Source organism: Silene latifolia, chromosome 7 (assembly GCF_048544455.1).
Source record: "Silene latifolia isolate original U9 population chromosome 7, ASM4854445v1, whole genome shotgun sequence".
Lineage (NCBI taxonomy): Eukaryota > Viridiplantae > Streptophyta > Magnoliopsida > Caryophyllales > Caryophyllaceae > Silene > Silene latifolia.
This window is the reverse complement of record NC_133532.1, coordinates 53175890-53247978: the sequence shown is the minus strand read 5'-3', so window position 1 is coordinate 53247978 and position 72089 is coordinate 53175890. Positions and strand designations below refer to the sequence as shown.

At 38.8% G+C, this 72089-nt stretch overlaps 2 non-coding genes across 2 annotated transcripts; one reads left to right on the top strand and one right to left on the bottom strand.

Moving 5' to 3' along the window:
* Positions 1-38722: 38722 nt before the first annotated feature.
* On the top strand, positions 38723-38828 carry LOC141593900 (small nucleolar RNA R71). The gene has a single exon (XR_012521956.1). It is a non-coding gene; the product is annotated as a small nucleolar RNA R71 (small nucleolar RNA).
* A 2548-nt stretch (positions 38829-41376) lies between these two features.
* LOC141593210 (small nucleolar RNA R71) lies at positions 41377-41484 on the bottom strand. Its single transcript, XR_012521313.1, has one exon. It is a non-coding gene; the product is annotated as a small nucleolar RNA R71 (small nucleolar RNA).
* Positions 41485-72089: the final 30605 nt, after the last annotated feature.

Here is a 72089-nt window from a genome sequence, read left to right as displayed (position 1 = left end):
TGGCCATAGAATGATATAATAGTATGCAAAATAGGCTCAATTAGGGGACTAAATGTGCGCTAATTATGGTCACATCAAATATCCCCAAACCGAACCTTTACTCGTCCCGAGTAAAGAGGTGACTAAAACTAGACCTTTATTTAAACTATCTTACTAATATAGCCGATATGAGACAATTAGCGGGTCTCACTCCGCCCCTTCAACTCACAACAAGACAACCATGAGGTAGGATGCCTTCTTGCAAGGCAAGGTGGGTCTTGCCAAAATGGCGACACATCCAATCATTAAGCACACAAAAACACGTAATGGATGCATCTACAAAAAGAATAGCCACTCCCTCATCAAGTGGCGGAAATTATCTACAAGGGAAGCAATTCAAGGGTACACAATCCTTCATAGATGCAATTTGTTCAAACTACTATGCCTAGAAGGATACCAATAAATCACCTCCAAAATGTGTCAAGCTAGGGTACCTTTGTCCTCAATCGTTAAATGCTTTTGTCAAGAGTAGACTCCTATGGTGTTAGAAACACTGGAGGATCGCGGAATTCCCCCTCTTGCCTAGACAAGAAGAAGGGTCGTCCCCTCTCTACCATGCACAAAAATGGATACGATGGATAAAGGGATCGATAGATGTTTGAGTTTCATTTTGGGAGTTTGCTTTTGTTTTTGTTTTCCCCCCAAATTTCTTTGGCATTTGACTTTTTGAGAACACTTTCTTGCCATTTCTTTTTGATTTTTGGCATTTCAATACTTGACAACTTTTTTGCATTTCTTTTTGAACATTTTCAAAGTCACCCCAATTAGTAACGAGGGTGCCTTGTATTTGAAGCTTTAGGAGTCTATTTTTGCTCCTCTTTTCTTTTGATGCATTTTTGCAAACTTTCTTTCATTTTTCATTTCTTTGAACTCAAATTGATTTCTTTTTGTGCCCATTCCCTTTGATGACAAAAATGTATGGTAGAACATGGATGAACGATAGAAGTATGCATGGTTTCAAGGGTCACCTTGGAATAAACGGTAGCCAAGGAGTTATCACACCACAAGGTACTCTTGACTAGGCCTTAAACCATGGGTCAAAGGGTACTAGCATGACACATCCTAGGGTGTTTTACAAGTATTCTAACAAGCAAAGTCTTAAGAATAAAAAGCATCTACTAGGGCCTATATACACTTGTCAAGCTTCCCAAATAGACGGTTTCGCAAAATTTTCTAACATGCAACTACATGCCATGATGCAACTAGCATATATACATCCTAATGCAAATGATTCTACCAACTAATATGCCAAATAAACTAAATGCAATCCTAAATTCACATTGTTTTTACCGCATCAATCAAAATAAAGCCACATAGTCATTAACATAAAGAGGAAAAAGGAGATTGGAAAGATCATACCATGCGGTCTTCAATATCCTCATGTCTCGGATGTGGCGTAGTCAATCAATGTGAAAAAGGATAAACAAACACAATATATGCAAAACAATATATACAAGTCTACACTACAAAGGAAATGAACTTGTTTTTGGATTTTTCAATTTTTCAAATTTTTATGGTTTTTGCTTTTATGAAATTAAAAGACATATTTTTGTGATTTTTCGAAATTTTTCAATTTTTATGCATTTTGGAATATAAATTCCCATCCCCCACTTTATTTTGGACATTGTCCTCAATGTACATGTAGGAGTAGGAATGAAAAGGAAATACATTTTTTTGGATTTTTGATTTTTTTGAAATAAAGTACAAATGCAATGATATGGTATGAATGAATGCATGCTCTAACTAAATGCAATTCTATATGACATATATAACAAATGAATGCAATCTAAACTATATGATGCATGATTTCTATTAACCTATGGTCACCTATGATCAAACCTCCCCAAACCGATTTAAACACTATATCTAGTGTAGAAAGAAATAGGTTTGGTCATTAGTAACTATGCATGAATTCTAGTCTACATGCAATTATCTATATGAATCATGCGAGATATATTACAATGCAAACTAATTTAAATGAACTAACTAATGCAAATGAAATATGAAATATAATACAAATGCAAGCTAAAACTAAATGCAAGTGGAAATGTAATGCAAAGTGAAAGGATATCTTACAAATGGTGGTTTGAGATAGGACTCCACCAAACTAGTTCAAATTATAGAGGTTCTTGTCCATAGAGCTCAAGGCTCTTAGTAGGAGATCAAAAGCTTGTGAACAAGCTCCAAATAAGCATAAGTATGGGTTGCTTAACTTCAAGACGAAGCTTGGCCAAGGGACTTTGTCATTCATTCTTGTTTTCTTCCTCTTCTTGGCACTTGGATATTCACGATGCTTCAAACCAATAAGCCCATGATTCTTGTCATCATAAGGTAAGAAGTATGGTTCATGGTTGCCCGGAGACTTCCACTCACTACCCTCTCTTTCACTTTCGGTGATGATGATAGCACTTTGATTTGTCAATCCTTCCGAGGTGGAAGGAGAATTGTCATGGCTTTGATGATGGAGTTCCTTAGAAGTTGGCATTGTGGATGCCAAATTTCCACAAGTAGCCTCACGTGCAATTTTCTCTTTGAGCTTTTCCACCAAGTAGCTTTTGTATGATGCTTTGACCTTTTGAAGAAGGTCCACCATATCCTCTTCAACAATCATTGGCTCCATGGTAGGTGTCAAGTAGTCTTCATGAGAAATGGGGAAAAGGAATTCATCTTCTTCATGGAAGCATACCTCAAACTTCTCAAGGATGGGCTCCTCAAGTAAGGCAATCTCACAACTCCATTCCTCTTCTTCATTGCAAGACACATATCCCGCATAAGCTTCATCCATAGGTACGTCATCATCGCTATCTCCATAAGAATCATAAATGGGGGCTTCATTCTTCTTCATTAGTTCTTCCTCCAACACCTCAATGTTCACATCAAAAGTCACACCCTCATACTCACAAAGGCTAAGAGTATTTGGCTTACTCAACCTCATGTCTTCATCATCAAATACCACACTTTCATACTCACAAGAGCTCAAGGAGGTTGGCTCTTCCCACTTCACATCTTCTTCATCAAAGGTCATTACCTCAAATTCACATTCATGGTCAATGCTCAAGGATTGGTGGGGAGTGGTTGGTTGGGTGGTTTCTTGGGTTGCCTTTGTTTGGGCAATTTGAATCTCCAACTCCTCAACTTGGGTAACAATGCCTTGAAGAACATTGTCCCTATTTTGGCTTTCCTCTAGCATTTGTTTGAAGAGGTTTTGTTGATCTCCCATCATTTGGAGAATCACATTTTGAATGGGTTCATCATTTTGTTGTGGGTAAGTGTGAAAGTGGTTGTATTGTGGCAATTGAAAGTCATTGTGAAATGGGTATTGGGTGGGTGGTTGTTGTTGATATTGGGTGTGGTGATTTTGGTGGGAAAAGTTGGGGTAGTGGTTAGGATTTTCGTTGTACAAATAATAAGGTAGGTTTGTGTTGACTTGCTCCTCAAACTCCCCATACCCATAATTATACTCAAAAGATCTACCACATACTCCATATGTCAAGTCTTGGGTCATCATCATTGGTCAAGATAGAGATACAACTACAAACATGGAAACTACAAGAAAACGGTAAAAACGATCCTTGAGGAACAAGTTCCTCAAGGTGAAAGCACAATTAAAATAGACAAACAAGTAAGAAATTAATCACATAGCACCATCCCCGGCAACGGCGCCATTTTGATGTGGAGTGTCGTCGGGGCTCTCAATCAAACACAATTTATAATACTCAACAAACAACTAGTTAGCGGTAAGTCGAGGTCGATCCATGGGACGGTGTGTTTTGGGTTCTAAGTCTATCTATCTCAATTTATGCTAGTGTCACAATTGATGGGGTTTGTAGTTGTGTCTAGGCTAATGCAAACAATAAGGTAAATCAAGCAATAAAAGGAAAGATGTAAACAAATGATTAAAAGTGCTAGGATATAATGGGGTCATGGGGGATTTATGGTGTTGATCATACAAACATGTTTACAATTATATGCAAGCAATTAGTGTTGTGGAGGAACCGAGTTGGGTTATGTCTTACGGTTCATAGGAAGAGTTGGGTCCCGGAGCCGAATCGATTAGATTGTACAACACCTACAAGTCGACTTACTTTCCTCCTATTCAACTTCTATGCATGGTCTAACAAGACTCGAGTTGGGTTATATCTTACAAGTCAAGTTGAGTAGATAAGAGATGGTTGTAAATGCAAGGATTCATAGGCTTAGCATTTCATCAAACATAACATGTGCATAAAGTTGACATCACAACAAGCAAGCAATTTAATCATGTGAACATATTAGATTAAGCATGAATCAATCCCATGTTGGTTTCCCTTAATTACCCACTAATCCTAGCTAAGAGACTACTCACTCATTATCATAGAAAACATGTCATTAATGGTGTCAATCATCACAACAAGTATAAACATGATAATAGAATGAAGAAATGAACAATAAAGATTAAAGAGTAAAGGAATTATACCAACTTAAGATGATCCAAATAATAAAGCAAAGAATAATAGAAGAAACTTGATGATTGATGGAAGGTTGTCAATCTCCCAATAATAACCCAATAATCTTCAATTACCCAATAATAAACTTGAATAATAAACTTGAACAATAATTAAGGAGAGATTAATGTGTAATTTGTGGAAAGATTAAAGAGTAATCTATTCTAATCTACTCCTAATCTAATCTAAAGAAGGATTTTCTAGCTAAAAAGATGTGATAAAACTTGATGGTTTGATTATTACAAATGGGGTATTTATAGTGAAAATTAGGGAGGATGCATTAGGGTTAACTAAGGGCTAAACTAGTGATTACACTTTTTAAGTTGAGCAAGGAGACTCCGGGATTGTCCGAGAGAAGGGCTTCTCTTATCGTTGCTTGAAGAATGAAAATGTCTTTGTGCTGAAATCCGTGCGGATGGGAGTCGGGACGGCCGGATCAGGCTAAGGAATCCGAGCGGATCCTTGGGCAAGACGCTCGGATTGGCGAGGGGGAATCCGAGCGGATTGTAGGGAATCCGGACGGATTCTCTTCCAGCGAAATTTCTTGTTTTTCCCAGCCAGAAGACGGGCGGATTTCTGAGAAGACGGGCGTCTTGGGGGAAGACGGGCGGATTCACGAGAAGACGGGCGTCTTGGGGAAGACGGGCGGATTCCTGCGAAGACGGGCGGATTCTGAACGACTTCTTTGTTTGACCTCGGATTGTAAAACGGACGTCATTTTCTCATCCGGACTCCTATTGGAGTGATTCAAAAGCCTAGATCGCTTGATTTTTCGACGCCGTTCCATCTAACATATTTTCAGAGCCAAAGGAGCAACTCTTGGTTTGCGTTCCGAGCCATTTTCTTCATGAAGTGCCTTCCCTCTCGTCATTCTTACTTTTAACCCTTTGATCCTTCTACATACACTTTATTCCTACATCTTTGGTCATCATTCTTGCCTCCTCTTCATACTAGTCCATCTAATATCATCAATAAGCTTCCAAATATGCACGAAAGGCGGGAATTTCCGCCTTATTTATCTCCTTTTCTACAAAACATATGAAATGCGATAGAAAAGCAAATAGGAAGGTTTTGACGGATAAAATGGCCATAGAATGATATAATAGTATGCAAAATAGGCTCAATTAGGGGACTAAATGTGCGCTAATTATGGTCACATCAAGTGTAAAGAGAAAAGAAGGATAAAAGTAAGCTGAGGAAAATGTTCACCGGAGCTATGTGATATAAAGATAAGAAATCATCGAAATATGTGATGGTATCACGAGGATGTTAGCTAAAGGTTATATAGGAGTTTCAGGGCAACATGATTGGTAATGAGTTTCGAGGAATTAAGGGAGTAAGAAGTTGGTGGAGTATTGGCACGATACGAGATATTTGGTGGAGAGTTGGATGACAATACAAATAAGATAGCATTGGGAATAATGTTGAGGTAATTTTGTGGATGGGTTTGATGTTCGTTATTTGCAATGTTAACCAAAAATGGTAGAAAAACCATGTTATTTTGATATGAGTGTAAGAGATTTGATATACGAGCAGCGGTGGCATTGTGGTGTTATCACTAATGGCTAAGAGGGATGGAATATTAGAAAGGTAGCAATTCTAAAGAGGTTGATTTGGTAGGGACCTGATTGTTGTGTATGATTGTGAGAGGGTATAAGATGTGGTTAGATGAGGCGGACGCTATTAGTTGAATAGTGAAGGTGTGATTATATTTGGCAGGAAGTGATGGTTGTGTGAATGGGGGAATATGTTATGAGGGGCATATGAGTTAAACTCGGGCGGCAGGTAATTTTTTTTTCGAGTGGTGACTTACGTGGTCAGGATTGACTAGTTGGTTGTGATTACGGGTCTGTGATTTGTTTAAATGTTTGTGTGAGGTTCTGACCTCACAAGAAGTGGTATGGTATGATAATCATAAAATTGTTTTATGAATGTTCGATAATATATATGTTGGACACGGTAATTTAATTTAATGATATCCAAAAAGGTAATAATTTGATTGATTTGACATGGCTAGTTATAATTTTATGTGTATTGATAACACATGTGTATTCCGGGAAATGGCAGAGAGGATGTTCATGAGATGCTTATCTGTTATCCATATAATATGTTGCGTGGTGATTTAATAAAGTGGATTTGAGTAAGTTTTTCTTGTCTGAGAAGTTATGCTAAGTCAGTATTTATGGGAATTGTATGCAGTTGTGATGTCTATCGGTGTGGTTGTGGTGCCTCGGGTGGTGATCCGGGCACGGTACATAGTCTTTGTGATGCGGGTATTTTCGCACTACGGTGTGGTGTTGGTGGCGGTGTTGTGATGCCGTCACCGGTTGTGGTGGAGTAGGCGGGATGATTATGATTCGGGTTTCGAAAGTACATACCAGTTATACATAGATTGTTGTTTTGTTTGATGTTGCTCTCTGCGAGTGTCAGTTTGTGCTGATAGACAGTTGTCTTGCTTATTCATGTTTTCTTTACCAGGATAAGTTGGGAATGAGGTAGAGTATGGTGTGAAATAGAGTTGTATATGTCTCGTTGTTGTCATGGGATAGTGATAATCTGTTTATGGGACACGGTTGTGAGAGGTTGTTACGGTAATTTTGATCTTGTTTTCAGATGAGACATCGGTAGACATGGTAATGGAAAATGATTCGTGGAACATGTGTTGTAATGAATGAAAGCGGCGGGTAGTTCATAATCTTTTGTTGAGACAGTGAGTGTAGGGTGTTGGGGAAATTAGTGTCATGTTAAGTTGTGTATGAATTTTGCGGTAATGAAAGAAAGAACTTGAGGATCTAGTGTGCGTGTACGTAACGAAAGTGCGGACCGTGAGTTATGCTTCCGGGAGATAAGTGCCTTACGTAGAGAGGTATGTTGTTTGGCGATAATAATGAAGAGTGGGTATGGTGATTTGCTACGAGTTTATGGTATAGGTTGGGTGTTGCCGAATGAGTTGAGGAATGGGAAATGTTTATGTATGGGAGCCTTGGATATAAGAATGGTGAGTGTTTGGTTTATAGACGGTTATCTTTGACATGTGGTGGTACTGAGGGTAATGAGATATAGATATGGTTTGGTATTAGTGAGTTACGAGGACGTAACATTTGTCTTAAGAGGAGTAGGATGCGATAAAACAGATTTTGATGGTTGTACATATGGTAATATATTCGGAAGTTGAGTCTTGATGTAGAATAAAAGATCGATTCGTGTTGTGGGTGATTTTATTAAAGGTCATGACCGTGCTTGTAGTAGCGTGATGTTTAGGAGTGTGAGAATATTTCGCTAGTATTGACAGTTGGATGATGAGGTTACGAGTGTGAGTAAACTTCGAGGACGAAGTTCCTTTTAAGGGTGGTAGAGTGTAACATCCCGTTTGATGTCTATGAGTGTCTTGGTATTGGATTTGATAGTTGATGATATATGGAGCTAGCAGCATTAGAGGATGGTAGTTGGTTATGTATGGAGTTGGTGTCGTGAGAGATATATATGTGGTAGATACGATATAGCTAAGTTGTTGTGTCTTGGTCGAGTCTGTATGGTTCTTTTTATGTATGGGTTGAACTTCGGGGACGAAGTTCCTTTTAAGGAGGGAAGACTGTAATACTCCGTATTTATAAGTCTTGGGGTACTCTATCGAGTAGCCCTTACTCTGTCGAGTAAGGGTAGGTTGCGAGATAAAATAGTTTTCGACTGTTGGGTACTCGATCGAGTAGCTGGGGTACTCGATCGAGTAAGGGGGTACTCGATCGAGTACCTTGGGTACTCGATCGAGTGTCTGGTTTTACGGGGAGTTTTCTCGGGTTTTGTTAATTATGCGATTAAGGTATTTAAACATAGTCGTCATTTTTTTAAATCACTTTTACAAAACCTAAAACCCTGTTTAAGAGAGAAAGCAACCAGTTCATCTTCCTAATCGCATCCTTAGCAATTCCCGGAGTTCAGACGGTCAGTTCTTGTCGTTATTCGTATCGTTGAGTTCCCTGCGTCGAGGGTAAGCTTTTAATATAATTTTTATAATGTTTTGTTAAGTTTGGTTAAACCCTAATTTAGAGATTGGGGGTTTTGTGTGTAGTTTGTGATGTGTAGCCTCTATGTGTTATATGATAGGAGGAGGGTTCGTAGAAGAGACTTTTTGATACAGCTGTTGATACCGTCTGACTGTTGTGCTTTCTAGGTAGGATTTCCTACTCAGTATTAGTCCCATAATGGAATATTGGTGATGTGCTGTAATTAGTTGTTTGATATGATGATTGTGATTGTGATTGTGATGGTGATTGGTTGTCTATGGTTCTCGAGATGCGTTCTCGGCTGAGTGGGGTCACTTGCGGGAGTGACTTCACGCCCTAGTTTCGCCCTTCGTGGAACCCGCCACGGAAGGGGATGTGCACATTAATGGACAAGGTTATCGCTCGGTATGATGAGCGGGGCTTAGGTGGGAACGGCTGCGGTCCCCCATCTTTGGCAGGTATGGTCCGGTGGATAGTCAATGATTGAGATGATTGGAATTGGTTGGTTGTGTGTGTGTGTGATTAAGCTTAAGTCGTCTGTTTATCTTATTGTTGATATATGTATTGAATTGTGTGATTAGTAATCGACCCGTTTAAATGTTTTAAAACGTGGTGATCCATTCGGGGTGGTGAGCGATTATTGAGCAGTGTGATATGACGCGTATGGGAGCCAGGATGAGTCATCACGTGGCGGTTAGCGAGTCTTCCATTGTGTGTCAGACGAAGTCTAGTAGCTTTGATAGTTTTAGCTGTAGACCGTATGAGGACCTTGTAATTCCTTTTATTAGTTTTGGGTTTGAACATGTAATCACTTAATCCATAATTACTTTAAAAGTACGTTTCTTTATTGTCTTATGATATTCAGTACCTCGGGCAACCGAGATGGTGGTATCCTTATACCTGAGTGGTCCTGGTAAGGCACTTGGAGTATGGGGGTGTTACAGTAGTCATCTACGAGGACAAAGACATACCTGGATCCTCCTCGACTTCTTACCTTCATAGGACCGCATAAGTCCATATACACCAATTCCAATGCTTGATTCGTGCTTACCACTCTTTTAGGTTTGAACGATGATCTCACATGTTTGCACCTAGCATACGTGTCACACATCTTTTCTTGGTCGAACTTTATTTTAGGTAATCCTTCAACCAAGTCCCATTTCTTGAGTTTGTTCAAGGTTAGTGAGCTAATGTGACCAAAATGTTTGTGCCACAAACAAGGATCATCAAGTGTAACTTTCATGCATGTAAAAGAGTTAGTAGGCACGGCATTTAAATTTACCATATACACGTTCCTTTTCCTATGTCCTTCAAGGATAACATTACTCGTACCTTCAATAATAATGCGACAACCATCAGTATGAAAAACAACTTTGTTACCTTTGTCGCATAGTTGAGATATGCTAAGCAGATTATGCTTGAGACCATCCACTAAATAAACATCACTGATTGCGTGTGACTTAGAAATTCCAACTTTGCCCATACCGATCACTTTACCCTTCTTGTTGTCCTCAAAAGTCACCTTTCCTCCGTTGAAAGGTTTGAGTGAAAGAAACAAATTCTTATCTCCAGTCATGTGTCTTGAGCATCCACTGTCAAGATACCATTGATTGTTTTCTTTCACTATTACCTGCAGAAAGGATTAGATACAATTTTTAGGTACCCAAGCTAGGTTGGGTCCGTTATGATTAGTTACTCTATATACTAAATCCTTTCGTACACATACTTATCTAATCACCGTCTTTTTAAACCTTAGGTTGCTTTGTCTAGAAGGGTTTCTAGGTTTAGGGATTTCTCTAGGTCTAACATGACTATTCTCCTTGTGATTAGTCTTGCTTTGTTTAGGTCGACAAGGAGTTTGTGAAGTGCTAGGTTTCTTGGTGCGGTCAAAGGCCATATCATAGAACCAACGAAAGTTATTGTTCCTTTCTTCGTTAGGTTCTTTTGTGGGGGATTTTTCGTCCTCGACTGTTGTGTAAACCGTTTTAACAAATTCGGTTTTTTTTTCGTATATCATGAACACGTTTGACACAATTGTCTTGGATGTGACCCGTATGACCATAGTACTTGCAAATCAAATATTCAGGAAGATCAACATATTTTCTTTTTCTGAAATCGTAATCAGAAGGTGTTGATTTGTATTTAGAGTGATCTCTACGGCTGTAGCAATCATATCCTAACCCAATCTTCATATTATTGTCGGATTGTTCGGTCATGAATTTTAAGACTTTTGTGCTACCTTCCCACTTATCACGGACTTTCCTTGCGTGAAGAAGTAAGTCTTTTAGGTTCTTAATTTCTTCGAGACATTTTGTGTGATCTATGTCATTCTCCTTCTTATAATTGTCACGAAAGTCTTGGAACCTTTTGTTAAGAATGAGTACAACATCTGAGTGTTGTTTCTTAACATTGATCATCTCAGTTTTAGGTTCTTTCAATTGCTTTGTGAGAAAATAAATTTCTTTCTTTTGGTCTAAAATCACTGCTTCATCAGATGTGATTTTAGTTTCAAGAAGTTCCTTGGCTTTTCTAAGTTCTAAAATTATAGCTTCATTAGCTATAACTTTGGCTTGAAGGTGCTTAATATTAAGCTTTAGATCTGAAGTTATAGCTTCATTAGATATGACTTTGGATTCTAATTCTTTCTTTTCAGCATTAGCAGTATCTAATGTTATAGCTTTATCAGCTGTAACTTTAGATTTCAACTTCTTAGCTTTAGCCTTTAGAGTATGATTCTCCTCAGCAATATCAAGAATCTGTTCCTTTAGATCTCTTAGTTCCATATCCTGTTCATGACATTTATCGAGGGATTGCTCAAAGATTTCAATTAAAACACTTTTAGATAATTTCTTAACACGTTTCTTAAGGTCAAGATAACTAACCTCATTATCGTCATCTTCATCCGATTCTCCTAGAAAGCAATAGTTTGATTGAGAATTCCTGCAATCATCGTCGCTGTCGGAGATTAGGTCAAGACTGACGCTGCTGAGAGAAAAGTTGGCTACTTCGTCATCTTCGGATCCTTCATCATCTTCTGAGTCAAGATCACCCCAACACGAAGCAATCATTACTTGTTTGAACTCCTTCTTTGTCTTCTCGCGTTTTGTCTTGTCCTTGATTTTCTCCCATGTTGGACAATCTTTGATCATGTGATTGGATTCTCCACACTTGAAGCAACCTCTGTTAGCAAAGGAAGACTTTGATTCTGTTGCTATCTTGTTAGACGACTTGTTATTGTTATAAGATGATTTTGATTGTTTGTTTCGAAAGATTCTATTTTTGAAACGGCGTGCAAACAGGACGGTTTCATCTTTTATGTCAGAGTTAACATCTTTGCTTTTTAAAGCCATACTTTTACCTCTTCTAGGTTCCGCGTCATCGGCATTCAGAGTAATCTCATGGGCCATGAGAGCACCAATGAGTTCTTGGTAGGATAGGTTTTCAAGATCTCGCGATTCCTCCATTGATGTGACCTTGGCACGCCACTTTTTAGTTAGGCTCCTAAGAACCTTTCTTGCAATGTCCTCGGTACTGAACTTTCTTCCCAAGTTTTTCAATTCATTTATGATGCTTGAAAAACGTGCGGACATACTATCCAAGGACTCATTAGGCTCCATACTGAATAGCTCACATTTCTGCATTAGCAGATCTATGCGGTGCTTCCTAACAATGGAAGTACCCTCATAAGCTAATTCAAGGCCATCCCATATCTCCTTGGCCGTTGTGCACGAAGAGAACCGATCGAATTCATTAGTAGTCATGCCATTCTGCAATAAACTTATAGCCTTAGAATTCTTTTCGGCCTTCTTGTAGTCGGCCTCGATATAGTCCTCTTCTTTTTTCTCGTAAGTGGTGCCTTCAGTGGAAGCAACCAAGATTTTAACTGGTCCGTTTTGGATAATCTTCCAACACTCCCAATCATGACCTTTCATATAGTGAGTCATCATGTTTTTCCATAACCCATAATTCTTCCCATCAAAGACGGGACACTTGAGGTATTTGGAATCCATTTATTACGTGATAGGCAGTGGAATATAAAACGATAAAATAAATAAAGATAGACAGATCAGCCTCTTTGCGGTTAGGCAATCAAGAGCACGAGGCTCTAATACCAATTGAAGAGTCTGTCGATCCGAAATACTCAAGAGGGGGGGGGGGGGGATGAATTGAGGATTAAAACTTTTTCGATTGTATAATTATAATTAACTAATGAACGAACAAGAACGAAATAAACAAACGAACGAAGGAGAGAGACGCACGGTTTTTGAAGTGGTTCAGTTTCACAAATCGAAACCTACGTCCACTATTCTCGATTAATAAATTTAGTACCTTTCTACGGATTACAAATTTACTAACCCAACTCGTACAACTAACCCTAGTTGTAACTCAAATGAGTACCGTTAAATACTCGAGTGATTAACTTACGCTAATAAGAAAGCACTAATGATTCTTGCAAAGGTTCACATTAATGAACAAGTAAGAAATCGATTGTGCTCTATTATCTTATAACGATAACTAATGAATGAATATACGAGTTTAAGAAACACACGACCTTTTTCGAAAATTGCAAAAACGTTTTTCTTGCTTTTGAAATACACGGTTTTGCTTCTTAAAAATAAAATCAATTTTTTACTTAAAGGTCTTACTTTCAAATATTGCACAAGCAAAGTATTTATAGGCAAGGAAGGAGTAGGGCACACGGTTTCACGAGAAACCCTAATTGCCGAAACACAAGATATGCAAACGAACATATCTTTGTTATTTCTTTCCTTAAAACTCTAAGAGATAATAGAGAATATTCTAAAAGATAAACTATAAGATATTCTCGTATTATTCTTTCCTTAAACCTAAAGATATGATAAGATTTTCCATAACAAGTATATGCTTATCATAAATAATAATATCAAACTAAATATAAAAGATATGTCAAGATAAGATCTTAACAATGATAATCTTTTATACCTTAGGTTACACGAAACAACAACAGCCCATAAGCCTCGTTTTTCCGTGAAAAACCCTAGCTCGAAATTAGGTTAGATTTTTAGGGTTTAGGAGTAAGCTATATCAAAACCCTAATTACTAATATGGCTTAACTCATAAGTTGATCCAATATGATTACTAATTATAAGTTCAAAATAAAATCATACTCCACATTAATACGAGCCTTCTTTAATAAATACTTTTGCTAGATTATTTCAAAGAACAAAAACATTTTTTCAAAAAGAATTTTGAAATTATTTAAAGTCGTGTAGTATAAACTCAGTATCTCAATGTTATAGTAGAAGAGCTATTACATTGAGCTCTTTTACAAATAATGTTATAGCTATCAAGCTATAACTTTACTAGTATAAGAAATTCATTCTTATGTTATCATTATGAGACAATCACCTATACTATTCTAATCTTCTTAGGAGATCTTCGAGCATAGGCTACTTCATCATCCAAGCTTGATTAATCTCTAGACGAGCTTCGTTTTCTCATGATGCTTGAACAATTCTTCTATAATCTTGATCCATAATTAAGGGCTTGATCATAATATAGTCTTGTATACTTTCATCACAATTCTCTAAGCTTGACAAATAGTAAGTCTAAACTAAAGAGACTAAACAAACAATTACGCGCAACGAGTATATGAAATATAAAGTACTCTTGACATCATCAAAATATAAACATATATACTATATGATTCTACACCATGTAACCGAACCAAATGCTTCCTGTAACCCAAGGCTAGCTGTATCTTGGTCCAAGTGTCTTTATCAGAACGAAGTGAGCTGGCTTTGTTAACCGATTGACAATCACCCAAATCATATTGTTACCTTTCTGTGTCTTTTGTAACCCCACGGTAAAGTCCGTAGAGATCGATTCCCACTTCCACTCGGGTACCTCAAGTGATTGGATCTTACCTTGTGGTCTTCATTGCTCACCCTTTACTCTCTGGCATATCAGACACCTAGCCACGAACTCAGCCACATCCCTCTTCATGTCAGGCCACCAAAACGTTTTCTTGAGGTCCTTATAAAGCTTGTCACCTCCTGGGTGAACGGAATAAGGAGTGCAATGAGACTCTGTCCTGATTACTCTCCTCAAGTCTGCATCATCAGGAACATACCATCTCCCATCAAAGCAAACACTACCATCTGTGTGGATAGAAAACCTGGAAACTGTGCCACTCTCTACTCTTGACTTCCATTCTTGGATCTTAGGATCAAGCTCTTGTTTTCTCTTGATATCCTCATACAAATCTGGCTCGATCGTCAAATCTTCGACGGTATCCCCTTTTCGAATCATGTGGATCCCCATCTTGGTCATCTCATCCCGCAGCTTCAACAAGGACATAGCTGTACACAGCGAATAGACACTCTTCCTACTTAAGGCATCAACAACAACATTAGCCTTACCCTCGTGATAGATGATCTCCATGTCATAGTCCCCAATCATCTCCATCCATCGCCTCTGTCGCATGTTAAGCTCTCTCTGAGTGTAGATATATTTCAGACTCTTATGATCTGAAAACACCTTAAAGGTTGCCCCATAAAGATAGTGCCTCCAAATCTTAAGAGCAAAAACAACCGCGCCCATCCAAATCATGAGTAGGGTATGTGGACACGGGCCACGAGGGCGCTTGAGACAAGCGTTGCATTTGTGGAGTCGCCACCAATTTTATGGGAAATTGGAACCGTTCGAATATCTCATGCCATGTCAAGACACAAAGTAGTGACATGAACACTAAGAACTCGTTACCCTTAGCATTCTATGTCTAGAATGACTCTCGTGGATGCCAATGAACATGGATGTTCACAGAGATCTGGAGTAAGGGGTGAGGGTACGTATTAAGAAGTCCTTTTACTAAACACCTAATCCCACCCGCCTCGATAGCGGCCTCTACTAATGATTAGGGAAATCGTCCATATTTGATATGTTGTCGTTTATATGCATGCAATGCAACATCCACAGATTAATCCTAGCATGCGATTTAAACTATGTTGGTGGACAAATAATATAGCACATATTAATGTCGAATTAGGGTTTAGAATTAATTACATATGAAAATAAATAAATAAATCATACTCCCTCCTATTTTAAATAACTCTCCCTATTTCCTTTTTCATCTATTCACAATACTCTCCCCATTTCCTTATTTGGTAAACTTTTATACTTATTTTAATCACCCCACCCCACAACAATACCCTACAATACTCATACTTTATCTTATTTTAATCACCTTACCCCACAACAATACTTATTTTAATCACATAATACCTCCCCTCTCTCCAATCTCCTACCCCACTACAATACTTTACCATATAATACCCCCTTGCCTTAAATCTCGTGCCCTCCATGAAAAGGGAGGGTTATTAAGAATAGGAGGGAGTACATATTAAATACAATAAATAAATAGGGATGAATAAAATCACAATGAATTACAATGGATGAATTGATTTACGTCAAAAATATACTTAAGACGGACGATTTGAGGAAAATAAAGAAAAATAAAATAAGGTTAGAAAATATGGACAGATTAGGGGTGATATTACGGCTAATAGTCAGTTAATTACGTAATTAAAGGATTAAATCAAAGCAAGAACGGAAATTCAGAGACAGAACTCATCCCGGAACAGGCGCAACATTGCTGCGTCCCTTGGAAGAGGCGCAGCTTTCACTACGTCTGTTCCTGAGGTGAGTTCTGGCTATGAAGTCAGAACTACGAGTTCGTTAATGTTTGTTGGTAGGTTTAAGGATTTATTATCGATATTTGACTCGAGTGAAAGTGATTTCACATATTAATTACATATGAAGTTGTCATAAAAGCGATAAACATGAATTAAAACGAACTAAGAATGAATTAAAACGAGTTAAAACTAATTAGGTTTATATACGAAGACGGAAACGAATTTAGAAAGACATGATAAACTGGAAATAAACAATGAAAACATGTACAAGAGTTGAACTCCAGAAACTGGATATGAATGAATCGAATCTTTAAAAATCCGGGTTTGAATTTGTGACGAAAACCCGCAAATATTAATTATAAGGGATTTAAGTCGGGGATTTAAGCCAGAAATAAAGCGTGATAATTATTAAGAATGTATTAAAATTTATTATGTATGAAGAAAAGAAAGAAAATAAGAAGGTAAAACGAAAGAAACGAATCAACAGAAAAACCGAGGAAGAAGAAGAAGAGCAGAAACAGCGGTAGCCTCTGGAAGAGGCGCAGCAGATGCTGCGGCTCTTCGAAGAGGCGCAGCTGTTGCTGCGTTTCTTCTTGACGTCTGGTTACTGCTAATCCGTAAAAACGGCTTAATAATAGGGTTTTAGAAGTCGATTTTAAGCATACTTTTGACGTAAAATCTTACAATAATTGGTACAAATAAAATACAATAAAAAAATGGGATTTACACCCTCAGACTTACATGTTTGACGAAACGAGATTAACTAAGTTAACGATTAGTGATTGCTCGACTCGAATGTATGAAGAAAGTGCCCTCGTTAGAGGATTTAAGTTAAGTTGATTGATGTGTAGTGGTCAAATTGGTTGGTCATGCAACGTGACTGGAACTCAGAATGATCTGAGCTTATGTGGTTGATTGATCAAGAACGTAGGCGTCGAAAGTTTAGAGCACGGTCTTAGAATGCAAAGGGAGAAGAGAAGGGCGGACACTCGCGTGAAAAATATGTGGAACGAAGGTCCCTATTTATACTAAAAAATGTGAAGAGTTATGGAATGACTCAAACTTTGGAAATAAATCACGGAAAAAATCGAAAAATAGGCAGAAACGAGCTGGGGAAGAGGCGCAAGAGCTGCTGCGATCCTTCGAAGAGGCGTAGCATCTGCCGCGTCATTTCCCCAGTGGTTTCCTCCTGCGGAAGAAAGAGTTCCGCGTTTCTTTTAGGGAATTGCGGTGGATCTCAACTTCCTTATTTCTTAAAATAAGATTTTCGGGATACATTTTATTAAAAGATATAAAATTAATTTTTGGAATAAATATCCGGAATATTCTAGGACATTCCGACTCGGCATTTTAAACGGTTTCTTAAAAAATGAAGCAGTTTTTTTACCCGGACTCCAAATGAACTCTAATTACTATCAAAACGACTGTATCGGTGCGTAGATGATGACCAAGGGGTAGACCCAAGTGTTTGAGCTATCACTTGACGATAAACTTATGAATTGTCATAAATCATTCCGCGTACCAAACATGCGGCCCAATCATCACTGGGTGGTTGGTGGGAGGTGTAGAAATGAGGTATCTACAGAGCCCCCACTTTGACTCAGGCTTGGACAAGGCGAAAGTCAAAGTATAGCCATCAGGTCAATCGAAGATTACAACCTGACGACTATGGCGACGTGAGGCATCTCAAGGGGTCTGAGCCAAGGACCTGTCGTCGGGAACATTTTAGAGTCTGTCGACTATCGGGGAGGGTCGTTTAAAGTCCATTAGACTACGTAAGGAGGCTCGCCAGCCATAAGAAGAGATCATACCTGAGACTTCTCTCGAGGTGTATGGCATGAGAACTTCTGGAGAACGACACCTTTGCCGATTTCCGTGAGGAAACAAAAAGTATTGAGGACAGCAGGACGTCGGTAGAAATTGCTGGAGGAATTGGCTTGCGTCGGTCTCAAGCGAACTCTCGTTGGGGAATATGTTGATGATTCTGTCTGGATTGAACCATTTCTGGGAATCTGCTGGTGTCTGTGATGTGACTCATATTTGAGCACATTTAGTCCCCAAATTAACCTCGTTCCTATGCTTTATAACACTTATTTGGGTCATTTCTTGTCTTTAGTTTCCCATTTTGCATATTATTTGAGGTTATGTGTCCTTGGTAGGAAAGGATGGCTAACCTTGCATTTATGAGGCGGAATGGAGCTAAATTGATTGCACCTAATGACCAAGCATCAAAGACAAGACAATACTAGAGGCCTAAGTAGATAATAAAGTGAAATGGGCAATGATGAAAGGATCCTTGCATCCCCGAAATAATCCTTGCGGATTATTAAGGAGGAGAAGCTGTCTACCCAGGAATCCGAGCGGGTCAGGCACGATCCGGGCGTCCCGCAGCATCAAGATCCGAGCGTCTTGGGCCCAAGACAAGCGTCCTGTAGCTCAAAGATCCGAGCGTCTTCCCCTAGGATCCGCTCGGATCACAAGTCAGAGAGCCCGGGCCCTACCTCAAGACGGGCGGATCGTGGCAAGACTAGCACGGGAATCTGCTCATTTCCTTCGAGAGGAGCATTTCCTCAACTTTTCTTAGGGACTTATTAGTCATTTAAGCCCTTAGTAACACTAATATTTGTACCTAATCTTTAGTATAAATACCCCTTTGTACTACCTAGATTAGCATGAATTCTAGGCTCTCTTAAGCAATTCTAATCCATCCTTAATCACTTTGTAATTCTCTCAAATTAGTCTAAAGATAGTTGTAATACAATTTCTCAATATTAATCATATCTTAATCTTTCCTTAATTTATTTATTGTTCTTCCTTTATTTTGGGTAATTAGAAGACTATTTGGGTTTATTTGGAGGATTGACAACCTTCCATCAATCGTCAAGTACTTCTATTATTCTTTGCTTTATTTTTGGAATCATCTTCATAGGTATAATTCTCTCTTAACCTTGTTTAATTATTGTTAATCACTTTCATTTATTCATTATGTTTTGCTTTGTTAGTATGATTGACAACCTTATTAACATGTTAAACTTGATCATGAGTGAGTAGTTTCCTTAGCTAGGGTTAATGGGGAATTAGGGGAAACCAACATGGGGAATGATTCATGCTTAATTTAATATGTTTTCATAATTAAATTGCTTGCTTGTTATGATTTCACCTTATGCACATGTTATGTTTGATGAAATGCGAGCCTATGAATCTTTGCATTTTTTACCCATCACCTATCTTTTCAATGAGACTTGTAAGCTTATACACCAACTCGAGCCTCATTAGACCATGCATATAGTTGAATATAAAGGATTAAGTTGACTTGTAGGTGTTGTACAATCTAATCGATTCGGCTCCAGGACCCAAACCTTCCTAGGGATTGTAAGCTTATACACCAACTATGACACCCCGCGATAACGCGGAAAATATAACTAATAAATTAAAGCGGAAATTTGTGATATTTTAAAAACTTTTTGGTTATTAGTTAAAGATTAACACGCGGGTGCCAAAATGAAATGAAACAAATACAATAATAGACAAAATTAGCTTATTACAATACAAGTCTAGAAGGCGGGGAAAAGATATCCCACGAATAAACATATAAAGGGTTTCTAAACTAGAAACTAAGGTCCAAGGGTTTAGTTCTCGCTAGCCCACACGTCTTCCCCACGTAAGCATCTTCACAACCTGTCATTCATGTAAACATGAACGTCACAGTCAGTGGGGAGTAATTCAAGGTTCTCCCAGCCACAATATGTCGAAATGAACATAAGAAAGACCGTAAACAAACAATCATATTAGATAAGACATGAGTGAATCGAATCATAACTAAACATGGGATTATACGTGTTTAAACCGACAAGAGTAAAAGAAATGATGGAATAAACAAGTAAGGCATAAGCAACAATAAATAAATGGAAAAAAGGACAAGGAAACCGACACGGCCACTTAGCCACGAGCACGTATTTCAAGGAGATATGACCAAAGTAACCATCCAAATAATGCAAGACATTTACTACTCTTAGACTATAATTTCCCCGGGTAGGACTACGATAATGATACGGTCCTAGTCTAAATCTGCAGATTCTCGGGTGTACATCCCGATTCGACGTGCGCCAAAGACAAAGACGCACCCAAGACTCGACTACTAAGGAGACCGAGTACCCCAATCGCGAAAAGACACGAAAGTGGCGGAAAGACTAAGATAAGACTCACTTGCGTAACAAAGACAAGTGGCCAAAAGCCGTACTTGCGCGAACAACACAAGTAGGCCAAAACCGTACTTGCGAACAAAGACAAGTAGGTCGAACCCGTGCTTGCCAGAACAGCACAAGCAGGGCAAAAATGTATGTCAAGCATATACGGTGGTAATATGGCATTTCTACAAGAATACGACTCTTACAAGTAATTATTTATAATAACCTTTTCATGCTTGTAAAATATAAATAAAAATTTCATTTCATAATTATACATACCGGTTAAATAGAATAAACAAGTACAACAAAGAAGTACATGGGACGGGATTATTAATGTCACACTCATACTTATGGCTTGCATCTCACCATAAGTACGGATGGGAACATCGGTCCCGACGATCATATCGCAACTAGAGGGCCTATGGCTCACCTCTAGTGTCCGATAGGACCACGACTCACACCACCGAACAATACAAGACATTATCAAGGATATGACCCTTCACAAATAATTAACAATAAATATCTCATACTTGTCTTATGCAGATAAATATTTCATTTTATAATTTATCATGCCGGTTAAAAGAAATATAATGAATGATAATGGATAATTTTACGTTATATGGAATATACGGGATAAAATGTGACCAAGTTCAAGTGACCCATTTATGAGCCAAATAAATAAATCATGTGAAATCCAATGAATGGACTAAAATAAGCCCAATTAAATAAATAAGACAAGCCCAATAACTGAATTATAAGGAATCCAGCAAAATGAATATGTGAAGGAGCGATATTAACGAATTACGTTATATAAAATATGAGACGGATATTAAATAATTCGAGTAAACCAACTTGGCACTAATAGTATCCATAATATAGATGTGACCCAACTAACCCAAAATATGTGTGCAAGCCCAACTAAATCACCATGACAAGCCCTATTAAAAGACCATACCACACCTATATGGCCCAATAACATATAATATAAAACAAGCCCAATATGACTCATTACTTTATAATGTGACGAGTACATGAGCATATTTGAGACGGTAATTTAAATAATTAAATAATGGGATTTTATAAGTATAAACCATAAAAGATAAATGTTTAAATAAACGAATTTAACGAATTGCGTTTTATAAAGACACGAGACGGAAATTCAAAAGTTTCAAGGAAATTAACTAGCGCCAACCACCCAACCCACGATTTGAGGATTGGCTGCGCAACCCATAATCGAACTCGAACCCCGGCTAGACACGGCCTCACGAGACTCCACAGAAGGCCCATAAAACTGCCTGCTCAACCCCATACTGCAGCCCAACCGCCCGTTACCATCCACACACACACACGGTCCCCAAAACAGAGGACGAAATCAATAAAAGGGACGATAAATAAGGGCGGAAAGTCTAGCAGATAAGTGATTTCAGACAAACAACCCAAAGACAAATTTGAGACGGAGTGAGTACGACTTAAACAAGGATGACGCCTTTAGATTTCTGCCATAAATAAGCCCAGAAAACCAGCAAGATAAGCATACGGTTACTCGAAATGACAACAAGTGATACTCGGGTTTCGGAGGTGACAAAACCAGGACAATTAAGCCATGGGAACGACTAATCACCAATTAAAATGACCACAAGCTTAACACAATTAATTCCATACATGAGAAAACACATAAAGATTAAAACTTTAAGACGAATGAGTATAAAACCGAGTTGAAGGGGATGGAATATCGACTCATTGTCGAGTAACCTATCACCGTTACCTTAACTCTTCGAATTCCCGAGTAAAAGCGTCCATAACATGAGCCTATCTTCAGTCTTCAACTAAAAAGGAGGAAAGACGAGTAACATGGGTCACAAAACCGAGTTTGTAAGAAGATGCCCATTTCGAAAATTCAACAAAATATGAGCTTTCTTACCTTAAAAGAATGAGGAAGGAAAGGGGAAGCTAATGGTGCAAGAATTAGAGCATTTAGTTAAGAGATGGAGGAGAAATCTGGGTTGGAAAGGGGGGGCGAAAATGGCGTGTACGGAGCACTCTGATTTTGTTGCTATTGCTGCGTTTCCAAAATGAAGGAGGAAGAAAGAGGGGGGTGGGGGTCACGGTATTAATAATAAGGGTAATAATAATAATATATATAATAGTAGTATTTATAATAATATGTAATAATAAATAAAGGGAGAGTGTGGGGTGGATAGGGTGTGTTTGTGTGTCGATTTTTGGTTGTTTCGAGTTTAGATTAGATTCTCAATAGAAATGTGACGGTCCAAGCTAGACGGAAATTAAGACGGGAATTATTATTATTATTGTTGTCACTGTTATTATTGTCCGACTAAAAATATGTATACATTTATTCTTATATAAATTATGCCTCAAAAATATAATTTAATAATACGTATTTTTATAAAAATGAGCTTTCATATAATACGTTTATAAAAATCGTGTTTGACATAAAATTAATTAAATTGAAGAATTCAAAAATATGAAATAAAGTAATCGAACAGTTTAATAAATTTAAAATGTCAAAATGGAAAATTCGCGGGTGTTACAATCACCCTAACATTTAAAAAGTTTCGTCCTCGAAACTTGAAAGTAGAAATGAAAGGTTATGAAAATAAAACTAGAATTGGAATCGGTAATCAAAACATTTAAAAGGTTACTTATCGTAAGAATTAAAATTCTTTCAAAAGCTTCAAATAAAATTTCCCGACAGAACCAAGTCGAAAGGGTAAATCATTTGTATAAATCATAATCAAAACACTTTCAAAAACAATAACGAAGAGTTTTCAAAAGTGTAAGTCTCATTCATGGAACGAAATTATTCTTGTCGTGCACACAAGAACGCTAACCTCCCAAGTCAAAGACGAATTTAAAACAAAATCAATTCGCCGACAAGCGTAGAACAAGTTATTAAACGTCTCTAATAACGAGTTCTAGCATCCGATCAACGTCAAAATTAAAAGAAAAAGTAATTCACTAAAATTTTCTCTTGCAAAAGCCAAAATAGAAATGAAGATTTCACCTTTAAGCTCAAAAGGGAGTCAAAATGCTGAAAATGTAATATTAAATTTTGACAAAAAGTGATAAATAGATCAAAGTTAATAGAAATTGGATAAAATTTAAAGAAATCTCGGGTTTAACAATTAAAATCATGATAAAGAAGTCTATACACAAGGAACAAATATGGAGTTAAATCAAATTTTTATTTTCAAATCTTTAAAGTAGGTAAGGTTTTGCAAAGGTAAAATCAACTCTTAACAACGAATCAAAAATGGTAGCTTGAAAGTTTAGGAATTGGACAAAAGAAAAGTAACTAGACAACATAGATACCGGTATGCGAAAAGGATTCAACTTAATTAATCAAAAGGGCTATGATGAATTTCATAGGGCAAAGATTGAAGTCGACTCAATAATAACGTCAAAGGTAGAGATTTTATAAGTCACTAGCATCAAATTTTAAGGAGGAGCATGATGAAGCAAGGAAAAGAGGTATGACGATAATGCTTATGCTCAAGGAAGAAAAGGGATTTAGACAACAAGGAAACGCCAGATACTCAAACCTCAAATAACGACATCAACCTAAGCGGTCCCGAAAACTTCCTAACAACAAAACTCATAACCATAACATTCCCAAGGATTTCCTCAAAAGACTTACGTTATTTCATCCTAAGTCATTCCATGAAACAAGGTACTCCACTATAAGTGTAATCTCATCACTCTAAATCCTCAATCATCTACAAACAACTTCCACAAGATCAAGCTCAAGGTTTCCGACAGAGTTATACTTATATCCAACTAGTGTGAACCACGGGTTTCTCAAAATGGTAAAATCCTCAATCAAAGTTCCGAATACTAAGCTCTAAATTCCCAAAAAGGGTTCCTAAAACATTCCACAAGGTTCTCATATAAGGCAAGGTAGCAACATGTCAACCTAAAGTCTGAAAAAAAATCAATGAGATCTCGAGTTTCTCTATCCTTTTACTCATTAAGGATTCCCAAAAGCGGACACTCAACAACAACATCATCCCATCATCTCAAATACTCAATGTAACTTCAAGGTCTATAAAATCATAGGGTTAACAAATTCTTCTCAATACTAAGTCTCTCTCAACTCAAGAACTCTCAAGAGCCAACTAATATCAAATTACATCGCCAATCCACTATAGTCATCTACATCCCAAAATGTATTCTTTCACATCTGACATCCTAGAAATTTACTTACCATCGAGTTCTCAAGGTCTTAGTTGTAACGACGCTTTACCACTTGAAAATTCCTAAAACCATAAATTGAAACTATGTTCTTTAACCTAACAATTGGTGTCAACCATACCATTATCCTTTCTAGTTACTAAAACGAGTGCTAAGACTTCCCAACAATGTAGCTTACTCTCACGCTCATACCATACCTCAAATAGTAATCAACATCACTCACTTAAACCAACTAATAATCCCACCATTAGCTTTTCTCATATGGTTATACACGTTTTCAAACTCTCATGTCCAAAGTGATTATGGAAGCCAATCAAAAACTCGACTTACTTAGTCAATCCTATATCCTCAAATCCACCATTCAATTTCATCCACCTTAGGTCAAGTACTAAGCACTAGTATCCCAAACATAAACAACAAAGCCAGGTTCTATATCCTTAGTAACCAATGCAACTCACACTTGGCACACAAAATCAACCAATCAAGTATACTCACTTTATCAAGGATCTAGGTATAACAACCATCAAGTATGTCTCATCACACTACCTAAGTCTTTCCAACATCAAATCCTCTCAAAAATAGGGTTATGGGTTAACCACAAACAAACTCCTCAAAAGTCAAATTTTCCAACCAGGGTCAACATTCCTCAACAGAAAGAATACCATCAAAAGGCGTTAAGGGAGGATAAGTAAGGAACAAAGCACAAGTTAGGGTACAAGAGCAGTTTTCAAAGTAAAATAGAAGAGAGTTTAGAAGGAGGATAAGCACCAAGAGATAAAGGATAAGGCAAGATACACAAAGGATGAGAAACATCTTCGAGGAAGTAGAACCGTTCTTCGAAGTCGAACAAATCTTCAATTTCTGGCAATAAGCACCAAATCTTGATCTTCATGTAGGTAAGCTCACGGTCATTGATCCAAGGGCACAACCATTATTAAATGACACTCAACAAACATGTTAGAACCTAACAAAGAGCAAACACACTACAGACTACCACCTTAGGTCCTTAAGTCTACCCATCTCTCATTTATTATTCAAGGTCAAGTTCAAGTTTAAATTTGGGATACACGTGTGTGCGTCGGGAGCAACATAGGCTCTAATACCAACTGTGACACCCCGCGATAACGCGTAAAATATAACTAATAAATTAAAGCGGAAATTTGTATATTTTAAAAACTTTTTGGTTATTAGTTAAAGATTAACACGCGGGTGCCAAAATGAAATGAAACTAATACAATAATAGACAAAATTAGGTTATTACAACCCAAGTCTAGAAGGCGGGGAAAAGATATCCCACGAATAAACAGATAAAGGGTTTCTAAACTAGAAACTAAAGTCCAAGGGTTTAGTTCTCGCTAGCGCACACGTCTTCCCCACGTAAGCATCTTCACAACCTGTCATTCATGTAAACATGAACGCCACAGTCAGTGGGGAATAACTCAAGGTTCTCCCAGCCACAATATGTCGAAACGAACATAACAAAGAACATAAACAAACAATCATATTAGATAAGACATGAGTGAATAGAATCATAACTAAACATGGGATTATACATGTTTAAACCAACACGAGTAAAAGAAATGATGGAATAAACAAGTAAGGCATAAGCAACAATAAATAAATGGAAAAGAAGGACAAGGAAACCGACACGGCCACTTAGCCACGAGCACGTATTTCAAGGAGACATGACCAAAGTAACCATCCAAATAATGCAAGACATTTACTACTCTTAGACTATAATTTCCCCGGGTAGGACTACGATAATGATACGGCCCTAGTCTAAATCTGCAGATTCTCGGGTGTACATCCCGATTTGACGTGCGCCAGCACAGCACGCACCCAAGACTCGACTACTAAGGAGACCGAGTACCCCAATCGCCAGAACAACACGAAAGTGGCGGAAAGACTAAGATAAGACTCACTTGCCAGAACAGCACAAGTGGCCAAAAGCCGTACTTGCAGAACAAAGACAAGTAGGCCAAAACCGTACTTGCCAGAACAACACAAGTAGGTCGAACCCGTGCTTGCCAGAACAGCACAAGCAGGGCAAAAATGTATGTCAAGCATATACGGTGGTAATATGGCATTTCTACAAGAATACGACTCTTACAAGTAATTATTTACAATAACCTTTTCATGCTTGTAAAATATAAATAAAAATTTCATTTCATAATTATACATACCGGTTAAATAGAATAAACAAGTACAACAAACAAGTACATGGGACGGGATTATTAATGTCACACTCATACTTATGGCTTGCATCTCACCATAAGTACGGATGGGAACATCGGTCCCGACGATCATATCGCAACTAGAGGGCCTATGGCTCACCTCTAGTGTCCGATAGGACCACGACTCACACCACCGAACAATACAAGACATTATCAAGGATATGACCCTTCACAAATAATTATTTAACAATAAATATCTCATACTTGTCTTATGCAGATAAATATTTCATTTTATAATTTATCATGCCGGTTAAAAGAAATATAATGAATGATAATGGATAATTTTACGTTATATGGAATATACGGGATAAAATGTGACCAAGTTCAAGTGACCCATTTATGAGCCAAATAAATAAATCATGTGAAATCCAATGAATGGACTAAATAAGCCCAATTAAATAAATAAGACAAGCCCAATAACTGAATTATAAGGAATCCAACAAAATGAATATGTGAAGGAGCGATATTAACGAATTACGTTATATAAAATATGAGACGGATATTAAATAATTCGAGTAAACCAACTTGGCACTAATAGTATCCATAATATAGATGTGACCCAACTAACCCAAAATATGTGTGCAAACCCAACTAAATCACCATGACAAGCCCTATTAAAAGACCATACCACAGCTATATGGCCCAATAACATATAATATAAAACAAGCCCAATATGACTCATTACTAAATAATGTGACGAGTACATGAGCATATTTGAGACGGTAATTTAAATAATTAAATAATGGGATTTTATAAGTATAAACCATAAAAGATAAATGTTTAAATAAACGAATTTAACGAATTGCGTTTTATAAAGACACAAGACGGAAATTCAAAAGTTTCAAATAAATTAACTAGCGCCAACCACTCAACCCACGATTTGAGGACTGGCTGCGCAGCCCATAATCGACCTCGAACCCCGGCTAGACACGGCGTCACGAGACCCCACAAAAGGCCCATAAAACCGCCTGCTCAACCCCATATTGCAGCCCAACCGCCCGTTACCATCCACACACACACACACACAGTCCCCAAAACAGAGGACGAAATCAATAAAAGGGACGATAACCAGGGGCGGAAAGTCTAGCAGATAAGTGATTTCAGACAAACAACCCAAAGACAAATTTGAGACGGAGTGAGTACGACTTAAACATGGATAACGCCATTAGATTTCTACCATAAATGAGCCCAGAAAACCAGAAGGAAAGCATACGGTTACTCGAAATGACAACAAGCGATACTCGGGTTTCGGAGGTGACAAACCCTGGACAATTAAGCCATGGGAATGACTAATTACCAATTAAAATGACCACAAGCTTAACACAATTAATTTCATACATGAGAAAACACATAAAGATTAAAACTTTAAGACGAATGAGTATAAAACCGAGTTGAAGGGAATGGAATATCGACTCATTATCGAGTAACCTATCACCGTTACCTTAACTCTTCGAATTCCCGAGTAAAAACGTCCATAACACGAGCCTATCTTCAGTCTTCAACTAAAAAGGAGGAAAGACGAGTAACATGGGTCACAAAACCGAGTTTGTAATAAGACGCCTATTTCGAAAATTCAACAAAATAGGAGCTTTCTTACCTTAAAAGAACGAGGAAGGAAAGGGGAAGCTAATGGTGCAAGAATTAGAGCATTTGGTTAAGAGATGGAGGAGAAATCTGGGTTGGAAATGGGGGCGAAAATGGCGAGTACAGAGCACTCTGATTTTTTTGCTGTTACCGCGTTTCCAAAATGAAGGAGGAAGAAAGAGGGGGGGTCACGGTATTAATAATAAGGGTAATAATAATAATATATATAATAGTAGTATTTATAATAATATGTAATAATACATAAAGGGAGAGTGTGGGGTGGATAGGGTGTGTGTGTGTGTGTCGATTTTTGGTTGGTCCGAGTTTAGATTAGATTCTCAATAGAAATGTGACGGTCCAAGCAAGACGAAAATTAAGACGGGAATTATTATTATTATTGTTGTCACTGTTATTATTGTCCGACTAAAAATATGTATACATTTATTCTTATATAAATTATGCCTCAAAAATATAATTTAATAATACGTATTTTTATAAAAATGAGCTTTCATATAATACGTTTATAAAAATCGTGTTTGACATAAAATTAATTAAATTGAATAATTCAAAAATATGAAATAAAGTAATCGAACAGTTTAATAAATTTAAAATGTCAAAATGGAATATTCGCGGGTGTTACACCAACTCGATCCCATCACAACAATAAGTGCTTGCTATATAGTTGAGAACATGTTTGTATGATCAATTCCAATGAATCCCCTATGAACCTATGACACCCTAGTGCCTTTAATCAATTGTCTACACCCCTTTTAATTATCTTGCTTGTTTTTCATTGTTTTCCTTTTATTTTGTTGATTAGTTTAGTCGATCTCCTATCTGAACCCAAATTGTGACACCCTAAGACGCGACCATTTGCAATTGACAATCCTACATCAATACCCGTCACTTGGGATCTGACCTTTACTTGCCTATTTGCTAAGAGTAGTTTGTAAAGTTATAAATATTGTTTTGGTTGGTAACTTTTGACGACGAGTTTAAACCGGACCAAAAATGGTGCCGTTGCCGGGGACAGTGTTAACTTGATTTGATTTTCATTAATTGTTTTTAATTGTGTCTTTCTTTAACTTGGGGAAGTCAAATATCCTCAAGGTTGTTCTAATTGTTTTCGAGTTGTTTGATATTTTGCATGTCTAGGAGATCACAAGGTAACTTGTTACCCATTGATCTTGAAATTGAAAGAACCTTAACCAACAATAGAAGAGTTGCTAGAGGTACTTTAAGAGGTATTAGAGAGATTGTGGACATTCAACCAAATAACATTGATTTTACCAACCCTTTTGCAAGAGAAGGAGAGGACAACCAAATAAGAAATCCACCACAAAATCACCCCACAATGCCTAAATTTTTATCACATTCCGTACCAACCGAGGAGAACCTACCAAATGGTACTCCTACACCACCACATTTAACCGGTAATTTCATTGCCAAATTTGCATTCATACAACTAGTTGAGAGAAGTCAATTTGGGGGGATGCCTAGTGAAGACCCTCACTCATATATGGAAACTTTTTGTGACTATTGTGATGCGATTTCTCAAACCGGAGTTACTCAAGACCAAATCCGATGGGTATTATTTCCTTTTTCTTTGATTGGTACCGTAAAGCAATGGTTGAAGAGTCTAGATAAGACTACTGGTTAGATTTCGGTTTTGTTACTCGTCGTCAAAAGTTACCTAGACCAAAACAATATTTATAACTTCACAAACTACTCTACTTTTAGTAAAGAGGTAAGTAAAGGTCGGATCCCAAGGGACGGGTATTGATGTAGGATTTTTGATTGCAAATGGTTGTGTCTAAGGGTGTCACAATTTGGGTTGAGGTAGGAGATCAACTAAACTAATCAACAATATAAAAGCAAAGCAATGAAAACAATCAAGATGATTAAAACGAGTTGTAAACAATTGATTAAAAGCACTAGGGTGTCATGGGTTCATAGGAGATTCATGAGATTTGATCATACAAACATGTTCTCTACTAAATGCAAGCACTTATTGTTGTGATGGGATCGAGTTATTGTATATTTTACAATCCCTAAGAAGGTTTGGGTCCCGGAGCCGAATCGATTAGATTGTACAACACCTACAAGTCGACTTAATCCACCCTATCCAACTATATGCATGGTCTAATGAGACTCGAGTTGGTTTATGTCTTACAAGTCTCATTGAAGAGGTAAGTGATGGGTAAAAAATGCAAGGATTCATAGGCTCGCATTTCATCAAACATAACATGTGCATAAGTTGGAATCACAACAAGCAAGAAAATTAATTATGAAAACATATTAGATTAAGCATGAATCAATCCCCGTGTTGGTTTCCACTAATTCCCCATTAACCCTAGTTAAGGAAACTACTTACTCATTATCAAGTTTAACATGCTAACAAGGTTGTCAATCATACTAGCAAGGCAAAACATGATGAACAAATGAAGATGATTAACAATAATTAAAAAAGATTAAGAGAGAATTATACCTATAAAGATGATTCCAAATAATAAAGCAAAGAATAATAGAAGTACTTGATGATTGATGGAAGGTTGTCAATCCTCCAAATAAACCCAAATAATCTTCTAATTACCCAAAATAAATGATGAAAAATAGAGAAATTAAGGAAAGATTAAGAAATGAGATTTGTATTAATGCAAAATTAAGAATCGATTACAAGATTAAGAGAGTATTGAGACTTGATTAAGATAAGATTAAGATCCTATTAAGATGACATGCTAATCTAGGTAGTACAATGGGGTATTTATACTAGAGATTAGGTACAAGGATTAGGGTTACTAAGGGCTTAAATGACTATTAAGACCCTTAAGAAAAGTTGAGGAAGTGCACCTCTCCAAGGAGATGCTCATCTCCGTTTTGGTAGTCTCCAGGAAATCTGCGCGTCCCGAGCGTCTAGGCAGTAAGGATGGTGGGTTCTGCAAGGGAATCGGGGTGGATCAGGGGAGAGACGCTCGGATCTGTTGGCCTCAAGACGAGCGTCTTGGCATCAGGACGCTCAGATTGGTGGGCAGGGAGACGCTCGGATCGGGGGTCAGCACTCTTCTTTTCTTCTTTCCTCAACAATCCTCGGGGATCTTGTTGGGGATGCAAGGATCCTTTTATCATTGCCCAATCTATTTTGTTATCTACATAGGCCTTCTAGTATCGTCTTCCCTTTGATGCTTGGTCATTGAATTTGATCAATTTAGCTCCATTTTGCCATGAAAATGCAAGGTTTGCACTCCTTTCCTACCAAGGGAACAAAACATCAAAGAATATGCAAAATGGGAAACTAAAGATAGTAAATGACCCAATTATGCACTAAAAAGCATAGGAACGAGGCTAATTCGGGCCCTAAATATGCTTAAATATGAGTCACATCAAATATCCCCAAACCAAACCTTTGCTCGGCCCGAGTAAAGAGGTGACAAAAACTAGGACCCTTATTCAAACTATCCTACTAATATAGCCGATGTGAGACAATTAGCGGGTCTCACTCCACCCCTTCAACTCATAACAAGACAACCATGAGATAGGATGCCTTCTTGCAAGACAAGGTGGGGCTTGCCAAAATGGCGACACATCCAAGCATTAAAGCACACAAAACAAGTAATGGATGCATCTACAAAAATGAATAGCCACTTTCCTCATCTAAGTGGCGGAAATTATCTAAAAGAGAAGCAATCTAAGGGTACACATTCTATTATAGATATGGTTTCTTCAAACTACTAAGCCTAGAAGGATACCAATAAATCACCTCCAAGTTGTGTCAAGCTAGGGTACCTTTGTCCTCAATTGTTAAATGCTTTCATCAAGAGTAGACTCCCTATTGTGTTAGAAACACTGGAGGATCGCGGAATTCCCCTTCTTGCCTAGACAAGAAGAAGGGTCGTCCCCTCTCTACCATGCACAAAAGTGGATACGATGGAAAAGGGATCAATAGAACTTGAGTTTCATAAGGGAGCTTGCTTTTTTGTTGTTTTTGCCCCCAATTTCTTGTGGCATTAACATTTTGAGAACATTTCTTTTGCCATTTCTTTTGATGTTTGGCATTTTCAACACTTGACAATTTTTCAACTTTTTGCATTTTCGTTTGAACATTTTCAAAGTTACCCCATTTGTAGCGAGGGTGCTTATTTTTGAAGCATAGGAGTTTTCTTTTTGTTACTCCTCTTTTCTTTTGATGCAATTGCAAACTTTTTCATTTCTTTTCATTGCTTGAACACAAATTTGAACAATTTTTGTGCCCATTCCCTTTGATGACAAAATGTGGTAGAACATGGATGATGGTTGCATGGTTTCAAGGGTCACCTTGGAATAAACGGTAGCCAAGGAGTTATCACACCACAAGGTACTCTTGACTAGGCCTTAATCCATGGGTCAAAGGATATTAGCATGACACATCCTAGGGTGTTTTACAAGCATTCTAATGAGCAAAGTCTCAAGAAGAAAAAGTATCTACAAGGGATTTATATACACTTGTCAAGCTTCCCAAATAGATGGTTTCACAAAAATTTTCCTAAAATGCAACTATATGCCATGATGCAACTAACATACATACATCCTAATGCATATGCCTCTACCAACTAGTATGCCAAATAATCTAAATGCAATCCTATAATCACATTGTTTATACCGCATCAATCAAAATAAAGCCACATAGTCATTAACATAAAGAGGAAAAAGGAGATTGGAATGATCATACCATGCGGTCTTCAATATCCTCATGTCTCGGATGTGGCGTAGTCAGTCAATGTGAAAAAGGATGAACAAACACAATATATACAAGACAATATATACAAGACAATATATACAAGACTACACTATAAAGGAAAATAATATGTTTTTGGGTTTTTTAATTTTTCAAATTTTTATGTTTTTTATGATTTATGAAATAAAAAGACATGTTTTTGTATTTTTCAAAATTTTTCAATTTTTATCATTTTTGTTTTAAAAGTCATGTTAGAATTTCCCATCTCCACACTAGTATGGGCATTGTTCTCAATGGCCAATACGATAGGAAATTATGCAATTTATATGCAAATGCATGATTTCTAAGTTAAATGCAAACTATATGACATATAAACAAGAGTGAATACAAACTAAGCTATGCTATATGATGCATGCTTCTTTTTTTTTTTTTTGGTTGGAGAGCATAATTTAGATTAGCTCCCAATGCATATGAATAAACTTCCCCAAACCAAAATAGACATTATTTCTAATGTCAAAAATTGGGGGAGTTCATGCATAAAGATGCTATGCATGAAACTACAATTGTCATTTTGGATTTTGAATGTGAGAACAATAAAAGAAACACCTCAATGGGACCGAGGTGTGAGTCCTGTAATTGATGCTAGGACTCGAAAATTATAATCAAGTAAAAATTATATGAAAAACAAGAGAAATAAACAAACCTTAAAGGAGGTGTAGAAAACTCACAAAGTAATGTGGCATCCTCCCAAGAGCTTGCTAATCCTCAATCTTCGCCCATGGCGTCATCACTATCATCTCCATCATCATCAACCTCTTCACTAGAATCAACCTCCATAGATCCGGAGTTATCATCACTTGCACTTGAACTTCCTTCTTCTTCCTCACTACCCTCTTCTTCTTCACCTTGTTCATTTTCTTCTTCATTTTCTTCACCTTCTTTTCCACCACTCTCAACAACAACATCCTCCTCTTCACCCAAGCTAGCACCTCTAGAAGCACTAGGAAAGAAGGCTTCCCTATCCGCCCAACTAGGCAAAGGACAAGATGGGTCGAGAAGTCCTTGCCTAGCTAGATGTAGGAGGGGCGGATATTATGCTTTATAAGCATTGACTCTATCCTCATAAGCTTGCTTGTGCATTTGTTGCATCAAAAGAGTCAAGTAGTCATTCCCCGCCTTAACATTTTCGGGTTGAAACTCATGGTAGGTGAATGGGTAGGGTGGAGTGATAATAGAGGAGGAGGGCTCGGCAATGTCCTCCCTTTGATGTTGTATAATGTAATCAGCTTCCTCGGAGCTTGGGAGAAGGTAGTTTGGCCTATGGACATTTAATCGGCAAATTTTGTTCGGTAAAGTGAAGGACTTGACATCTTTTGTTAACCACCCAAATTTGTCGTCAAGAGTATCATTCTTGACCCATTTGAATTTTTGAACCATGGTGGCTAGATCAATGATATGGCCTCCCTTGACCGTTTTATAATTTCCATCTTTGTTGAAGTCCCGATTGAAGTGTTTTTCCAAATAAGTTACCAATCCCCCATTAACAATAAAGGTTGTGCCTTTTTTTTCTTGGTCGATATTAAGCCACCTCTCAATTAAAAGTCGAAGAATATTGTACCTCTTGGTGAACTCTCTACCAACATTCAAGGTTGACTCGAGATAAATAAAATCAAGCTCGGTGAAGTGGTTTGTTCCCTTTCTAGCAATCAAAGTATGCCCAATAACCTTGTGCCACACCCTTATGCCCGGATGATGGACATAAAGGGCACGACAATCATGGTAAGATGTAAACTTTCTCCCGGTAATAGCCTTCCATAAGGGAGCGGGATCATATTTTGTGATGGGTTTCTTCACATAGGTCGAGTCATTGCTAAGGCCAAAAACTTTACCAAACTCGGCATAAGACATTTTCCTATCAACATTCTCAAGGCGGAATTCAATGTTTTTTCGAGTTTCCACCTTGGTAACTTGCAATGAGCTTAAAAACTCCAAGGTGAGGGATAAGTAGGTCAACTATTGCATATTAAACAAAGTAAGCAATCCCATGGACTCGAAGAAATTCTTTGTTTGTTCTAAGACACCCAATTTGGTCAAAGTCTCTTGGCATATGAACTGGTGGGTAAAATATATTTCTTAGCAAGAGATAAAAATTTCTTCCTATGGGCATCGGATGTGAAAATTACCTCCGGATAATCATCTAGTTGCTCAACAATTGGAGTAGAAGTAGTAGTTTCCACCATAGGAGGAGTAGTCTCTTGAATCTCCATACTTGCATTCTGAACCACCAAAGCCTTTGAAGCTTGTAGAGCTTGTAGATCTTGTTGCCTTTTTGAGAGATTCTTCTATGGAGGTGCCTTGTTTCCACCTTTTGTCCTAGCCATGTTCTCCTTGTATGTAGTAACAGCAAAGGTATGCTTGATTTCTTCAAGTTTCAATAAGACCCAAATCGATTTAGGATGGTTGAATTTTACCTTGTATCCTAAAAATCGATTCAAACTTTGAAGATTTTGGTGTTTTAATTGCTTGTTGTTGACAAAGGAGTGATTTGTTTGATTTTTGAGGGAGTTTGGAATTAATTTGGGTGAATTTGGTTGAGAAATTTGATTTTTGTGGATGGAGGGATTGAGGGTTTTGAGGGTTTCGGAGATGTGGTTGTGTTTTGAATGAGTAAAATGAAATGGGAAAGGTGGGGTTTTAATCCCGTTGGATTTGAATTACACAGGGGAGACGAGCGGATTCTGGGTCGGGATGCTCGGATTCTGCTTCAGTTTGCTTCAGAAAATAAGACCGTGCTGAGACGAGCGTCTTTCTGAGGAAACGAGCGGATTTATTTGAAGACGCTCGGATTCCTTGTCAGGGAGAAATCCTAAATTTTATTAGCAGTAAGACGAGCGGATTCTTGTCGGGACGAGCGTCTTGACCGAGACGAGCGGATTCTCTGTGGAGACGCTCGGATCTTCAGTCAGACCAAAATTTTTCTTTCCAGCTCTCTCACGACGAGCGTCTTCTTCCCAGGACGCTCGGATTGTTTGTTAGGACGAGCGGATTCTTGTCGGGCCGCTCGGGTTGTCCCTCTACCTCACGAATTCAGTTCCATCCGTGGGTATTTTATAACCCGTGTCATTTACTCTTCATTCCTTTGGTCTTCATTGTGGGGGCACTACGAAGGATTAGATAGCCTAGGCAATTACTATCCCCACACTATGTCAAAACACTACACATCAATAAACATATAAGTCCCTCCCTCACTTTCTCTCAAATTGATGAAAATCTTGATCAAGGCATAAAAATACAAATCCAAAATTGACAAAAATGCAATACAATAAGTAAAATGCAAGTTAAGGGATTAGAATATTTAAAAATGCTGGTTAAGGGAGGACTCCACCAAACTCTCATCCATAAATGAGATATCAAGGGGGCATAGCCAAGGTGTTGTTGATGTTGCTCAACACCTTGAAAAAGTAGTCGAAAGCTTGTTCATTGTCATGATAAAGATCCTCAATAGACCTTTGCACACGTTGTTCTTCATTGTGGTCTTGGGTCATAGCATTATCGATATAGGGATTGAATATCCCTTCAAACTCATCATCCCAAAGACTACATACTTCATCTACTTGTTCCCCAATAGTATCACGAGTTGATGAAAACAACTCCTCTTTCTTCTTGTCATTATGGCCAATGAGGCCTTCCTCATCTCTTGTCATGAGTGGTGGTGAGCTATTCAAGCTCTCATTCTTGTTGAAACATTCTTGCTCTTTGGATGGAGCATCTTGGAGATTACCCATTTTCTTCTCCCATATAGGTGGTGATTCTTTACCCATATCTTGTTCTTTGCATTGAGATGCCAACTTCTTCCTATCACTTTCTCGGCTACAATGATCAACCATGAAACATGGCTCATGCAATCGGGGAGCTCTTATTGTCTTGTCAAGATTAAAAGTGTTTGTTTCATCTCCCACTTCAAGTGTGAGCTCTCCATGTTTCACGTCAATCACCGCTCCCACGGTGTGTAAGAAAGGTCTTCCTAAAATGATAGGAATGTTGGAGTCTTCTTCCATATCAACAATAACAAAGTCCACCGGGATGAAGAACTTGCCAATTCTTACTGGCACATCTTCCCATACCCCTAAAGGTGTCTTCGTTGATCGATCCGCCATTTGAAGCGTGATATTGGTGCACTTGAGCTCTCCCATTCCTAGCCTCTTGCACACCGAATATGGCATGACACTCACACTTGCCCCAAGGTCACATAGAGCTTTGTTGATTGTGGTGTCGCCAATGGTACATGGAATAGAGAAGCTTCCCGGATCCTTTAGTTTTGGAGGTGAACTTCCTTGTAGGATAACACTACTCACCTTAGTGAAAGCAATAGTCTAAAGTTTTCGGATGGATTTCTTCTTTGTAAGAATATCTTTCATGTATTTCGCATAGGCCGGAACGTGATTGATTAATTCCGTAAATGGAATTGAGACTTTCAAGTTCTTGACAATATCCATAAACTTCCCAAGTTGTTCATCAAACTTAGGCATAGCTTGACGACTTGGAAATGGAAGCCGAATCACAATAGGCTCTTTCTCTTTAGCCTTCTCTTCATTCTCCTTTGAAACTTCTTGAATGGTGGTAGGTTCTTCTTCTTAAGAGTCTTCAACAACTCTTTCCTTATCACTAGCATTCACAACATCTTCATCAACGGGCCTCTTCGGCCCTTCATACCTTGTACCACTCCTCAAGTGGATGGCACTCACCGATTCTTGTCTTGGGGATTACCTTGAGGTGGTAATTGCCCCTTTTGTCTTTGTGAACTTGAAGATGCTAATTGGGACATTTGGATCTCCAACATATTTGTGTGAGCTAGTATGTTGTTAATGGTGATGTCTTTTGCTTGGCTATCTTTTTGCATTTGAGTGAAAAATTCTTATTGGTTCTTTTGCATTTGGAGGACCGTTTTTTGAACTTCAAAAGCTTGGTCATTTGTTTGATTGTATGGAGGTTGATTTTGATAACTTTGGTTTTGATTGTAAAAGGGTCTTTGAGCTTGGTTTCTCATTGGAGGTGGGGTGTATGTTGTTTGAGGGTTTTGAACATTTTGGCTTTTGTATGAGAGGTTGGGATAGAATTTGGTGTTTTCATTGTAATAGTTGGAATAAGGGGTACCACTCTAGTATGCTTGGAAAGCATTCACTTGTTCACTTGTTCCCCTATATTCACTTTGGTCATATCCCAAAGTTCCACAACTCTCACATACTCTACTTGGAATTTATGAAGATGCCACCATGGCATTAATATGTTGCTTAGGTGATTTGGAGGCCTATTAAAGTCTAGCCATAGCCTTCTCAAACGTTAAATTAATGGTGTCAATATGAGCACTAAGTTGAGCACCCAATTGAGTAATAGAGTCCACTTCATGCTTTCCTCCTCTAGTAGCCTTCCTAGGTCTACTATATTGTGAGTTATGGACCGCCATTTCCTCAATATTGTTCCATGTTTGATTATCATCAACTTCGGTAAACATACCATTTGATCCCATATTGAGAATGTTTCGGGAGTCTTCATATAGACCATTCCCAAATTGTTGTACAAGGAACCACTCGCTAAGTTCATGATGTGGATAAGATCGGCAAGTATCCTTGAATCTCTCCCATGCTTATACAAAGATTCCCCATCCCTTTGTTTGAACCTGGTGATTTGGGCTCTCAACATGTTAGTCTTTTCCGGAGGATAGAATATTTTGTAGAAAGCAAGTGCCAATTTCTTCCAAGAGTCAATACCAAGAGTAGCCTTGTCTAGGCTCTTCAACCATTGTTTCGCGGTACCAATCAAATAAAAAGGAAATAAGACCCATCGAATTTGGTCTTGAGTCACTCCGGTTTGAGAAATCGCATCACAATAGTCACAAAAAGTCTCCATATGAGAATGAGGGTCTTCACTAGGCATCCCCCCAAATTGACTTCTCTCAACTAATTGTATACATGCGGATTTTGCAATGAAATTACCGGTTAAGTGTTGTGGGGTAGGAGTACCATTTGGTAGGTTCTCCTCGGTTGGTACGGAATGTGATGAAAATTTAGGCATTGTGGGTTGATTTTGTGGTTGGTTATGTGTTGGGTTATTATCCTCTCCTTCTCTTGAAAAAGGGTTGATGAACTCAATATTATTTGGTTAAATGTCCACAATCTCGCCAATACCTCTCAAAGTATTTCTAGTAAGTCTTCTATTATTGGTCAAAGTTCTTTCAATTTCAAGATCAATGGGTAACAAGTTACCTTGTGATCTCCTAGACATGCAAAATATCAAACAACTTGAAAACAATTAGAAAAAACCTTGAGGAGTTTGAGTTCTCCAAGGTAAAGAAAGACACAACTAAAAACAATCAAAGAAAATCAAATCAAGTTAACACCGTCCCCGGCAACGGCGCCATTTTTGGTCGGATTTCGGTTTTGTTACTCGTCGTCAAAAGTTACCTAGACCAAAACAATATTTATAACTTCACAAACTACTCTACTTTTAGTAAAGAGGTAAGTAAAAGTCGGATCCCAAGAGACGGGTATTGATGTAGGGTTTTCGATTGCAAATGGTTGTGTCTAAGGGTGTCACAATTTGGGTTGAGGTAGGAGATCAACTAAACTAATCAACAATATAAAAGCAAAGCAATGAAAACAAGCAAGATGATTAAAATGAGTTGTAAACAATTGATTAAAAGCACTAGGGTGTCATGGGTTCATAGGGGATTCATGGGACTTGATCATACAAACATGTTCTCTACTAGATGTAAGCACTTATTGTTGTGATGGGATCGAGTTAGTGTATATCTTACAATCCCTAAGAAGGTTTGGGTCCTGGAGCCGAATCGATTTGATTGTACAACACCTACAAGTCGACTTAATCCTCCCTATCCAACTATATGCATGGTCTAATGAGATTCGAGTTGGTTTATGTCTTACAAGTCTCATTGAAGAGGTAAGTGATGGGTAAAAAATGCAAGGATTCATAGGCTCGCATTTCATCAAACATAACATGTGCATAAGTTGGAATCACAACAAGCAAGCAAATTAATTATGAAAACATATTAGATTAAGCATGAATCAATCCTCATGTTGGTTTCCCCTAATTCCCCATTAACCCTAGTTAAGGAAACTACTCACTCATTATCAAGTTTAACATGCTAACAAGGTTGTCAATCATACTAGCAAGGCAAAACATGATGAACAAATGAAGATGATTAACAATAATTAAAAGGATTAAGAGAGATTTATACATAGGAAGATGATTCTAAATAATAAAGCAAAGAATAATAGAAGTACTTGATGATTGATGGAAGGTTGTCAATCCTCCAAATAAGCCCAAATAATCTTCTAATTACCCAAAATAAATGATGAACAATAGAGAAATTAGGGAAAGATTAAGAAATGAGATTTGTATTAATGCTAAATTAAGAATTGATTACAAGATTAAGAGAGTATTGATACTTGATTAAGATAAGATTAAGATCATATGAAGATGACATGCTAATCTAGGTAGTACAATGGGGTATTTATACTAGAGATTAGGTACAAGGATTAGGGCTACTAAGGGCTTAAATGATTATTAAGACCCTTAAGAAAAGTTGAGGAAGTGCTCCACTCCAAGGAGATGCTCATCTCCGTTTTGGTAGTCTCCACGAAATCTGCGCGTTCCGAGCGTCTAGGCAGTAAGCACGGTGGGTTCTGCAAGGGAAACCGAGTGGATCAGGGGAGAGACGCACTGATCTGTTGGCCTCAAGACGAGCGTCTTGGCATCGGGACGCTCGAATTGGTGGGCAGGGAGACGCTCGTCCTGGGCAGGGAGACGCTCGGATCGGGGGTCAGCACTCTTCTTTTCTTCTTTCCTCAACAATCCTCAGGGATCTTGTCGGGGATGCAAGGATCCTTTCATCATTGCCCAATCTACTTTATTATCTACATAGGCCTTCTAGTATCGTTTTCCCTTTGATTCTTGGTCATTGAATTTGATCAATTTAGCTCCATTTTGCTATGAAAATGCAAGGTTTGCACTCCTTTCCTACCAAGGGAACAAAACCTCAAAGAATATGCAAAACGGGAAACTAAAGATAGTAAATGACTCAATTATGCACTAAAAACATAGGAACGAGGTTAATTCGGGGATTAAATATGCTTAAATATGAGTCTCATCAAGTACCCTTGGTATTGACTCATGGAAGAAGTTGACACTTGCCTTCTACAAGAAATTTTATCCTCCGGAAAAGACTAACATGTTGAGAGCCTTAATCACCGGGTTCAAACAAAGGGATGAGGAATCATTGTATGAAGCATGGGAGAGATTTAAGGACACTTGTCATTCTTGTCCACACCATGGACATAGCGAGTGGTTCCTTGTGCAACAATTTTGGAACGGTCTATATGAAGACTCCCGTAACATCCTCAACATGGGATCCAATGGTATGTTTACGGAAGTTGATGACAATCAAACATGGGTCAAAATTGAAGAAACGGCGGTTCATAATTCACAATATAGTAGGCCTCGAAAGGCTACTAGAGGAGAAAATCATGAGGCAGATTCCATCACTCAATTGGGTGCTCAACTAAGTGCTCATATTGACACCATCAATTTGAAGTTTGAGAAGGCCATGTCTAAGCTTGATGAAGCTTCCAAATCACCCAAACAATGTTAATGCTATGGTGGCATCATCCTCAATTCCAAGTGGAGTATGTGAGAGTTGTGGAACTTTGGGACATGACCAAAGTGAATGTAGGGTAACAAGTGAACAAGTGAATGCTTTCCAAGCATACAAGAGTGGCACCCCTTATTCCAACTATTACAATGAGAATACCAAATTCCATCCCAATCTTTCATACAAAAGCCAAAATGTTCAAAACCCTCAACCAACATACACCCCACCTCCAATGAGAAATCAAGCTCAAAGACCCTTTGACAACCAAAGCCAAGGTTATAAAAATCAACCCTCTTATAATCAATCCAATGACCAAGGCTTTTATGTTCAAAAAGCGGTCCTCTAAATGCAAAAGAACCAACAAGAATTTTTCACCCAAATGCAAAAAGATAGCCAAGCCAAAGACATAACCATCAACAACATACTAGCCCACACCAAAATGCTAGAAACCCAAATGACTCAATTAGCATCTTCTAGCTCTCAAAGACAAAAGGGGCAATTACCACCTTAAAGTAATCCCCCAAGACATGAGTCGATTAGTGCCATCCATTTGAGGAGTGGTACAAGGTATGAAGGGTTGAAGAAGCCAATTGATGAAGACATTGTGGATGCTAGTGACAAGCAAAGAGTTGTGGAGAACTCTAATGAAGAAGAACCCACCATCCAAGAGGTTTCAAAGAAGAAGAATGAAGAGAAGGCTAAGGCTAAAGAGTCTATTGTGATTAGACTTCCATTCCCAAGTCCTCAAGCTAAGCCTAAGTTTGATGAACAACTTGGAAAGTTCATGGAGATTGTGAAGAACTTAGAAATCTCAATCCCATTCACGGAATTGATCAATCATGTTCCGGCCTATGCAAAGTACATGAAAGACATTCTTACCAAGAAGAAATCCATCCGGAAGTTAGAGACTATTGCATTCACTAAAGTGAGTAGTGCTATTCTTCAAGGAAGTTCACCTCCAAAACTCAAAGATCTGGGAAGCTTCTCTATTCCATGCACCATTGGCGACACTACAATCAATAAAGCATTATGTGACCTTGGAGCAAGTGTGAGTGTCATGACATACTCGGTATGCAAGAGGCTAGGAATGGGAGAACTCAAATGTACCAACATTACGCTTCAAATGGCGGATCGATCAACAAATGTACCAACATTACGCTTCAAATGGCGGATCGATCAACAAAGACTTTGTCATTCTTGACATGGAAGAGGATTCCAACATTCCTATCATTTTAGGAAGACCTTTCTTGCACACCACGGGAGCGGTGATTGATGTGAAACATGGAGAGCTTACACTTGAAGTGGGGGATGAGAAAACCACTTTTAATCTTGACAAAAGAATGAGATCTCCCCGACTACATGAGCCATGTTTCATGATCGATCATTATAGCCGAGAAAGTGATAGGAAGAAGTTGGCATCTCAATGCAAAGATCAAGCTATGGGTAAAGAATCACCACCCTTATGGAAGAAGAAAGTGAATAATCCTCAAGATGCTCTATCCGGAGAGCAAGGAAATTTCAACAACAATGAGAGCTTGAATATCTCACCACCAAACATGACAAGTAAGGAAGAAGGCCTCATTGGCCATGACAACAAGAAAGAGGAGTTGTTTTCATCAACTCATGATACAATTGGGGAGCAAGCTAGTGAAGTTTGTGGTCTATGGGATGACGAATTTGAAGGATTAGTCAATCCTTACATTGAAAATGCTATAACATTGGACCAAGGCTTTGGTGATCATCTTGACTCGAGTCACACCACCATGAAGAACACAATGTGCAAAGTTCTATTGAAGATATTTATAATGAGAATGAACAAGCCTTTGACTACTTCTACAAGGTGTTGAGCAACATCAAGAACACCTTGGCTATACCCCCTTGACATCTCATTCAAGAATGAGAGTTTGGTGGAGTCCTCCCTAAACCACCATTTATAAATATTCTAACCCTTTAACTTGCATTTTACTTTTTGTATTGCATTTTTGTCAATTTTGGATTTGCTTTTTCGTACTTTGATCAAGATTATCATTAAGAGAGAAAGTGAGGAAGGTATTTTAATGTTTCTTGATGTGTAGTGTTTGATCTAGTGTGTGGATAGGTAATGCCTAGGCTATCCGAGCCTTCATAGCGCACCTACAATGATGAATAAAGGAATGAAGAAGAAATGACATGGGAAATGAAGAATCCCCACGGGTGGAACTGTACTCGTGCGTACAGGAGAGGATCCGAGCGTCCCTGCAGGAATCCGCTCATCTTGGGCATGATCTGAGCGTCCTGGCTCTAAGATGCTCATCTTCGGAGAGCTGAAGTTGAAAATTTGGGACTGTTTTAAAATCTGGGCAGATCACACAGAAGACGCCCATCCCAGTCCAGAAGACGCTCGTCTTAGAGGAAATCTGCGCGTACTGGCTTGTGCAAAAACTAAAATTTCACACTGCCTATAAATCCGAGCGTCCCCAAGTGAAGACGCTCGTCTCCAGTAAAAATATGCCCGTCTCCTGAAGAATCCGCGCGTCACAGCACGGGTTGGAAATTACTGAGCTTACTGACTGAGGATCCGAGCGTCCCCAGCCCAAGACGCCCATCTCCTGCTGCTGAATTGCTATAACAAGGGATTAAAATCCCTCCTTCCCCAATTCATTTCCTTCTTTCAAAATACAAACACACACCCAAAACCCTCAATCCCCTCATCAACAAAACATAAATTCCTCAACCAAATTCACCCATATCAAATCCAAACTTCCTCAAAACACAAACAAATTACTCCTTTGTCAACAAAACACCAAAATCCTCAAAAATTGAATTGATTTTTTAGGGTTTCAAGGCAAAATTCGAAAACCCCAAATCGATTAGGGATTAATTGGAGCATGAGGACACTAGAAGCATTCAAGCAAAACTTTGGTTTGTTGATACAATCTTAACAAGGAGAATATGGTAAGAACAAAAGGCGGAAACAAGGCACCCACAACATCAAATCTTTCAAAAAGGCAACAAACTCTTACGGCTTCCAAGGCTATGGTAGTGCATCAAGAAAGGGTGGAAATTCAAGAGGTTTCTACTCCTATGGTGGAAGCTACTCCTACTCCGGTCATTGAACAATTGCAAGATTACTCGGAGGTAACTTTCATAAGCGATTCTCATAGGAAAGCATTTGTATACCTTGCTAGAAAGACTGTTTTGCCTACCAAATTTATATGTCAAGATGCTTTAGCCAAATTAGGTGTTCTTGAGAGGACCAAGAATTTTTTCGAGTCTATGAAGTTGAAAACACTCTTTGATATGCAAGAATTGACTTACCCTTCCCTTATCATGGAGTTTATAAGCTCTTTGAAAGTCACTAAGGTAGAGACTCGGAAAAATGTTGAATTCCGCCTAGAAAACAAGGATAGAAAAATGTCTTTGGATGAGTTTGGCAAAGTGTTTGGTCTTAAAGACCATTTTCCTTATGTGAAGAATCCTTCGAAATATGACCCCACACCACTTTGGAAAGCAATCACCGGGAGAAAATTTGAATCCTTTCATGAGTGTCATGTTCTTTATGTCCACCATCCGGGCATAAGAGTGTGGCATAAGGTTGTGGGAAACACTTTAGTTGCAAGGAAAGACACCAATCATTTTAACGAACTCGACTTTATCTACCTTGAATCCACCATGAATGTCAACAAAAAGTTCACCAATGAATACAACATACTTCAACTCTTACTTGAATGGTGGCTTACAATTGACCATGGTAAAGATGGAGCGGCTTTTATTGTGAATGGAGGATTAGTAACATGGTTAGCCAAACACTTTAACCCGGATTTCAACAAAGACAAGACATACACACCGGTTAAGGGAGGCAACCTTCTTGATATGGCCACTGTGATCACCAAGTTTCATTGGGTCAAGAATGATAATCTTGACAACAAGTTTGAGTGGCTCACTAAAGAAGTTAAGTCCTTCATATTGCCTAACAAGATTTGTCGTCTCAATGTCCGAAGTCCAAACTACCTTCTTCCCATCTCCGATGAAGCCGAGATGATTATGAAACAACATAGGGAATCTAATGCCAAGACCTCCTCCTCCTCTATTGTGACTCCACCTTATCCAATTACCTATCAAGAATTCACACCAAGTGGCACAAATGTTGTGATAGGTAAAGACTACTTGACTCAATTATTGCAACACATGCATAAGCAAGCTTATGAAGATCGGGTCAATGCTTAGCGGGCTCAATATCCGCCCCTCCTACACTTAGCTAGGCAAGGACTCCTTGATCCATCATGTCCTTTGCCTAGTTGGGCGGATAGGGAAGTATTCTTTCTGAGTGCTCCTAGAGATTCTACCATGGAAAGTGAGGTTGCTAAGGGGAAGGAGATTGTTGTTGAGAGCGGGGAAGGTAGCTACTCTTGCCATGAAGAAGAAGAGGAAGAAGTTAAAAGATCAAGTGATGATGGAGATGGTGAAACCTCCAGGACCATGGAGGTAGATGATGATGATGATGATGATTAGGAAGTTGATGAGGAAGATGATGATAGTGATGAAGATGTCGCCATGAGCGACAATTAAGGATTGACAAGCTTTTTGGAGGATGCCACAATCCATTGTGAGTTTCCTACACCTCCTCTAGCTTTATTTATTTCTCTTGTTTTCAACAATTCTTATCTTGATCATTTGTTTTGAGTCCTAGTAACACTTAGAGGACTCCCACCTCGGTCTCATTGAGGTGTCTAATATTGTTCCCACTTGTACAATCCAAAATGACAAACTAGTTTCATGCATTGCATACTTGTGCATGAACTCCCCCATTTTTGCACTAGAAATAGTGTCTTACTTGGTTTGGGGAAGTTCAAGCACAAGCATTGGGAGTTAATCTAAATTAGCTCTCCAACAAATAAATTCATGCATCATATAATGTAGTTTAGAATGCATCACTTATATATATGTCACATAGATTGCATATTAGTGTAGAAATCATGCATTCTCATTTAGCTTGCCTAGTTTCCTATCGCTTTGGCCATTGAGGACAATGCATATACTAGTGTGGGGATGTGAAATTCTAACTTGACTTTTAAATCAAAAAATGATAAATTGAAAATTTTTGAAAAATACAAAAACATGTCTTTTTATTTCATAAACATAAAAACCATAAAAAATTGAAAAAATTGAAAAAACAAAAACATGTTCATTCCTTTATAGTATAGAATTGTATATATTTTGTATATACTTGCTTGTGTTTGTTTGTCCTTCTATCACATTGATCGACTATGCCACATCCGAGACATGAGTATCATGAAGACCGCATGGTATGATCTTTCCAATCTCCTTTTTCCTCTCTATGTTAATGACAATGTGGCTTTATTTTGATTGATGTGGTTTACACCAATGTGATCTTAGGAATTGCATTTAGTTTATATGGCATACTAGTTGATAGAAGCATATGCATTAGGTTGTATAAATGTTAGTTGCATCATGGCATATAGTTGCATTTTAGAAATTTTTTGGTGAAAGCATCTATTTGGGAAGCTTGACAAGTGTATATAAGGCCCTTGTAGATACTTTTTCTTCTTAAGACTTTGCTCATTAGAATGCTTGTAAAACACCCTAGGATGTGTCATGCTAGTATCCTTTGACCCATGGATTAAGGCCTAGTCAAGAGTACCTTGTGGTGTGATAACTCCTTGGCTACCGTTTATTCCAAGGTGACCCTTGAAACCATGCAACCATCTTCCACATTCTACCACATCTTGTCAACAAAAGGGAATGGGCACAAAAATTATCAAAATTTGAGTTCAAGCATTGAAATGAAAGTCAAAAAGTTTGCAATTTGCATCAAAAGAAAAGAGGAACAAAAATAAGAACTCCTATGCTTCAAATATAATCACCCTCACTACAAATGGGGTAGCTTTGAAAATGTTCGAAAAAAAATGCAAAAAGTTGAAAGTTGTCAAGTATTGAAATGCTAAACATAAAAAGAAATGGCAAAAAGAAAGTATTCTCAAATGTCAAATGCCACAAGAAATTGGGGGGAAAAACAACAACAAAAGCAAACTCCCACATGAAACTCAAACCTTATTGATCTTTTTTTCCATCGAATCCACTTTTGTGCATGGTAGAGAGGGGACGACCCTTCTTCTTGTCTAGGCAAGAAGGGGAATTCCGCGATCCTCCAGTGTTTCTAACACTATAGGGAGTCTACTCTTGACGAAAGCATTTAACAATTGAGGACAAAGGTACCCTAGCTTGACACAACTTGGAGGTGATTTATTGGTATCCTTCTAGGCTTAGTAGTTTGGAGAAACCGTATCTATGATGGAATGTGTACCCTTAGATTGCTTCCCTTGTAGATAATTTCCGCCACTTAGAAGAGGAAAGTGGCTATTCATTTTTGTAGATGCATCCATTACTTGCTTTTGTGTGCTTAATGCTTGGATGTGTCGCCATTTTGGCAAGCCCCACCTTACCTTGCAAGAAGGCATCCTACCTCATGGTTGTCTTGTTGTGAGTTGAAGGGGCGGAATGAGACCCGCTAAGTGTCTCACATCGGCTATATTAGTAGGTTAGTTTAAATAAAGGTCCTAGTTGTAGTCACCTCTTTACTCGGGACGAGCAAATATTCGGTTTGGGGATGTTTGATGTGACTCATATTTGAGCACATTTAGTCCCCGAATTAATCTCGTTCCTATGCTTTATAGCACTTATTTGGGTCATTTCTTTTCTTTATTTTCCCATTTTGCATATTCTTTGAGGTTATGTGTCCTTGGTAGTAAAGGATGGCTAACCTTACATTTATGAGGCGGAATGGAGCTAAATTGATTGCACCTAATGACCAAGCATCAAAGAGAAGACAATACTAGAGGCCTAAGTAGATAATAAAGTGAAATGGGCAATGATGAAAGGATCCTTGCATCCCCGAAATGATCCTTGCGGATTATTAAGGAGGAAAAAGAAGAGAAGTTGTCTGCCCAGGAATCCGAGCGGGTCAGGCACGATCCGGGCGTCCCGCAGCATCAAGATCCGGGCGTCTTGTGCCCAAGACGAGCATCCTGCAGCGCAAAGATCCGAGCGTCTTCCCCTAGGATTCGCTCGGATCACAAGTCAGAGAGCTCGTGCCCTACCTCAAGACGGGCGGATCGTGGCAAGACTAGCACGGAAATCTGCTCATTTCCTTCGAGAGGAGAATTTCCTCAACTTTTCTTCGGGACTTAATAGTCATTTAAGCCCTTAGTAACCCTAATCTTTGTACCTAATATTTAGTATAAATACCCCTTTGTACTACTTATGCACATGTTATGTTTGATGAAATGCGAGCCTATGAATCCTTGCATTTTTTACCCATCGCCTATCTTTTCAATGAGGTTTTTAAGCTAATACACCAACTCGAGCCTCATTAGACCATGCATATAGTTGAATAGGAAGGATTAAGTCGACTTGTAGATGTTGTACAATCTAATCGATTCGGCTCTGGGACCCAAACCTTCCTAGGAATTGTAAGCTTATACACCAACTCGATCCCATCACAACAATAAGTGCTTGCTATATAGTTGAGAACATGTTTGTATGATCAATTCCCATGAATCCCCTATGAACCCATGACACCCTAGTGCCTTTAATCAATTGTCTACACCCCTTTTAATTACCTTGCTTGTTTTTCATTGTTTTACTTTTATCTTGTTGATTAGTTTAGTTGATCTCCTATCTCAACCCAAATCGTGACACCCTAAGACACGACCATTTGCAATTGAAAATCCTACATCAATACCCGTCCCTTGGGATCCGACCTTTACTTTCCTCTTTGCTAAGAGTAGTTTGTAAAGTTATAAATATTGTTTTGGTTGGTAACTTTTGACGACTAGTTTAAACCGGACCAGTGTGCTTCCAAACAAACTCCATCTCTCAAGAAGCACAATTGGTTGTCATGAACTCTCGGTTGGAAAAAAAAGGGTATTGATAAAGGCGTGTCTTAACACCGTCAAAGAAAACTTAAAAAGGCTTGACTGATAGTGGTGCGTCCTAAGCACCGCCGGAAATCCGCTCGTTGTTGCAAGCGAAGTCCTGATGAAAAATCCTTGCTGGGAGATAAAATACTGCAACGGTTTCGCAGTCTTCTTTAGAAAAATATACGGGAGATAAAATACTGCGACGGCTTCGCAGTCTGCTTTTGGAAAAAATACGGGTCCGGACAACATAAATGCTCAATAGACCAAATATATGATATAAGGCGTTAGAGAAGAGGCGCATAAAAATTGGGCCCACAAATAACCAACTTATAACGAACTTTTGAAAATTGAGCAGGAAGGGAGCTGGGGAAGAGGCGCAGCAAGAGCTGCGTCCTTTCCCGGGATTGTCGCTGTCTGAGTAAAAACTCGATAAAACCGTATTTTATTTCATAATAACAAAACACAAATCCTTCAATACTCTCTCAAATTCCAACTATTTTCCGTCAAAATTTGATCAACCCACTCCATTAATCATGACTAATAGAGGTATGCATTACATTCTTGCTTTTAATTCTTGTTTTTGATCAATTAGAGCCGAAACAAATTAGGGTTCTCCCTCCCCTTATGTCGAAAATTTGGGGGTTTTACCCTTAATGGATTTGTTTGATAAAATTGACATTAGAAATGCATAATTGGCAATGTTAGGAACATAACCATGTATTCTTTTTGAATTTTCGTTAAGTATTGAGCATTTGAGTGAAATTGAGACGGTTTCTCAACTGTTTTGAAAACTGCTTCGAAAATGCCTTTAGGATTGTCCATTTTTTTATTAAATTTGGTTTTCTGGAACCCTTGTGTAATGGGTGAACTTTCTACCATGTCGGATTTTTGATTTGTGACGATTTTTTCAGGACACTTTTCTAGGGCATAATTGCTATTATAGCAAAATGCCGCCAAATTTTCGACTCAAACCTATGACTAGGCTTGAATTTATACTTGACTTGACCCAATTTACCACCTGAGTGGTCGGGTCTCGAAAGAATTGTCCAAAGATGGCGAGAAAAGGCCACTTTTAGGGCTTAAAAATGCTTGAAACGACCTCATCAAGGCTTAACGTGGCTCGGCATGGCCTAATTTTCATCAATCTTGCAGGTGACATTCCTTCTACGTCGGGAAGGGCTCCCATGGACGTGGACATAGAGGTCAACCCTTCTTTCTCTCTTGTAGGGGTGAGATAGAGGAGGTGTTTGAGGAGGAGGCTGAGGAGGTCCCGAGGCGGGCCAACGTAGAACGTGGTGGTCGCCAGCTAGTGGGTGCACCCGAGTGGGCCGAGAAATGGGATGTTGGACATCTCATTTGGGCGGCGGAGAGCCACCTTTCTTACAAGACGGCGAGGAGCCTGGTAAATTTCGAACTTGTCATTTCTTACTTACCTTCCTTACTCGTTTATCGTTTCATTTCTTATTAGCCTTCGCGCTAAATATAGCATTGCTTCGAATCGATGCAGGATGTCGGGAACATGAGATCCTTTTCCAGCTACACGACGATGATGGACGCCTTCGGGAGACTGTCGGAGGAAGAGAAGGCTATCATCGAGTTAGGAGCCTTCGGAGCTTTGGTGGGAGTGTGGAGGGTGATCAGGGAAAGGAAGATTCGTGCTAACCTTTGCCTGATTTGAGCTTTCCTTGATCGGTACTGGGACACGACCTCGACTTTCCAAATGCCTTTTGGAGAGGTCGGGGTCACTCTGGAGGACTACGGTATGATCTCCGGTCTGCCGTGTGAAGAGGAGGCTTTGGTGTGGCCGTCGACGGCCACGAGGGTGGACTTAGCTGAGGCGAGGAGGCTGATCGGCTGGAACCTGGCGGAGGGTGCTGCCAGCGTTCCTAGGATGGTGTCGAGTTCTTACGTCAGGGACTACTTTGCGGGTAGGACCCCGGCGACGATGACGATGGATGGGAGGAAGGTGCCTCCTCCTCCTTGCACTGCGGAGCAGAGGGCCTGCTTATGGTTGTGGTGGTTCTTGTCTTTGATTATCCTCGAAGACAAGAGGGAGAGGCTGTCGACGAAGCTTCTTCCTTTTCTGTCTGACTTGAGTAGCCTAGGTCGGTGGGACTGGGTTACTCCTGGCTTTGCGGTCCTCACTCACTACATGAGGGCCATGGTATGTCCTGAGCTAATGGAGAAGGGGACCTCTCCTGCTACTGTCGGTCCTGTACTCTTGTTGGAGGTATGAACCCTTTTGTATTATGAAAGATCATTATTTCTTCATTTATTTCTATTTCTATCGAATTATGAAAGATCATCATCGATTATCTTCGTTTGCAGGCGTGGGTGTACTCCTACTTTCCCGGCTTCTCGCCCAAGAGGATGGAGCCTGAGCCGAGGGCGTACCCGGTTGTGAGGGACTGGGTAGTGTGTCGTAGGAAGAGCCAACACACTTCTTATGACGTTTGTCGACGGGGCGTGAATGCCCTGAAGCTGGAGAATGTAAGTACTCTTGATCCTTTCCTTTACTTATGTTTATTTATTATTATTTAGAAGCGATCATAGGAATGACCCCCTTCCCGCTTAGAGCCGATCATAGAAATGACCCCTCGTTTGCTTGTTTTAGGGGGTGCCTAGACCTTGGGAGGACTACCCTGACGCTCCTGCTTTCGTAGCTGAGGTACTTCGTCCTAGGAGCTCGAGTCGATTGTTGCTGAGGACGCCCATGGGACCTGTGTGGTACCTGGGCGAGCGTTTGACTCGTCAGTGCTCTCATGACACTTTCGCGGTTCCCATCGATCCTCCACGGACGATGTTTAGGGAGCCTTCTGACGCTGAGAGAGAGGCTAACGTGGCGGACACTAGCGGCGACGCCCTTCTCCTTCCTGGCGAGGAGTACTCTGAGTTCGTTCACCGGAGGTTGGCGTTCTGGCCGATCGTGGTAAGAGTCTTACTTTTCCTGCTTTTTAATTGATTTGATAAATGACAAATGATCGTTAAATAGAAACGTTATTTGAACCTTGTAGGAGATCGAGGTGGCAGGCGTCGAGCCCCCAGCTTACCCAGAGACACTTGAGTACACTGACGCGGCGGGTTTGACGATGATCTCGGAGATCCGCGACTTTGGCGAGGAGGTGATAGACGCTGGCCTAGGAGAGTGGCAGCACTTAGTGAGGAGGGTAAACCCCCAGTTTTGACTGTCTTTATTACTTTATTTGCATAAGAATGCGTTTGTTCCTTCTCCTTTTTTCTTAAACATCTTTGTTACTCAAATGCGGGTGGCACCATCTCAGTACATGGTGTTGTGGAGGACGGCCAACCGGCTGCGAGCCACGGCCATCGAGGCACTTGCAGGTGGCCGAGGACGACAGGTATGAACCTCTCATTCTCTTACTTATTTCATTTCATTTATATTTCGAATTTTTATTGCAATTTCCCGCATTTTGTTTTGAAATGGTTGAATGAAATGATTGAAATGAGGCATTTCTCCTTCATTTGTACGCAGAGAGAGCGTGACCTGGAGTGCGAGCTGGCGCAGTCCCGAGAGGAGACAGCTCGTCTGTTGAGGGAGTTGGAGGTTAGGGACACTGAGATCGTTGCTCTCGAGGCGACCGTGGCTGAGCTGAGTGGTGACCAGGAGTAGCTGCTATCCCTTTTTGTTGTTGTCTTGTATATACTTTGTACATTTTGAACTTTGTTTTGGACTTTTCGGACCTGTTTTGGGCGAGAGCCCCCAGTTTGATGTATATGTCGCATTTTGGTTGTATATATGATGGCCTGAGTGCCTTTGTTGCTGGTAGTTTGCTGTTCCTGCAGGTTAGTCTTAAAAATAGGTTTGGTAGGTGACGGTTTGTGCCGTCATGCTGCCGAAATTTATATAGAATTTACAAATAAAACACATAGCATATGGGTGGCATAAATTAGCGCAAAATGAGAAAAAGTAAAAAAGTGCCCAAAAATGACAAAAATGTCAAGAAAATGCGCAAAAAATGCCCAAAAATGAGCACAAAATATGACCGGACGGTAGGGAGGGCTACCCCCTAAAAAAAAACTTAAAAAGAAATGTATAAGTGTATTGAAAATGAGGAGTGAAATGATTCCCCCAAATAAAATAAAATTAAATAAAATGGGTAAGTGTGCTTGGTTGGCGAAAATGTCGACTTTGTCTGGAAAAGCGAACCCCGAAATAATTAGGAAACGTGAAACCTGGTAATTTTTGACGGAATTACCAAAATAATACCCTATAGAAATAGGAAATTATATCAAAAACAAATTAGGAAAGATCCAAATCTGAAAATCACGGAAAAGGACCTGGGGAAAAGGCGCGGCAAGAGCTGCGACTCTTTGAAGAGGCGCAGCAGATCCTGCGCCATTTCCCCAGCTGAGCAGTCCTCGACAGAAATTAGGAAATTGCGTTTAGTACAAATAGAGACTTTGGGGAAGCTTTTATTCACATAATTCCATCATCTTTATTCCGTCTATTACACAAAAACTCCCATATCTTCTAAAAAAATTCAAAATCATGGATGCTTTTGAAAACCGTCTCAAGGAGTGGACGAATGAGTTCACAAATATGGAGAAACATGACATGGGTGCTTTTAATTTGGGATCGATCTTGAGTCTAAAATTAGTGAAGATTGTGAAACCTTTCTTGGATGCCTGCCTTGAGTATTGGGACCCAAATTTTTATGTGTTTGCCTTTCCTGGAGGCGATATTTGTCCTTTCCCTGAAGAATTAGCTGCTATTGGAGGATGGGACCCGGAGAATGCACCTGCTATACCTCTTAGCTCTCAAGGGTATAAAAGTAAATTTAGAGACTTGCTCGGATTGACCAAGGCGGAGGTGGACCATCTCGTGACCTCAAAAGGAGTTCATATGTTTGACTTTATTGACCGATTTATAAATAGGGAAGACCCTTCTATTTCTTATGTTGCGAGGCGTAGAGCCTTCGGGTTTTGTCTACTTCACTGCTATGTCCTTGAAGGACATGTCGACAAGGAGATGAGAGGGGATCCTCGATTTCTGAGCCTAGTGGAACAAATGGAGCTACGCAAGAGCCCAGCATGCCTTTGCTTAGGAGAGACCATTCTGGGTTTGGATAACAGAAAGGCCAACCGCGAGCTACCTTATTTAGGAAGTCCCATTATTCTACAGGTAAGAACCCACTTTCTTTCTTTTTCATATATGTCAGCCGTTTTTTTCTTATTTTTTTTCGTTTTTTGTTTTTGTTTTTTTTTTCGTTTTGGTTGATGAAAGGGTATTTAATTCCCATCTTCTTTTGCAAGTTTGGCTGATGGAACGGCTGCGATTGATCGAGCCCCCAGTTAATGTGCCAGGATATCATGCTCGATCGATTTCAATGAGAACTAGGCTCTACATGGTGGACTTCACTCGGGTTTGCAATTACTGGGAAAATAAATTGAAGAATGAAGGAGGTTCCTTGATCCGGTGGATCGTCCCGTGGTGGCATCTCAGGTCAGTCACTGGAGTCTCATCTTTGGATCTGACATGGTCAGTCTGTGTCCCTGGCTTGGAATTCCTGATTTGTATCTATCCGGAGAGGTTGATGAGGCAAGAGGGCCTTAAGCAGAAGATTTCGAAGCTTGACAGCATCCCTCAAACTGCATTGGCGCATACTACAGAGATTTGTCGGGAATGGGCAATCAAGTGGGCTCAGAGGAACATGTGGTTCATACCAGTCCCTGTTGGCTCCTTATGGGTATCTGACTCATACTTGCAATGGAGGAAGGCTGGTATTCCTGAAGAGCGCGAGAAATTGAGAAAACACGAGCATGTTGACTACAAGATTCGTGATGTAGCAAAGGAGAACCATAAGTACTTGACCGAGGAGGAAGAAGAGGCCGGATTCCGCGTCATTCATCAGTCAAAGAAACCGAAGACCGCTTCTGCCGTAGAGATGGTGATGGATCGAAATGGCAAGGCTAGATCACGAGAGAGACCTTTGGTGATTAGGTCGGAGATAGCACAAGAGCGCCCAGCTCGTGGTCGAGACAAGAAGTATGAAAAGGGTGACAAAGGCAAAGGGAAAATGGAAGAATAGCCTTAGTCATTTATTATTATTATTATTTAATATAATTTAAATTGTAATAAACGGCGGGGGTTTTAGAATCCTAGCCTAGCATTTTCTTTTCAGCATTTGATATTATTTGAAATATTATTATTATTTATGGAACAAATAAATAAAAGATTAATTAGTTAAGAAACTATCATGATTTCCTTTTATTATTCTTGTCGAATTTCAAATGCAAATGTCCTTCTATTTACATTTTAAAATAATGGGTTATATCCTGTGAAGCATTGCCTATGTATTCATTAAAAATGAAATCAAACCCTGTGCGTAGTTCGAATAAATGCAAAAGAATAATTGTTCGAAGCAAGAGCTTGTAATGAACTTTAGAAAATAAGCATGAGCTTTACTTACTCCTAAAATATAATTCAATTTATTTGATGATATGAGGATGTCAAAGTGTCAAAATGCAAGAGCATAGTGGCATAGGCTTTCATTCAGCGGGCCAAGGGCCATTTTTATTTCGTGTCGCATGAGCGGCACGTGGGTGTTACGCGAGGCGCGTGTTTGTCCTATGCTAAGGGTAATATCGCTTCAGTTGGTCGAGGTTAGTTGGGTTAGCGAATTCATTCCCATCTAGGTCTGTAATCCTAACCGCACCCCCCAAGAGTATGGACTTGACTAGGAAAGGTCCGGCCCAATTGGGTTTAAACTTTCCACGTGGATCGACAGGTAGGAGAGCTCTGACTGATTTGAGCACCAAATCTCCTTCTTTGATGTTCCTGGGCTTAACCCGTTTATTGAAGGCTCGTTTGATACGTGACTGATATGTTTGCACATTATGTAATGCCCGCAATCTTCGTTCATCCAAGAGGATGAGTTCTTCATAATGATCCCTATTTCATTCAGCTTCTGGAATTTGACTTTCAAGCAAGATGCGTAAAGACGGGATTTCCAGTTCAACAGGTTGGACAGCTTCCATGCCATAAGTTAGAAAGAAAGGAGTGGCCCCAGTGGGCGTCCTAACTAATGTGCAATAACCCCATAACGCAAAGGGTATTTTGTTAGGCCAATCTCGATAATTGTCGATCATTTTCTTGAGGATCATTACGCCATTCTTGTTAGCTGCCTCTGCCGCGCCATTAGTTTGAGGTCTATAAAGCGAGGAATGGTGGTGCTTGATTTTGTATTTGACTAGAAATTGGGCAGTTTCGGCTTGGAAATGTGACCCATTGTCACTGATGATCTCTTGTGGACAACCATATCGACAGATGATATTGGTCTGTATGAACTTCGCCACATGTTTAGTTGTAAGAGCAGTGTAGGATGTTGCTTCGACCCATTTGGTGAAATAGTCAATAGCTACCAAAATGAAACAGTGACCTCCTGTTTCAGGTGGAGTGATCTTTCCAATGATGTCATTCCCCAAGCAGAAAACGGCGAAGGAGACGTCATGACGTAAAGCAGTAAAGGAGGGACGTGTTGCACATTCCCGAAGATTTGACAATTATGGCAATGTCTGACATATTTAATACAATCTGACTCCATTGTCGTCCAGTAATATCCTAGACGCGTGATTTTCTTTCCCATCATGGGTCCACTCATGTGAGGACCGCATTCTCCGTTGTGAACTTCTTCCATCACTTTTTGTGCCTGTGAATGATCAAGGCAACGCAAAACTATACCAAGAGGTGTTCTTTTGTAAGATTCTCCTTGCATGAGAAGGTATTGAGAGGCTAGTAGGCGTATGGCGTGTTGTCCCCTCCATATCTGGTGGGTATGTACCATTGAGTTTGAAGTTTAGGATGGCTTGAAACCGGGGTTCCTCTGGGCTTTCTTCCTCATCCGTAATTTGGTGTACATAGGCTGGTTCTGACTGTCGTTCGATGCATAAAGGCATTTCAACCATATTGTCTGGCATATTAATCAAAGATGCAAGTTTTGCAAGAGCGTCTATAAATTGATTCTCTTCACGAGGCAGGTGTAGATAGATGACTTGATCGAAGAATTGGGCAACTTGATCTATCCTAGCCTGATAGGGTGCTAGACTTTCACTTCGAATTTTCCAAGATCCCATAATTTGGTTGATGATCAAGGAGGAGTCTCCGTGAACTCGAAGATTCGTGATGCCTAAACTTACTGCTGCTTGTAGACCAATGAGGCAAGCTTCATATTCTGCTGCGTTATTTGTCACCTCGAAGTCGAGTTTGACAGAAAGTGGTGTATGCTCACCTTCAGGAGAAATGAGAAACACTCATATTCTAAATCCTCTTAAATTTGATGCTCCATCAAAATAAAGATCCCAAGAGTCTACACTGGTCTGTAGTATATCTTCGTCTGGAAACGACCACATGTTTATTACTTGGGTATCGTCGATGGGATTATCTTCAAAGAATTCGGCAATGGCACGTCCCTTTATGACCTTCAGAGGTACCTATTTGAGATCAAACTCTGAGAGCATTAAGGTCCATCTTGCCAAACATCCGTTGAGAACGGGTTTCTCGAAGAGGTATTTGACAGGATCCATTTTAGAATACATCTTGACAGAGTAGCTAAGCATGTAATGGCGTAGCTTCTTTGTTGCCCACACAAGTGCGAGGCATGTCTTTTCGAGAGGTGTGTACTTACACTCGTATTCTAAGCACTTCTTGCTAAGGTAGTAGATAACTCTTTCTTCTTTCCCAACGGTTTGTGCGAGCATAGCCCCCATGGCTGTTTCGGTTACAGTGAGATATAAACCAAGAGGTTGATCTTGCTTAGGAGGCATTAGCACTGGTGGCTTAGACAGTATCTCTTTAATTTTGTCAAACGCCTTTTGACAGTCGTCGTCCCATATGGTATGATCTGTTTTCTTGAGCTTTTTGAAAATGGGTTCGCAGATCTTAGTAAACTTGGATATGAATCGGCTTATATATTGAACTTTGCCTAGAAATCCTCTAACCTCCTTATCTGTTTGGGGTTGCGGCATTTCGATTAGAGCTTTGATCTTGGATGGATCAATTTCTATTCCCCTCTGGCTGACGACATATCAGAGGGATATGTTGTACTTGCGCAATCTTAGGAAGAACTTGCGAAGGTTATCAATATGACCCTTTCTATCCTTGGATTTTACAATCATATCATCGACGTACACTTCCACTTCCTTATGCATCATGTCATGTAGCAAAGTGGTTGCAGTGCGTTGATATGTAGCCCCAGCATTGATTAGTCCAAACGGCTTTGTTGTATTATCTACCAATATATCGATGTGTGGTAGAGGGAAGTCGTCCTTGGGACTTGCTTTGTTCAAATCTCTGAAATCAACACAAACCCGGATTTTCCCATCCTTTTTTGGTACGGGGACTATGTTAGCCACCCAGTCTGAATACTCGGAAACTTTGATGAATCCGGCTTTGAATTGTTTATCGACTTCTTCCTTGATCTTAAGAGCCCATTCGGCCCTCGTTCGACGAAGCTTCTGTTTTACGGGTTTAAAACCTGGTTTTTATTGGAATTCTGTGTTCTGCAATATCCCTGTCGATTCCTGGCATGTCTTTGTAAGACCAAGCGAAAACGTCCTTGAACTCGTGTAGGAGGTCGATGAAATTGGCCCTTTCAGTTGGGTTTAGGGTCGTCCCTATTCTAAGTTCTTGGGGTTCTAGTTTGGTTCCTACATTGATGGGTTCGGTGTTCTCTATAACTGGTGCCCCTTCCCCCTCTTGTAATATTTCTTTAACTATGTAGGGAGGTAATTCGACCGAGTTTGGGTCAGGATCGTCCTCATTATCATCGTAAATAGAATTGCATTCAGAATAACACAAAGAGTAAGCAGAATCTGGTTTATTCATATTAAATTTTGAAAAGAGTTAAAACAAAGAAGCCATATGTTCAGTAGTACGTGGCGGTAAAGGGACAGCTGCTGGGACATCTCCCAAGCTACTGTTACTATTTGATGCTACGTAGAGCTGATCATGGGCCGGGCCTATGCGGGTTTGGGCCGGGCCGGGATTAAAAAAAATGGCCCACATGTGCGGGTTGGGCCTGACCGGGCCAAATGAGAGGGCCTATTTAGCGAGCCCAAGCCCAGCCCTTATGGGCTAAATCGGGCTTTTGGGCCTAAATGGGCTTTTCAGGCCCTAAAATTTACGACTTACCGAACGAGATAAGTAGTATAATACCTTCAACTAGTACTTTAAAAGTGCACTTATTTTCCAATTTTCTTTTCTTATTTATTTCCTTTTTCTATTTAGTATAAAAAATCGTACAAAGTATGATGAAGTACATATAAATTAATCTTCAAAAATGGAATAAAAGACAATCATCGACACATTATAATGCTTAATCATATCTAGTAGATATGATTTATGATACGTAAACATCGCTTTTAAATCTCAATAAATATATACATGAGTTTATAAGGAATTATATATAAAATTTACGCTACTTACACAGATTTTATAACAAAAATATTCCTTAATAATAAATATGGGCCGGGCCGGGCCAAAATTTGGGCCAAACGCTTAGCCCAAACCCGGCCCAAAAGTACATTGGGCTTTTTTGGGCCGGTCCATGGGCTTTTTTGGGCCAAAATAAAAGGCCCAAGCCCTTCTAAAAAGCGGGCTGGGCCGAGCTGGGCCAATGGACTTGGGCCATTTGATCACCTCTAATGCTACGCTAGGAGAAACAAGGGGATGGGGAGTGACGACAGAAGAAGACTCTCTAGCGACTTCTCTAGACTTGGACTCTGATTCCGACTCTGACTCCGACTCTGAGTCGAACTCGTTATATTCAGGTTCTCCTTTGAACATCTCTCCTTCTCCAGTGGTGACTTTGAAGAGTTTTCCTTGGTTATTAGTTCATTTGATCGATTTTATCCATCCTTTCTGCTGGTTTGAACTGTTGTTAGTGATCAATGCTGCGGGGTTGAAATGGTCATCTTGAAGTATCATGGTAATGGTCTCATCCTACGATGCTCTAACAAATCGTTCTTCTCCAAACAGAAGGCTAACAGCCTGTTCGTCTAAACAAGGTGTTTGACGAGTTTTGACGATAGGAACCATTTCTGGAGGGATGAAATAGCAATCGTGGAAGATCTCGATTCCAGCTAGTTGCATTCCTCTATAATGCCAAGGTTCGGGAAACCCGTGAAAGTACTCCTGACTCCCTTCTCTAACGAAGTATCCATTTAGGGTGGGGAGATAGGGTCGCATCTGGATTCTTTTATCCTTACGGTTTTGGAATTGGGTGAGCATTTCTAAGGCCTTTTATTTTGTGGGCTTGTATCCCAAACCTAGTGGTATCCTTTGAGAGTTTCCTTCCTTGTAAGGTGCGAAGGTATTTTTCTTGGCAGGATTTAATGGTATTCCTGGGAAGTATCCCTGGGACTTGAGTATGTGGTTGACCACCAAATTAGAGTACGGGTTGAAGTACAAAGGTGCCAGCTCTCTTTCCACAAGGTTTATGCTCTGAAAGCCCCCAAGCTCATATACTGGATCTGTGACTACTTGGTTGCTGGACATTTTCTCTATCACAGCCTTGATGGGTGACGAAGTGATCGTCACTACTTTTCCATCTAGAGGTATCTTAATCTTCTGGTGCAAGGTGGATGTCAATGCTTTGGAAGCGCGAATCCAAGGCCTTCCCAAAAGTATGTTGAATGATGCTTCGATATACACTATTTGAAAATTAACCTTTCGTTCAATTGGCCATGTGGCTATAGTGAGATTGATTAGCCCCACTACTTTACGTCATGTTCCATCGTATGCTCGAACACCTTGGTTTGTAGGAATCGAATCTGATTCTTTCATGCCCAACTTGTATGCTGTTTTTAGTGGTATGTCATTTACTGCGGAGCCATCATCCACCAAAGTCATTGGTACGTTCTTCTTTAGGCATATGACCGTAATGTACAAAGCGAGGTTATGACTGGTGCCGAAGGGAGGTAAATCTTCATCCGAAAAAGTAACTGGGTTACTTAGTTTAACTGAATCTTGGAAGACCAAGTTGACTACATCGTCAGGTGTAGAGTTGTGGGCTACGTTCAATTTAGCCAATGCTTGCAGTAAAGCTTGACGAGGGGAAACGAACTCGCAACTAGTTGCCAAACTGAAAGATCAGCCTTTGTCTTCTGTAGTTGTTTTAGCAAGTGGTCAGTAGACGTATCTTCGCCATCATTTGGGGTAATGACATTGGTGTTAGGGACTGGACCATTAGCCGTGGGACCGTTCTGAGAACCATTTTGATATGGACGCCCTGAACGAGTAAGGTGGTCTATATCTTGGTCTTCACTAGCCTTGACTATATCTTCACTAGCCTTAACTAGATAGTGTTCTGTGAGGTATTCATCTTCATCGTCATCGGCCCATATTCCGTTGACGATACTAAGTTCTCTTAACTTGATGATCTCGGCTTCTAGACTGGTTATTTGCTTAACTAGGTTGTCAACTACCGTGATTACCTCTTGCATCGTAGACTCTTGAGATAGACTTGGAGTTAGTGACACGTTCTTCCTAGGTATGGTGCCGGGATTGCGTAGAGATGCCACTACCTCTTCCAGCTCTGAAACTTGCCTACTCACACTCTTTGCCCATGCGATAAAATCAGCAATGGTAGAAGAAATGGTGGAATAGCTCCCTTCCTCTTCTAGTGCATGAATCGCATCTTCGGCTGGAGAAATGAGGTGTGAACAATCCAAGGTGGATTCTTCATCTGTGATCATTAGAACTCCAAGAGGATTCTGAGTATTGTTAGGCTTACCTCCGGGAGGTATGGGTAAACGACCATCTTCGATCATATCCCGAAGGACATGTTTTTGTTTAAAGCATTTTTCTGTATAGTGTCCCTTGCCTCTATGATATTCACAGTATGCATTCTCATCCCAGAACTTAGACCTCTTTTCTGGGTCAAGTGTAGGCCTTATGGGTTAGAGCTTGCCTTGTTTTATCAATCTTTTTAGAGCGTTAGAATATGAATCACTAATGTTTGTGAACTTCCTTTGCGGGTTATTCTTCTTTGATGATTCAACAAGGTTAACCTCATCAGTCTTGCTAGCAGAGCCATAAGAACAACTCGTTGAGCCTTGATATCCACGACCTACCGTTTTGGACAAGAGTCCTTTACGGATGTCATCTTCAATTCTTGTCCCTACACAGTCAGATCTTTGAAAAACTTTATATTTTGATACCTCAAATGGTTTGCATAAATGGGTCTCAGGTTATCCACGAACTTTTCCACAAGAGTGGCTTCGTCTGGACATTCAACAAGTTGTGTGCTAGTCTTCCTCCACCTACTTAGGATGTCGGTGAAGCCTTCTTTTTCATTTTGGGTAAGAACCTCTAGAGTACGCATGTTGACTTGGATCTTAGCATTATCCGCGTATTGTTTAGTGAATTCAATTGCGGCATCATCCCAAGTGGCAATCTTCTTGTGCTCCAAAGAGTAAAACCATTGCTTAGGAATGGTGTCGGGAGATGAAGGAAAGATCCTTAGGAACATCTCGGGTTCGATGCCTTTGATAGACATGTAATCTTTGAAAGCACGAATGTGGTTCAAAGGGTTTTCATGCCCCTTGAATTTTGGAATGTCAGTCATGTTGAAATTGGTTGGCAATTGTGCATTTACCGCCTCATACTTGCGATTATTCTCCCTGTAGATGTCATCTTCCTTAAGATACATTAGTTGCTCCTCCAAGTGTTGGAGTCGTTTTTCAGCTTCACTAGGACCTAATGGAGGGTTGGTTTCTTGTTGTCCAACGAAGGGTGGAATGTCATCATGCACGCTTGCGTTAGGAACATCATTCTCTGCAGGAGGAAGCCTAGTTTCTACAGCAACAATTCGGCCTTCAATAGCATTGAGGCGAGCATAGGCTTGGTCTTGGCTTGTTTGGAGACGGACGAGCGCAGCTAGGATTAGATCATTACCATTTTGGGGTTGTCCACTAACACTTGCGTGACTAGTTCCAGGCATCTTGGAAACTGGATAAGAGATGGACGACGAATCAAAACACGATCGACCATTTTAGCACACTTACTCGAAAAAAACTCAACTTGTGAAGTGGGAGTATGCCACTGTGTTAAGTGAGGCTTGAAAATGACAAAGTTTTGAAATGTTTGTCCCAAACAACTGTAGTGTAGTTGTAGGAGTGTTGACTCGAAGTGAGGTTTTGAAATGGGTTTTGAGGCCCGAATTTTGACTGGACATTTGGACATAGTTTCGACTCATTTTGCGCTATTTTAGGCCACCTTTGAAAATGTTTACATTTTTCTAAAAGGTTTTTTTTTAAATTTTACAAAATTTTGTCATGGTTTCGTTTACAAAAAAGGTGATCACATATGATGTAAGCATTCATACGGGCATTATAACGGTATGCTGAGTGCATTTATAAAGGTTTTGGATTAAAAGGTGGGTTGCCATACCAAGCAATCAAACCCTGGTCTGTGGAGAGGTCCGTGCCAAACATGAGTAAGGTCGATTCCTAGTCCATTTCCTCGAGTAGTGAAAGCCCTTGATACAAACAGGAGTATGTACCACGGTATGGTTGACGTCAATTGCTATCTATCCTTAGGCCCAGATAAGAATTTGGACCGTCCAGACGGGACGATTGGTCGAATGGGTTGGGTTGGGCCTAAGAAGGCCGAATAAAACGACCTAAGAAGGTCGAGTAATGAAAACCGACAACTGTATCATATAAACTATTCCCTAACCTTGTTCAAGTTTCACCCTGGGTAACACGTAAGTGTATAATCTCAAGCGGAGTCGCCAAACTGCGGACACGGGCCACGAGGGAGTTTGGGACAAGCGTTGCATTTGTGGAGTCGCCACCAATTTTATGGGAAATTGGAACCGTTCGAATATCTCGTGCCATGTCAAGACACAAAGTAGTGACATGAACACTAAGAACTCGTTACCCTTAGCATTTTATGTCTAGAATGACTCTCGTGGATGCCAATGAACACGGATGTTCACAGAGATCTGGAGTAAGGGGGTGAGGGTAGGTATTAAGAAGTCCTTTTACTGAATATCTAATCCCGCCCGCCTCGATAGCGGCCTCTACTAATGATTAGGGAAATCGTCCATATTTGATATGTTGTCGTTTATATGCATGCAATGCAACATCCACAGATTAATCATAGCATGCGATTTAAACTATGTCGGTGGACATATAATTTAGCACATATTAATGTCGAATTAGGGTTTAGAATTAATTACATGTGAAAATAAATAAATAAATCATACATAATAAATACAATAAATAAATAGCGATAAATAAAATTACAATGGATTAATTGATTTACGTCAAAAATATACTTAAGACGGACGATTTGAGGAAAATAAAGAAAAATAAAATAAGGTTAGAAAATATGGACATATTAGGGGTGATATTACGGCTAATAGTCAGTTAATTACGTAATTAAAGGATTAAATCAAAGCAAGAATGGAAATTCAGAGACAGAACGCATCCCGGAACAAGCGCAGCATTGCTGCGTCCCTTGGAAGAGGCGCGGCTTTCACTGCGTCTGTTCCTGAGGTGAGTTCTGGCTGTGAAGTTAGAACTGCGAGTTTGTTAATGTTCGTTGGTAGGTTTAAGGATTGATTATCGATATTTGACTCAAGTGAAAGTGATTTAACATATTAATTACATATGATGTTGTCATAAAAGCGATAAACATGAATTAAAACGAACTAAGAATGAATTAAAACGAGTTAAAACTAATTAGGTTTATATACGAAGACGGAAATGAATTTGAAAGACATGATAAACTAGAAATAAACAATGAAAACGTGTACAAGAGTCGAACTCCAAAAACTGGATATGAATGAATCGAATCTCTAAAAATCCGGTTTTGAATTTGTGACGAAAACCCGCAAATATTAATTATAAGGGATTTAAGTAGGGGATTTAAGCCGGAAATAAAGCGTGATAATTATTAAGAATGTATTAAAATTTATTATGTATGAAAAACAGAAAGAAAATAAGAAGGTAAAACGAAAGAAATGAATTAACAGAAAAACCGAGGAAGAAGAAGAAGAGCAGAAACAGCGGCAGCCCCTGGAAGAGGCGCAGCTGTTGCTGCGTTTCTTCTCGACGTCTGGTTACTGCTAATCCGTAAAAACGGTTTAATAATAGGGTTTTAGAAGTCGATTTTAAGCATACTTTTGACGTAAATCTTACAATAATTGGCACAAAAATAAAATACAATAAAAAAAATGGGATTTACACCCTCAGACTTACATGTTTGACGAAACGAGATTAACTAAGTTAACGATTAGTGATTTGCTCGACTCGAATGTATGAGGAAAGTGCCCCCGTTAGAGGATTTAGATTAAGTTGATTGATGTGTAGTGGTCAAATTGCTCGGTCATGCAACGTGACTGGAACTCAGAATAATCTGAGCTTACGTGGTCGATTGATCAAGCACGTAGGCGTCGAAAGCTTAGAGCACGGTCTTAAAATGCAAAGGGAGAAGAGAAGGGCGGACACTCGCGTGAAAAATATGTGGAACGAAGGTCCCTATTTATACTAAAAATGTGAAGAGCTATGGAATGACTCAAATTTTGGAAACAAATCACGGAAAAAATCTGAAAATAGGCAGAAAGGAGCCGGGGAAGAGGCGCAGCAGCTGCTGCGATCCTTCGAAGAGGCGCAGCATCTGCTGCGTCATTTCCCCGGTGGTTTCCTCCTGCGGAAGAAAGAATTCCGCGTTTCTTTTAGGGAATTGCGGTGAATCTCAACTTCCTTATTTCTTAAAATAATATTTTCGGGATATATTTTACCAAAAGATATAAAATTAATTTATGGAATAAATATCCGGAATATTCTAGGACATTCCGACTCGGCATTTTAAACAGTTTCTTAGAAAATAAAGCAGTTTGTTGACCCGAACTCCAAATGAACTCTAATTACTGTCAAAACGACCGTATCGGTGCGTAGATGACGACCAAGGGGTAGACACAAGTGTTTGAGCTATCACTTGTGTAATACCCCGTATTTTGATAATATTTTGTATGAATAATTTATGTAATTCAAATAGTTAATTAATGGCATTTCTAATAATAGTTGCAGATAAGACATTAATTAAATCATAAAATGAGTAAGCAAGTCGGTAATTGGGCTTAGCTAATAATAGGGCCTTGGGCCGTGTGCTATAATTGTAAGAATAGATTTTAATGGCTTAGTACGAGTAGTAGTCTGGAATTATTTCGGGATTTAATAATAATATTAATAAGGGGAATAATAAAATAAGTAAAGGTAATATTAATTATAATATTAATAATCCTAGTAATATTAGTAATAAATTAGTAAAGGGAGTATATGGTTATCCTAGTTATGAAAAGACTAAAATATAATATGTAATAGTAATAATAGTTGTAGTAGTTGTAATAATAATAATAATATAATAATAATAAAGAGAGAAACTTTCCTAAAATAATACTACCTTATTACTATATATATCATGGTAGCATATTCATAAATCACTTATTCACTTTTAAAACATCACATAAAAGTTAGGGAGGGATAGGGAGAATAAGAAGGAAGATAAAAGGGAAAAGGGAATTTGGTAGTAATCAATTTGCAGATTTTAACATCTGCTTCCATTGGATTGAATCTTTTATTTTGTAAGTTCATCTATAATCTTTCAAAGTTTTAATCTTTAATCCTTATAAGCATGTTTTAAGTTTTAGTTCATCACCTAATCATGTCTAGATTAAATATAATCATCTATAGTTAAGTTTGTGACAATTTTGTTAAAGAATAAAGTTACAGCAATTCTGTAAATTTGTAAGTTGTCTTAAACGAAGTATCAGACCATCTTAAAATCGTTGTCTTTAAAAACGTAAAAAATAGACTTAAGTTATTTTCAAGCCTAGTTGATGCCTGTAAAATCTCGTAGCAATTGAACGTGTAGATTTTCCAGAATAGATTCTTTATGAACATGTCGACTGAGAATCCGCGAATGAACTATAAGTCTAAAGTTTATTTTGTAAACCTAATTTATAAATTGAAATTGAGTTAGGTCTTTTTCATACATTAAAATTGGAGAGTCTATATGATGTTAAGCTTTTGTTTCACTTGAAAAGGATTTGTTAAACATATTTTAGTGGTTAATAACTTTTATGCGACGGAATTCGTCAGTATTTATGATTCCTTCAAGAAAACCCTGATAAGTCCAGAATTTGAAGAAAGTCTATTTCACAAGAACTGTAGATATGTGTCTTAGGATTCCAACCCTATTGGTCTTGCATCATTTGTATTTTTAGTGAATTTATTATGAATTTTATAGCGAGACTGAACTGTGTTGTAAAACGGAAGAATTAGAGATTTAACATTGAAGTTGTCAAAAGGATTAGGATGTGATTGACTTAGGATAAGTGCATGATTAGTTGGTTGGTTATGTTGTAATTGTACATAATTATGTTATGTAGGTTATGGATTTGTAAATGATCGATTTGATTGCTTGTGTGACTTGAAGATTTGCTATCAGGTAGGAAACTACTCAATCTTGTTTTGTTTATGCCACTAAAAGATGGATTAATTGTATATTGTGGAGGATTGGTGAAGGAGGAGTTTAACTGGTTACAACGATTTTTTTTATTGCCTAGCTGGATTTTCTGTCTTATGCCATTATTCTATATCACGTTTGTTTGGTTATATTACTGAGACTATCATTATTATTGGTTGTTGTTAGAGTTTGGAGATGAGTTTTGTGTGTATCCAGACTGTGTGTCTAAGGCGGGACTGTGTGTCCAGTTTATCCGCATCGTGTGTCCGAGGCGGGATTTGTGTGTCCATTGGACTGTGTGTCTGGAATATGGCTGTGTGTGTCTAGAAGAGGAGTATGGTTTGTGTGTCTAGAAGTGGGTGTGTGCGGTGGTGGGAAGTGGAGTATGACTGTGTGTCTAGAAGTGACTGTGTGCGGTGGTGTGGAGTGAACGAGAATGTGGTGTTAGAGTTTATTTGTGTATCAGTGATATTGCAGTTGCTTTATTCTCATTCATTGTTTAGTTTCCTACTCAACCTCGTGGTTGACAGTGTATTCGTGAACACCTGCGGTGAACCGTTTTATGGGGAGCAGATTTGACAGGTACTAAAGATTAGCTGACTTGGAAGCATTGGGATGAGAGCTCGACTTGGAACCTTTGATGGAGTCTAGATCACATAGATTATTTATTCACTGTATTTATTTCCGCTGCGAGTTGTATTATTTTATATTAAGTCTTAGTTGATCAAAATTGTAAGACATATGTAATCATTAAAGTTTTAATTTAAAGTACTTTGGTTTGTTGTACTTTGTTATCTACTACCTCGGGAAACCGAGATGGTAACGCTCTCATTTACTTGGGAATGTCTAGCTAAAGGCTCTTAAATAAATGGGGGTGTTACAAAGTGGTATCAGAGCAATACGATCCTCAGGCCTAACCAATGAATAATAATGAACTTAGGATGTGTCTAAATAAAATGAACCCCGGGTAGAAACTGTTAGGAGCCCCTCTTAGTGCGGTTAAGAAGCGCGCCTTAATTCGTACCATGGCCCTCTCAGTTTCGAATCGGGAACCTTGAGAGTTGGGGTAATTTAAAAGGAACATTGCTTATTTTGTTTTGAAAGTTTTGTTGCCTTGTTTGAATGTTGTTTCATTAATGCTTGCGATTACGTGGACGTAACTTTGCTTTTTCGGTGAAGGGATGTGATATGATTTATTTTAAGCATTGTTATGAGTATGTTGATATGAGGAAGTATGTTGGCATGTATGTGGAAAGTGTGAATATGATTAAGCATGTGAAGTATTAATTATTGTGTGGAATTGGGAAGAATGCGATTTTGGTTGATTTCATAAGATTTTTACCCTTGATTGTTGTGGCTGCCATTTACTGCCTGTTTAAGATTCTTGTCCGAGATTTTTATTTGTGATACCCTTATGAGTTTTCTTTCATATGCCACTGGTCTCATGTTCAAATGATATACGGTTTAGTAGAAACAAATATTTTAGTGGACATTGGTCGAAGTATTCATGTACAGTGATGTTTCCGCGCCATGTTTTTGTAAAAATTATCATTTAAAAAGTATATAATGATTTGTTATAATTCTAACTTTACTGTTTAATAGACTCACGTAAGTTTCCAAATTGATAAGCCATGTCACAATTTAAATTTTTGACAATTAATAGTGATTTTTACAAGTTGACCTAAGTTTCTGACAAGTTGCTGTGAAATTTCTGTTTTGACCAAATAAATTGTAAAATGTATTATAAATTAATCTTATGAGTTTTTGACTTGATTCTTTTTCTCATAATTTACTAACTCTCTTTATTTTCTGAAAAGTATAAGTTCTCCGGGAGTAATTAAGTTATTATTTATTTATGATTTTTAGAATTTATGACATGTTTTCCTAGCCTTGAAAAGTATAAGTTTTTGTTTCTTATCTTTTGCACGTTGATAATTTGATGTTGTAAATTATGTGAAGTAGATTATCATGTCTAGTGATATGCGGAATGTGTTCTCTAAAGCATATATATATATGTTCACATTAATTACATCCATGTTGTAGTTAGATGTTATTATTAAGAAAAGATTAACTAAACATGTATGCGTATTTTGTTAGAGATTATTATTTACTCTTGCAATGTATTCGTCGATAGCTAAAGTAAAAAGTTTAAGTTTAAGTTTAAATAATGTTTAGTTCGAATATCCTATATGATGTGGTTTGCTATTTCGAAGAAAATCAAAGATTTTGTTATTCATTGAATCATTACTTGGAGTTGTGTTTGAAATAATAGTTGACTTGTGTTACGGTGTGCGTTCTTGATTTTGTGGCATTTCAACAAGGATTTGGTTGTTCCTATTGTTTGTTATTTCAAACTTCGGGGACGAAGTTTATTTTTAGGGGGAAGGAATGTGATACTACGAATGTTTTGGGTTATTGTTGTGACACCTTGTGATAAGATTGGCATGATTGATAACTGTAATATGATAATTGTGTTGGATGATGCTTAGTTATGAGAATGTCTATGAGTGTTGTGGTGAGTGTTGTGGTAGTAGTTGTGGGCGAACTTCGGGACGAAGTTCATTTTAAGGGGGGAAGACTGTAATACCCCGTATTTTGATAATATTTTGTATGAATAATTTATGTAATTCAAATAGTTAATTAATGGCATTTCTAATAATAGTTGCAGATAAGACGTTAATTAAATCATAAAATGAGTAAGCAAGTCGGTAATTGGGCTTAGCTAATAATAGGGCCTTGGGCCGTGTGCTATAATTGTAGGGATAGATTTTAATGGCTTAGTACGAGTAGTAGTCTGGAATTATTTCGGGATTTAATAATAATATTAATAAGGGGAATAATAAAATAAGTAAAGGTAATATTAATTATAATATTAATAATCCTAGTAATATTAGTAATAAATTAGTAAAGGGAGTATATGGTTATCCTAGTTATGAAAAGACTAAAATATAATATGTAATAGTAATAATAGTTGTAGTAGTTGTAATAATAATAATAATATAATAATAATAAAGAGAGAAACTTTCCTAAAATAATACTACCTTATTACTATATATATCATGGTAGCATATTCATAAATCACTTATTCACTTTTACAACATCACATAAAAGTTAGGGAGGGATAGGGAGAATAAGAAGGAAGATAAAAGGGAAAAGGGAAAAGGGAATTTGGTAGTAATCAATTTGGAGATTTTAGCATCTGCTTCCATTGGATTGAATCTTTTATTTTGTAAGTTCATCTATAATCTTTTAAAGTTTTAATCTTTAATCCTTATAAGCATGTTTTAAGTTTTAGTTCATCACCTAATCATGTCTAGATTAAATATAATCATCTATAGTTAAGTTTGTGACAATTTTGTTAAAGAATAAAGTTACAGCAATTCTGTAAATTTGTAAGTTGTCTTAAACGAAGTATCAGACCAATTTAAAGTCGTTGTCTTCAAAAACGTAAAGAATAGACTTAGGTTATTTTCAAGCCTAGTTGATGCCTGTAAAATCTCGTAGCAATTGAACGTGTAGATTTTCCAGAATAAAGTCTTTATGAACATGTCGACTGAGAATCCGCGAATGAACTATAAGTCTAAAGTTTATTTTGTAAACCTAACTTATAAATTGAAATTGAGTTAGGTCTTCTTCATACATTAAAATTGGAGAGTCTAGATGATGTTAGGCTTTTGTTTCACTTGAAAAGGATTTGTTAAACATATTTTAGAGGTTAATACTTTTTATGCGACGGAATTCGTCAGTATTTATGATTCCTTCAAGAAAACTCTGATAAGTCCAGAATTTGAAGAAAGTCTATTTCACAAGAACTGTAGATATGTGTCTTAGGGTTCCAACCCCATTGGTCTTGCATCGTTTGGAGTTTTAGTGAATTA